At 37.8% G+C, this 72,089-nt stretch overlaps 1 protein-coding gene and 1 non-coding gene across 2 annotated transcripts; one reads left to right on the top strand and one right to left on the bottom strand.

Annotated features, from left to right (window-relative positions):
• Nucleotides 1-28,277: 28,277 nt before the first annotated feature.
• On the bottom strand, nt 28,278-28,379 carry LOC126061256 (U6 spliceosomal RNA). Its single transcript, XR_007513735.1, has one exon. It is a non-coding gene; the product is annotated as a U6 spliceosomal RNA (small nuclear RNA).
• A 2,443-nt stretch (nt 28,380-30,822) lies between these two features.
• On the top strand, nt 30,823-69,036 carry LOC126061016 (olfactory receptor 8D2-like). Its single transcript, XM_049857406.1, has 3 exons — nt 30,823-31,741; nt 41,601-41,682; nt 68,964-69,036. Exons 1-3 carry the CDS (start codon nt 30,823-30,825, stop codon nt 69,034-69,036), a joined length of 1,074 nt encoding a protein of 357 aa, XP_049713363.1.
• Nucleotides 69,037-72,089: the final 3,053 nt, after the last annotated feature.

Raw genomic sequence — 72,089 nt, 5'->3', positions numbered from 1 at the left:
ATAATATCCAAGGAGAGGTATTTATGGGTCAAGGACGTTGTGATTTTTTTCTTTGTGTAAGTAATGTTAGATTGATTTCCAAAAAGCTTTAATAATATACCTTTTTGGTAACTATACATGAATACTTTTTTTTCTTATGTATACCCTTTTCCTTACACTCTTACTAGTAATATGTATTGTCTTTTTTTTTTTTTGTCCCCATGTTGGGTGTTACATGATTGATGATTGAGTGATAGTCACCTTGCCTTTTTTTTTTTTTTTTGGTCTTCTGGAGAATTTAAGCATATTTTCATACGTTTTTTGGTCATCACTTACTACCCATGGCCTTTGATCATTTTTCTATAGGCTTGTTTATCCCTCTCTTATCCATTTGTAGATATTCCTCATTTGTTACAGAAATTAACTTTCTGCACTGTTATCTTTTCTTAAATTTATTGTTTATGTGTTGATTTTATTTATGATATCATTGCTATTCAGATTTTTAAAATTTTAAATAGTTGAGTATACTTAGTTGTTTTGTTAGCTTGTCTTTTGCTTATGGTGTCTAGATTTTGTCTTGACCAAGAAGGCCTCCTTAAATGAAAACGTTTCTTCTTCATCCTAGCTTCATTTCCTTTTTGCGAACAGTGAAAAGGTTTTAAGCTTAGAAGATATGTTGGGAAGTGTTTGGTGATGGCTAGGTTTTTAAACATGTAAGCCTTAGATCCAGAAATTTTGAGAAGGATTGTAAGCATTAAGCCTGTTTTGCAAGAGGTGTGTATTGAAGGCCCTTTATCCCATTTGGGCTGGAAGTTCCTTTGGCAAGTGCTTCTGAGCCCAAAATAAAACAGAGCTATACAACCTGAGTGGACTCTTGGTTTATCTCAAAGTGGCCAGAGAACATTTTTTCTCTGTACTTGAATCCAGCTGAGCAAGATAAAAACTAAGTGGAAATTTATGTTTAATATTCTGTCCAAAAATGAATACCCTTCCCTTGTCTTATATCCACCCTTGTAGCTTTTTCTCTTAGATATCTGTGTGTTCAGTCTGGTGTACAAGAAGACAATGAATATCAGTAAATACATAAATCAGAAGTGCTTTTGGGAAATGCCAGTTTAAGAGTCTTACAGAAACCCCAATGAGCCTCTCTGTACCAGAGAAGACAGACTTATACTGGGAATCTCTTGCAAGGGATAGAGTGTGACCCAAGTTGTGAACAAGAGACAAGGCAAAGTTAACAGGAGAGGAAAGGACATAACAAACAGGAAAACGGCAGGAGCAAATGCTCCCGGATAAAGCCAGAAAGTTGTATGTGATTAGCATTGTTGCTAATATCCATTCTGTTATTCTATTAAATACAATTGCCATAAAGTAAACCAGAACTTACCCTGTTCCTGCACAGAAATTGAAGTCCTTAGTAGTTCCTTTCTTTGCTCATGCCATGGATCTGTTATAGTCAAGGAAGGGCAAAGTCTCTCCTACTGTCTGATACACGTGTCTACATGTCAAGGTTTAAATTATTCAGTTGGCTAAAAGTAAAACAGCGAAATTCATCTGACATTACAAACTCTTTGGACCTGGCAGGAGATCATGATATGTGTCTTTCTCAATCTTAAAAATAAAAGCTTGGTGTGTTATGGGACTTTAATCTGAGGTTTAGTGAGCTTAGGGACCTCATTAGAAATACAAACACAACTATGCACCCCCACAATGGGTCCCACAAGACTATTGAGCCCAGGGATTTACTGGAGTACTCAAAGCATTTAATAGCCCTCTGCAAAAATAATCATCTCATGTTCTGGGTCTCTTGATTGCTATCTGTCTCAAGATTAGTAAAAGTGCTGAAAGAAGTTTGTTGTTTTATATTTTCATGTTACCTGTGAGGATTATGAAACTCAGAGAAATTAGATCAGGGATTCTTAAAAGCCAATCTGCAGGCAGTTGCTGGTTCTTGACTAAGATTTCATCAGCCAATAGAAAAAAACGGGGAAAAATAGGGTCCATGCAATTTTTTTTTTCTAAAGCTAAATTTATTCAAAGACTTTTTTGGGGGGGGTTGTCATTTCTTCCTCTTTTTTTTTTTTAATGTTTTTTAGCTTCAAAATACCATCTCATTTTATGATATTGTGCTGACAGTAGATGATAGTTACATCTTTAGGTTGCTTCTTATTTATTCGCTCCTTGTATTTGAATGCCTTTACTTGGTAGACTAAAATTTTGGCAACCTGAAGGTAGTCCATCACTAAAATCTTAGAGTATCAGGAAATCCAAGCCCTGAGAGCTCCAGAGTTCCTTGTAGAATGTCCTCTTTTCCTTTGCTGTTCAAGAGCTCAAAGCCTTTAACAGGTCTGAAATCTCCTGGCATCTGAGATAAATTTTCTGTGAACACTTTCCTTATTGTGATGGTTAATTTTATGCGTCAACTTGTCTATCCTATGGTTCTTAGTGGTCTAACCAAACACTAGCAGAGTGTTAGATAGAGCACGTTACCTTCCATAATGTAATGTAATTTAATATACTTCTATCACACCTAATGTAATATAATGCAATAATCTTACATAATGCAATCTAATATAATGTAATCAATCAATCAGTTGAGATCATACCATTGTAAGGTGTATCTTACACCTAATCATTTCTGAATTATAAATTGATCAAACTAGATATAGATACACATACACATAAGGGAAGACAGATGACATGTGAAGATCATCAACAAGCAAAGGAATACTAAGGATCACCAGCAGAGACCAGAACTATGACAGAGGCTCAAAGAAGGAATCAACATGGCCAAGACTTTGGCTTGAACTTTTAGCTTCCTTAACTGACAAAACTGAGATCCAATGAATCACTTTTGTATGACCTTTCTACCCATGGTCTTGTAACTCCCAGAAAATGATTGGCTGGGTCTATGCAAACTGAGTGAATTGTGGTCTACCAATGGTATTGGTAAGTTCATGGTTCTAGTGGGAAAATTATGCTTTTAAATAGACAATAGAATTTACTTATATAAAGGCCAATCACACAGGGGATGCGGGGACCTCACTACCATCAAGAAGAGTCTGGAAGAGAGTCTGTCCTTTAAACCTGGGGTTGGTGTGCTGAGAACATTTTAGATTGAAAAGAAAGTGCTGTAACACTGAACTTGATGCAAGACAGAGAGAGACACTGACAGTGGACTTGCCGGCCTATGGAGCAAGAACTGAATGCCTTCAGGCAGGAGGCTTGCTGGCGGAGCTAAAAGAGCTGTAACACTTGCTTGAACAGGACAAGGGGCCCGAAGGTGCTCCATGCTGGGGTTACCTCAGAGGATCCTGTGCAATGTTCTTCCTACAGCAGGGCAGAGCTTTACACCTCTGGGCAGAAGACCTGCCAGCAGAGCTAGAAGAGCTGTAACACTTGCTTGTGTAGGACAAGAGAGGCCTGAGTGTGTACCATACAGGGGCTACACTCTTCCTCCCCATCCCTGAGTGACACGGGCTCCAGGTAACATGACAGCAAGAGACTCTCTCAGACCCAGGTAGTGTGACAAGAGCTAGCAGCAGAGCCCAGAAAGGCTCAGAGGGAGAGCAGAAGCATCAGAAGCCATGTAGGTACTCCTGAGCAAAAATGTGGTGATAGCCAGAGGCAGCAATGATGTGGTCACAGCATGTGAGCTGAACCACGGGACACTTGCCCAGCCACATAGGAATGGATATGTTACTGGGTGAAAACCCCAGGTTCTTGCTCCATCTGACTTGTATTGGACCAATAAATGAGAGACCGAGGTGGAAGAATAGGAAAGGCACATTTATTTCATTGTACAAGGAAAAGGAGTCAGTCAGAGCTACAGCTGCCAAGACTGCTCCCTAAGGGTGGGCAGGCAAGTTACTTTTAAGGTGTTTACAAGTGTGGAGTTCATACAAGTTACGTCAGCAACATTCTTAATCATACTATGAAGGCACAATGGGGTTTACATATAAACTCCAAGCAAAAGCAGGATTCAAATACAAAGCTATGGGGAAGAAGGAAACAGGATTTTTAATACAACACTGTGGGGGAGGAAGTCAAGCAAAAAACAGGATTTTTACTACAGTACTGTGGGGGCTCTGTTTCAGCCATGGGTGATTTAGGAAAGGGTAAGAGTTTCCCCTTTGGGAATCTGCTGTTATTGTTTACTGCTTGCTTTCTGTAAATACTAATAACTAAATAATATCTCTCACTTTACCAACACTGTGTAAGTATCTCCTGTGTTTGGCTTGCTCACAGATGAATGTAGTACCCATAGGATGGTTGATGGCAGTGGGTGTATGCATCTCATTCCCAGCAGTTTTATAGCTGCTGGAGATTTGAAGCACAGCCCGTCTGCATGTGCAGTTCAGATGGATCAACACGACGTTACAAAAATAAATTTCTGTTCTTTAAATCTACCTACTTGTGGTAGTTCTGTTACAACAGCACTAGGTAAATAAGACACCCATGAACCAAACTTCAATTACCACAGTTCGTTAATCATTCTGTCTTTTGCTTCTTTCTATACTGTTTCTTGTGACTTCAGTTTATGTCATTTAGTGACTAGTGCAGCCCTAGTACATTTTTCACTCTCACACCTCACCAAAGCACTTGTCATTCCAGTACAATTGAAGACTATGTTCTCCTGATGTAGGGCCATTTTCAAAGGGGATGGTAGCTTTTAAGGGCCACTTCAGTTTTCTTGTGCTGGGCCTGCTACAAATACCAGGTTTCCTCCAGTGAACTCCTTTCTTTAATTAAGTTGATTTGTAAAGCATCCAAGAATTTCTAGTAGAGTTTACACATAAATAGAATATTAGTAAAAATGAATCAGAACAAGATTTACTTGTATATGGATTAATTGTGTTACCCCAAAATGTGCGTCAATTTAGTTTGGCCATGATTACTAGTATTGTGTGTTTGTCCACTATTTTGTCATCTCATTTGATGTTCCTATATGTTGTAAATCCTGCCTATATGATGTTAATGAGGCAGGATTAGAGGGAATTATGGTAATGAAGCAGGACTCAATCTACAAGATTAGGTTATATCTTGAGTCAACCTCTCTTGAGATATAAAAGAGAGAAGTAGGCAGAGAGACAGAGAGACTTCATACCACCCAGAAAACACAGCCAGGAGCAGAGTGTGTCCTTTGTACCTGGGGTCCCTGCACTGAGAAGCTCCTAGACCAGGGGAAGATTGATGACAAGGACCTTCCCCCAGAGCCAAAAGAGAGAGAAAGCCTCCCCCTGGAACTGGCATCCTGAATTCAGATTTCTAACCTCCTGGACTGGGAGACAATAAACCTCTCTTTGTTAAACCCTTCCACGTGTGGTATTTCTGTTATACCAGCAGTAGATAACTAAGACAACTCCATACAGTGTTTTAGGTCCAAATCTGCCACTAGTAATAAAATAAGCCACCGTCAGTTTGTCAGTTTGTGCAAATGTGGTGGCTTGCATGTTGCCATGATGGTGGAAACTATGAAACCAGTATTTTAAATGCCTTGAAGGTCACCCATAATGGGAAGATTTCAGCGGGGCTTTCAAACTAAGAAAGACTAGGAAGAAAGGCCTTCCAAAAAGTAGCCAGTCAAAACCCTATGGATCACAGAACGTTGTCTGGGACTTTGACTTGCTTACTTTGGATGCATCATCAGGAGGTACTGATCACCAGAGAAGGATATCATATTTGGTAAAGTGAATGCCAGTGAAGGCAAGGGAAAGCCTCAATGAGATGGATTGACACAAGGACTGCAGCAATGGACTGAAGCAAACATAACAATGATCATGAAGATGACACAGGACTGGGCAAAATTTCCTTCTGTTATACACAGAGTCACCATGAGTTGGAGCCAGAGGAGTTCTAAATGAATTCAAAAGGGAATGTGATAAGCTGAGTAAAATAGAGGAATGCGGTAGTAGGAATGGAATAAGGAGAAATGATGCTTTCCTGGAAATACACCAGGACCATGGTAATGTTTCACATACCCAATAAATAAATAAAATCAACCAATATACATAAATGATTCGTGGTGAATGACATACAAGTAACAAGTGACCTAACTGTATTAAAAGAAATATGATCACCCTGAAGGATGCATGGAAGAAAAGAAATCAGTATAGACAAAAAGAACTGTACACAAATATTGTACTGTAATTGGCAAATTTGTTTCTGAGAGAGTTCTTGTTGTTGTTAGGTGCCCTTGAGTTGGTTCCATCTCATAGTGATACTATGTACAACAAAATGAAACATTACCCAGTCCTGTGCCATCCTCACAATCATTGCTATGTTTGAGCCCACTGATGAACCACTGTGTCAATCCATCTCTTTTTCTCTGACCCTCTAATTTTCCAAGCATGATGTGCTTCTCCAGGGATTGGTCCCACCCGATGACACACCCAAAGTATGTAAGATGAAGTCCCATCATCCCCGCTTCTAAAGAAGTTTCTGTCTGTACTTCCTCCGAGATAGATTTGTTCGTTCTTCTGGCAGTTCATGGTATATTCAATACTCTTAACCAACACCATAATTCAAATGCTTCGATTCTTCTTTGTTCTTCCTTATTCATGCATGCATATAAGGCTATTCAAAAAACCATGGACGGAGTTGGCACACCTTATTCCTTAAAGTGATATATTTGCTTTTAGACACTTTAAAGAGATCTTCTGCACCAGATTTTTCCAGTGCAATGCGTTCTTTGATTTCTTGACTGCTGCTTCCATAGTTGTTGATTGTGATTCCAAGTAAAATGAAGTCCTTGAGAACTTCAATATTTTATCCATTTATCATGATGTTGCTTATTGGTCCAGTTGTGAGAATATTTGTTTTTTTTACTTTAAGGTGTAATCCATACTGAAGGATGTAGTCTTTGACCTTCATCAGTAGATGCTTCAAGTCCTTTTCACTTTCAGCAAGCATGGTTGTTTCATCTGAAAATTGCAGGTTGTTAATGAGACATCTTACAGTCTTGATGTCGAGTTCTTCTTCGTATAGTCCAGCTTCTCAGATTATTTGCTCAGCATACAAGTTGATCTCTTGCACATCTTTCCTGATTTTAAACATGCAATATCCCCTTGTTCTGTTTGAATGACTGCTTCTTGGTCTACGTACAGGTTCTACGTGAGCACAAATAAGTGTTCTAGAATCCCCATTCTTCATAATTGTGTTAAGGATAATTATGTTACCCATAATTTGTTATGATACACACAGTCCAATGCCTTTGCCTAGTCACATAATGACAGACAGGTTTCTCACTAGATTAAAAAAAAAAAGTTCAAAGGAAAGGATAAAGTTAAGGGAAGCTCAATGGTGTTTGGTTGGAATAGCAGTAACTCATGGTTTTTAGTATATATACAGGATGAAAAGAGGATAGCAGACATCCTAATAACTCTACAAAATGCTAAATGATCTAAAGGCCAAATCCATCATGAATATATAGGTACAGAATCCATAATAAAATATTAACAGATTTAATACATGTATTTATTCTTCTTTCTTCTCTTTTCTTTTATAAATGTAGGTGTGTAATTGTGACATTCATGAAAAAGAGAAATTATTATTACTTTTTCCTTTGCTACGTGGAATGACTTTTATCTTTTGAGAAATTTGTATAGGTTCTATGAGTGATTAATTGAACAATATCACAACATAGCTATTCACACACCAAAGTGATATGTCTGTGAAAGCCTGAGGACTCTGTGTTGCTACATGTGTCTTTGATGTTAGTAATGGAATTCTTATGTCACAGACACAGTTCCAAATTTGTTCAAAAACAAATGGTGAACATGTTTGTGTGTGTGTATATATGTGTGTGATTTGCTTATTTCATTCTTTTCCTTTTTTTTTAGCAGTTGCAATATTTATTCCAATTTCCACAAGACTTTAGAAATTATCTATGCGGAAAAATATAAAATGGTAGCCATATGGGAAAAATATATAATGGCAGCAATACGTATGTGTATTGAAAGTAAGTATATAGCGAAGGACTTTACCATTTGGCCTTTACCAACTTCTTTAGTATAGATCTATTCTTCCCTTATATTTCTAAGTATGTTTTGCTTTATCTATCAAACCAGTTGACATGGACCATCTTAAATAAGAGTCATTTGACTGGTATCATGAACTCTTGGAGGGTATTGTTTCTTTGTTCTTCTGTATTCCTGGCATTTGACAGGGTTTGTGCTTTGCATTCATTCAATATCGGATGCACTTAACATTGTAATGCAAAACAAGTTGTAATAAGTATTTCCCATTTTCCAGAGCATGAATTCTATTTGTTTTCTCCTTGAGAAATATGGTATGGAGAAAGTGCTTAAATCATTTAATATAAAATTTAAGAAATAATTAAAATGCTTCTAAAATTCTTGCAACATTTATTCCTAATTTTTTTTTAATTTTCAGGAAATTAACATAAATAACGAAGTATATATTTTCTTTTTGTGACTTGAGAGCATGATCTCATTAGACACCATTTTCAGGTTGTTGTTTCATATCTTAAGGCACAAATAAAACATATGAAAGTGTTGATTAGTTTCTGACAACAATTGGCCATTTAGCTTTGGAAAATTAATATATGGTGGCATTTATCTAACAGGTTGGTTTGAAATAAAAAGTACATTTTCAAATATTAACACAGTGTAAACATACTGTAGTTCTCACTCCCAAGAGAAATTGTGAAGAGAAATAGAGAGCAAGGAGCTTTACTGAGAAAAAATGAAAAAGCAGAAAGAAATTAAAAGAGCAGTAGAACAACAATGATGCTTTATCCTCTTCAAACCAGTAGCAATTCCTAGGATATATCGCTCTTGGGTAAAGGCAAACTGTTTGCTTCAAAACTTATCTTTATTCCATTAAGTGGAAGTAATTTGTTTTGAAAACATGTTCCAGAAATTCCAATACTTTTAAGTTCATTATCCAAGATATTGATATTTGTATTGATTTTACTACATGTTAGTCTTATACTCGTCCAAAGGCAGATCAATTAATGCACCATGTAATGACTGATAGTTCCATTAAGGTGATAGCCTAAGGTAACACGGAAAAAAATTAAAATGGCAGTTAATGTGTATGTGTATTGAAATAAAATGTTATCATGAGTACTACCTTTCATTATTTGGCCTCTATCAAATTCTATAGCATTTTTCCCTGGTATTTATTTCCAGTCCTCTACAACCTCTGTTTCCCTAATATTCCCCATATCTCTTCCCATTGAGTCTTCGCTTATGCTTTTCCCCTTCTTTACAAATCTGTTCTCTCATCCCTGATAATAAATCTGGGGTGCCTTGAAAGAATGAAAAACTGTTTTATGTGGATACATAACTCAGGCTGCAGAAGATTGTCTCAGGATAAAACAAAAAAAGAAACAATGCACCATGAATTAGAAGAAACATACACAAAAAATAGGAGCCTTACAATCTTAACATTTTCTGTTGGTAGAACATTAATCTATAAAACACTGTTTTGGAATATAGAGGAGATACTTATATCCTGCTTTTTTAAAGTTTCCTTCCAAGCGAAGGAGAAACATTACTACAATACACATGGTCTCTCTCTGTCTCCTACCTGATTGGACATGTTTCCCTTCCGTTTTTTTTTGTACTTTACATAAAGATTTACAGAACAAACTAGTTTCTCATCAAACAGTTGGTACACACATTGTTCTATGACATTGGTTAACAACCCTATGACATGTCAACACTCTCCCTTCTCAACCCTGGATTCTCTATTACCAGCTTTCTCGTTCCCTCCTGCATTCTAGTCCCCGCCTCAGAGTTGGTGTGCCCCTTTAGTCTTGTTTTGTTCCATAGGCCTGTTCAATCTTTGGCTGAAGGGTGAACCTCAGGGGTGACCTCATTACCGAGCTGAAAGGATGTGCGGGGTCCATACTCTCAGAGTTTCTCCAGTCTCTGTCAGGCCAGCAAGTCTGGTTTTCTTTCTGAGTTAGAATTTTGTTCTACATTTTTCTCCAACTCTGTCTGGGACCCTCTATTGTTACCCTGTCAGAGCAGTCAGTGGTGGTACCTATGCACCTTCTAGTTGTACTAGACTCAGTCTGGTAGAGGCCATGGTAGATGTGGTCCATTAGTCATTTGGACTAATCTTTCCCTTGTGTCTTTAGTTTTCTTCATTCTTCCTTGCTCCCAAACCAGTGGAGTATCCTAGATGATCTTGGGGAATATCTAGCTCAACTGACATTAACATAGTTTATAAAGAATATGTTGTACATTCTACTTTGGTAAGTAGTATCTGGGGTCTTTTTTTTTCCCCCCCTCCTTTGAAGTGAACTAATCTGTCTTCAAGAATCACATGTTCTATTGTGTGCCCCTATGCCAAATATTTTACATGAGAAGGCCCCAGCATGTAAGGAGAGAAGATCTTGGTGACTAGATCTGTACCATTTAATCATGGCTTTTGGTAGTAAAAAGTACATTTTTTTTAAAGATATGTTAGTCTCTTCAACACAAAATTTATGAGTTAAAGGTGATGTTATATCCCCTGATATGAGAAAAAATAAAAATCTAAAAAGGCCGAGACATTATAAAAATGGAGCAGATAGATTAGAATTAGAAAAAAAAATAAAATGAAATATGTAATCAATGAAATTTAAAACTTTATAAATGGATAAAGTGGCAGATTAGATGTAGCTGAAGAGGGAATTGGTGGACAGAAGTTTGGTTTGAAGAAATTATACAACATGCACCAGAGAGATCAGGGTAGACAATATTAAAGAGAGCCTAAATGGGATGAAAAAGAAGTCAGATATTGGTCCAAGGGAGTTCCAGAAATTGAGAGTAGAAAGAATTGAGGAGAAGCCATATCTTAATACATGAATTGTTTAGAATTAAAAAAAAAAAAAGGGATTCTTACTAACAAAATAAATAAACCTAAATGAAAACCTAGAAATACTGTAGTGAGATTTTAAAATCCCAGAGAGATTACCTGCCTATGTAAAAAAGAAAAAAATAACTAATGACAGAAAATTTCTCAACAGCAAAAATAGAGTCCACGAGGATAAAATTATATCATAGAGAGTACATTCCCTGACTAAAACCAAAAAACCAAACCCATTGCCATCAAGTCAATTCTGACTCATAGTGACCCTGCAGGACAAAGTAGAGCTGCCCCACAGGGTGTCCAAGGAGTGCCTGTTGGGTTTGAATTGCTGACCTTTTGGTTAGCAGCCATAGTACTTAACCACTATGCCACCAGGGCTTCCTCCTTGACTAAAATGAAGTAAAATTAGAAATCAAAAACAAAAAGATCCCTTTACACGTTTGAAATTTTGCAAAACACTTGTGAATATTTCATAGGTTAAAAATAATTGAAAATTAAAATTAGCAACATATTTAGAGCTATATCACAATAAAAGCAAATATATCTAAATTTTTAGTATGCAGCTAAAGTAGTAAAAAAAATTTTTTTTAAAGTAGTAGTTAGTGGGAAATTATGACTTTAAATTTATTTTAAGAAGACTTTTGAAATTAATGCACTGAGGTGAGAATGTAAACAGTAGATAACCTCAAAACAAAAGTAGTAACAGTAAATATTAGAACAGACAATAATATAATAAGAAACAAGGAAACAGAGACAACAAAATCAAAAGCTGACTAAAAGACTAATAAAATAGAAAAAAAAATGATCAAAATAAAGAGAAAGTGAGAGAGAGAGGATGCAAATAAATACCAGAAATGGAAAAAGAAGACATAAACTCAGATCCAGTAAAAAAAAAAAAAAAAATTAGAACACCATCATTATTTTTTTTTATTGTGCTTTAAGTGAAAGTTTACACTTCAAGTTAGTTTCTCATACAAAAATTTATACATGCATTGTCATGTGACCCTAGTTGCTCTCCCTCTTATGTGACAGCACGCTTCTCCTTTCCACCCTGTATTTCCTATATCCATTCAACCAGCTCCTGTCCCTCTCTGTCTTCTCATCTCACCTCCAGACAGTAGCTGCCCATTTAGTCTCATGTATTTACTTGAGCTACGAACCACATTCTTCACAAGTATTATTTTATGTCATATAGTCCAGTCTAATTATTGTCTGAATAGTTGGCTTTGGGAATGGTTTTAGTTTTGGGCTAACAGAGAGTCTGGAGGCCATGTCTTCTGGGATTCCTACAGTCTCAGTCAGACCATTAAGTGTGCACCCCACTTTTCTCCAGCTCCATCAGGGACTCTTTCGTTCCCTGCCAGGTTGGTCATTGGTGGTAGCCAGACACCCTCTAGTTCTTCTGGTCTCAGGCTTAAGAAGACTCTGGTTTATATGGATGCTTTCTGTCTCTTAGACTTATATTTTCCTTGTTTTGGGGGTTCTTCATTCTCCTTTTCTCCAAGTGTGTTGGGACCAATTGATGAATCTTAGATGGCCGCTTGCTAGATTTTCAGACCCGAGGCCCCACTCCTCAAAGTGGGATGCAGAATATTACCTTAGTAAACTCTGTTATGCCAATTGACCTAGATGTCCCCTGAAACCATCGTCCCCAGGCCTCTGCTCCTGCTACTCTGTTCCTCAAAGTGTTTGATTGAATTCAGAAAACTTAACTTCTGGTTTAGTCCAATTGTGCTGACATCCCCTATATTGTGTGCTGTCCTTCCCTTCACCTAAGATAATCCGTGTCTACTATATAGTTAGCGAATACCTCTCTCCCTCCCTCTCCAGCCTTCTAACCATCAAATAATGTTTTCTTCTGTGTTTAAACCTTTTCTTGAGTTCTTATAACAGTGTTCTCATACAATATGTGTCCTTTTGTGACTAATTTCACTCATGATAATGCCTTCCAGATTCATCCATGTTATGAGATGTTTCTAGGATTCATCATTGTTGGATCCTATGGTAGTTCTACTTCTAGCTTTTTGACAAAAAACCAAATCGAATTTCAAAGTGGTCGTACCGTTTTACATTTCCACCAGCAGTGTGTAAGTGTTCCAGTCTCTCCACAAGCTCTCCAACATTTAATATTTTGGGATTTTTGTTTTTGTTGAGGTGAGATGGCATCTCATTGTAGTTTTGATTTGCATTTCTCTAATGGCTTTTAATGGCTAATGATCGGGAGCATTTCCTCATGTATCTGTTAGCTGCCTGAATGTCTTCTTTGGTGAAGTGCTTGTTCATATCCTTTGCCCATTTTTTATTTTGGTTATTTGTATTTTGTTGTTGAAGTTTTTCAGTATCTTGTAGATTTTAAAGATTAGAACTTGATGGGCTTTGTTGTAGCCAAAAATTTTTTCCCAGTCTGTAGGTTCTTTTTTCTCTTTTGTGAGGTCTTTGGGTGAGCATAAGTGTTTGACTTTTAGGAGCTCCCAGTTATCTAATTTCTCTTCTTGTGTTTCCATATTGTTAGTAATGTTTTGTATTCTGTTTATGCCATGTATTAGGGCTGCTAGCATTGTCCCTATTTTTTCCTTCCATGACATTTACCATTTTAGATTTTATATTTAAGTCTTTAGTTAGTTTCTGTGAATGTTGTGAGCTATGGGCCTGGTTTCAAATGCTGTGAGCTATGGGCCTGGTTTCATTTTTTTTTTTTTTTTGCAGGTGGATATCCAGTTATGCCAGCACCATTTGTTAAAGAGACTGTCTTTTCCCCAATTAACGGATTTGGGGCCTTTGCCAATTATCAGCTGCTCATAGGTAGATGAATTTGTGTCTAGATTCTCAATTCTGTTCCACTGGTCTATGTATCTGTTGTTGTACCAGTACCAGGCTGTTTCGACTACCATGGCAGTATAACAGGTTCTAAAATCAGGTAGTGTGAGGCCTCCAACTTTGTTCTTCATCTTCAGTAATGCTTTACTTATCCAAGGCCTCTTCCCCTTCCATATGAAGTTGATGATTTGTTTCTCCATCTCATTAAAAAAATCATTGGAATTTGGATCCGGATTGCACGCTATCTGTATATCTCTTCGGGTAGAATAGACATTTTCACAACGTTGAGTCTTCCTATCCATGAATGAGGTATGTTTTTCCACTTATGTAGGTCTCTTCTGGTTTCTTGCAGTAGTGTCTTGTAGTTTTCTTTATATAGGTCTTTCACTTCCCTGGTTAGATTTATTCCTAAGTATTTTATCTTCTTGGGGACTATTGTAAAAGATATTGATTTGGTGATTTCCTCTCCAAGTTCTCGTTGTTGGTGTAGAGGAATCTAATTTATTTTTGTATGTTTATCTCATATCCTGATACTTTGCTGAAATCTTCTATTAGTTAGTGTCTTTGTGGGTTATTTTGGGTTTTCTGAGAAGATTGTATCATCTGCAAGTGGAGATAAATTTACTTCTTCCTTACCAATTTGGAAGCATTTGATTTCTTTTTCGAGCCTAATTGCCCTGGCTAGGACCTCCAACATGATGTTGAATAAGAGTGGTGATAAAGGGCAACCTCGTCTGGTTCCTGTTCTCAAGGGGAATGCTTTCAGACTGTCTCCATTTAGGATGATGTTGGCTGTTAACTATGTATAAATGCCCTTTAATATGTTGAGGAATTTCTCTTCTATTCCTATTTTGCTGAAAGTTTTTTATCATGAATGTCTGTTGAACTTAGTCAAATACATTTTCTGCATCAATTGATAAGACCGTGAGATCCCTGTCTTTTTTTATTATTATTATTTATGTGGTGGATTACATGGTTTTTCTAACGTTGAACTATCTCTGCATACCTTGTGTGAATCCCACTTGGTCATGGTGAATTAGCTTTTTGATATGCTGTTGAATTCTATTGGCTAGAATTTTGTTGAGGATTTTTGTGTCTATGTTCATGAGGGGTATTGGTCTGTAATTTTCTTTTTTTGAGATGTATTTACCTGGGTTTGGTATCAGGGTTATTCTGGCTTCATAAAATGAGTTTGGGATTACTCCGTCCTTTTCTATGTATTGAAATATCTTTAGTAGTAGTGGCGTTAACTCTTTTCTGAAACTTTGGTAGAATTCTACAGTGAAACCATCAGGGCCAGGGCTTTTTTTTGGGGAGGGGGGAGGGGAGTTTTTTAATTACCTTTTCAATCTCTTTTTTTTTTATTATAGGTTTATTTAGTTTTTCTGCCTCTGTTGGTGTTAGTTTAGGTAGGTGGTGTGTTTCTAGAAATTTGTCCATTTCCTCTAGGTTTTCAAATTTCTTACAGTATAATTTTTCATAGTATTCTGTTATGATTCTTTTAATTTCAGTTGGGTCTGTTGTGATGTCATCATCTCATTTTTTATTCAGGTTATTTGCTTCCTCTCCTATTTTTCTTTTGTCTGTTTGGCCGGTGGCTTATTGATTTTATTGATCTTTTCAAAGGACCGGCTTTTGGTCTTGTTAATTCTCTCAATTATTTTTCTATTCTCTTTCATTTAATCCTTCTCTAATTTTTATTAATTGCTCTTTTCTGTTGCCCGAGTGCTTCTTTTGCTGTTGTCTTTATATTTGTTTGAGTTGTAGGGTTAATGTTTTGATTTTGGCCTTTTCTTCTTTTTGGACGTGTGCATTTATTGCTATATATTGACCTCTGAGCACTGCTTTTGCTGCATCCCAAAGATTCTGGTAGGATGTGTTTTAATTCTCATTTGATTCTGTGAATTTCTTTATTCAATCCTTAATTTCTTCTATAACCCAACAGTTTTTGAGCAAGTGGTTTTTCAGTTTCCATGTGTTTGATTTTTTTTCCTTGCTTTTTCTGTTATTGATTTCTACTTGAATGGTTTTATGTTTAGAAAACATGCTTTGTAATATTTTGATGCTTTGGATTCTGTTAAAGCTGGCTTTATGACTTAATATGTGGTCTATTCTGGAGAATGTTCCATGTGTGTTGGAAAAGAAAGTATATTTGTCTGCTTCTGGGTGGAGTGTTCTGTACATATCTACGAGATCAAGTTGATTGATTGTGGCATTTAGATTTTTTTTTTATTGAGCTTGTTTTTGAATGTCCTGTCCTTCACTTAAAGTGCTGTGTTGCAGTCTCCTACTGTTATTGTGGGGCTGTCTAGCTCACCTTTCAATGATGTTGGAGTTTGTTTTATGTATTTTGGAGCCCTGTTGTTTGATATGTAAATATTTATTATAGTTATGTCCTCGTAGTGTATAGACCTTTTAATCTTTATACAGTGTCTTTCCTTATTCTTTGTGGTAGATTTAACTTGAAAGCCTATTTTGTTAGAAATTAATATTGTCACCCCTGCTCTCTTTTGATTGTCGTATCCTTGATGTATTTTTTTTTTCCATCCTTTGAGTTTTAGTTTGTCTTTATCTTTATGTCTAAGGTGTGTCTCTTGCAGGCAGCATATAAACAAATCATTTTTTTTAACCCATTCTGCCACTCTCTGTTTCTTTATTGGTGCATTTAGTCCATTTACATTCAGCATAATTATTGATAGGTATTTATGAGTTTTAGTGCTGGTATTTCGATGTCTTTTTTTTGTGTATGTTGTTGACAGTTTCTTTGTTCCACTTAATCTCTGTGCTGAGTCATTTGTCTTTATGTGTTTTCTTTTCATCTTTTTCATTGTTGTTGATTTTGTATTTGCTGAGTCTTTATGCTTTTCTTATTTTTTATTTTGATGTGTAGGTTAGTTACCTTTGCGGTTGCCTTAATATCTACCCCTTTTTTCTAAGTTTAAACCAACTTTTATTTCTTTATGTCACCTTGACTTACTCTCTTTATGAAAGATCTATAACCACATTTTTAGTCCCTCTTTTTTTAGTGTTGCCATCTTTTACATATTGATGTCTCTGTTCTGTCTTTTCAGTTTTTTTAGATTTGACTTATTTTTATGATTTCCCTACCTAGGTTGATATCTGGTTTCTCTGTCCTGTAGTGTAGTCTTGGGTTGTTATTTGATGTTATTAATTTTCTACCCTGAGGACTCCCTTTTATATTTCTTGTAATTTTGGTTTGGTTTTTGCAAATACTCTAAACTTCTATTTATCTGTTAATGCCCTAATTTTGCCATCATATTTGAGAGACAGTTTTGCTGGATATATAATACTGACTGGCAATATTTTTCCTTCAAGGCTTTATATATGTTATCCCATTGCCTTCTTGCCTGGGTGGTTTCTGCTTAGTAGTCTAAGCTTAGTCTTGTTGACTCACCTTTGCAGATGACTTTTTGTTTTCTCCTAGCCAGTCTTAAAATTCTCTCTTTATCTTTGGTTTTGGCAAGTTTGATTATAATATGTCTTCGTGACTTTCTTTTGGGACCTACTTTGTGTGGGGTTCAATGAGCATCTTGGATAGATATCCTCTCACCTTTCATGATATCAGAGAAGTATTTTGCCAACAAATCTTCAACAATTCTCTGTATTTTCTGTCATCCTCCCCTGTTCTGGTACTCCAGGCACTAGTAGGCTATTCCTGTTGATGAAAAAAAAAAAAAAATACAGTCCCATATAATTCTTAAGGTTTCTTCATTTCTTTTTTTTAATTTCTTTTCTGATTTTTCCTCAAATAATTTGGTGTCAAATATTTTATCTTCACTCTCTAACTTCCATTGATTCAGTTCTGCTCTTATGGCTTTCTATTGAGTTGTCTAGTTCTGAAATTTTATTGTTAATCTTTTGGATTTCTGTTTGCTATGTTTTCTTGCAGACTGTTAAATCTGTCATTATGCTATTTGACAATCTTAAGTTCTTCTGTTGCTTTGTCTGTGTGTTCCTTGGCTTGTTCTGAGTTTTGCCTGATCTCCTTCCTGACGTCTTGCAGAGTTCTGTATATTAATCTTCTGTATTCTACCTCCAGTAATTCCAGAAAATTATCTTCCTCTGGAAGGTTCTTTAACTCTTTGTTTTGGGAGCTTGCTGAAGCTATCATGGTTTGCTTCTCTATGTGATTTGATATTGACTGTTATCAATAAGTTATTAAGTTTATTTATTTTATGTTTGCTTACTGTGTCCTAGCTTCTTGCTTTGTTTTGTTTTTACATGCCCAAATAGGCTGCTCTTGAGAGCTGGTTTAATTATTTGTGCCTTTGAAGCTCTAATGTACTGTCACCAGGTGGTTAGATCTGTCACTAGTTATGTGAACCCAGGAGTCTGTTTATTTTTCTTGTATGGATTCAGCTAAGGTGTCCAGGTAGTTGATCACCAAGTTTGTGGTGCAGGCTCTCACTTGCAGTCCTAGATTGGTGTAGGCACAGGTACATGGCTGTGGTAGGGGGTCACGTGCTGAGCAATTCAGGGGGCTGACAGCTGCCCCTGAATGTCTGGGAGGAAAGCATGTCCCTGTTCTCTAGAGCATGTAGGCAGGTGGAGGTTTCAGCTGGACTATGGGGACCCAAAGCTGTTGGATGTAAGGACAAGGAGGCACCACTTATTCTTGGATCTCTGTTGTGAGTGGCTAGGTGGCATGGGTGGAGCCAGCAGTTCTCATGCCTCTGATATGGGTATGTGAGGATTCTGCTTAATAGGCAGAGAGGTGTGAAATGTCACAAAACTGCCACTCCACTGTATAGCTGATACAGTTGAAGTTAGGATTCAGGTATATACCCTGTTGTACTGTGCTAATGAGGGCCTATGCTGTTGAAATGGTCCCACTCTGGCCTATGTAGAAGTGAAAGGTATCCAAGTCCATGGACCCCTTATGCCTTTGCCTAGATGAAGAGTTGTGCCTGTCCTGAGTTCCTGGTTTAGGAGAGCTGGTAGATTATTTTTTTCTTGTTTGTTAATTTGTTTCCACTCCAAGGCAGGAGTATGGCTCAGGGTCCTACTTCCAGTCCATGGGATCCAGCAATTGCCAAACCTGACCTAGGCCTGGTGCAGGGCAGGGAGGGGACAGATAAGTGGGAAAAGGGTTTTTCCCTAAGCGGTGTTTTTTGATCTGCACAGTAGGTTAGACACTTGTACTTATCTTTTGCCAACTGAGTATTGCTTTTCACTGGTTCTGGAGGCTCAAGTAGACTCTTCACCACTTGGTCTCTCCTTACGTGGAAAATGCGTCCAAGTCCCACTGCTTGTCTCACCACTCTCGCCAGACGATGTGGCCTGCAGGGTGCCAGTTCCCACCAGGTCAGGTCTGGCAACTGCTCGCTGCTTCTGAATCACCGTTCTCTCCCCCTGTCACTCAGTCCGATTCCTTCAACTTTGCCTTTGATGTTCAGGGCTCCTAGATTGTCATATATAACCAATTCACTTGTTTTTTCAGGTCTTTGTTGTAAGAGGGGCCGTGGAAAGTGTCTGACTGCTCCACCATCTTGACCCCACCTCCTTCCCATGATTAATTTTATTTAAGAAATTTGAAAAGCTAGATGCAATGAATAACTATAATTGAGGCGCCAAATAGTTGAATAAGAGGTGGAATGTGCTTGTCGATTGCTTCTGAATATACGGCCTTCCTGTTTCTCCAGGCTCATTAGCTTTGGGGCTATGGTCCTGTACTTTCAAATGGAGTACCCTTGTTTACTTCTTTCATCTGAGGGTGAATGTCAGGAAAGTCCTCTAAGAAAAGGAAGCAAATCAAGGAGTAAGGAAAAATACAACTTTAAAATTAGCTATGACTCCCTCCTGCTTATTTTATTTTTTGAAAGTGATCTTAGCAACACTCCAGTTATATCTGTTTTCTCTTCAGCATCTTCCTGGATGTGATTTTTCTCTCTCTCTCTTTTTCTTTTCCTCTACAGGATGCTGTTTTTTCATCTTTATTTTATTCCTCATCTTTAATGGTTTGCTGATTGTATTCTTTCTTGGTTTGCTGCATTATTTGTGTCTTCACGAATTTTAAAAATATTTTTTCTGCTACTTCATGGAATTTTAGGCAGGAGTGAGGAGCAACTCATGTGCTCAAACTCTCAGATCTTTTCATTCACTAATTCTTTCTTCATTCTTAAAATGTAGTTTATTCCCCAGGGTGTGTCTTAATGTTGGCAATTTTGCCATTTACATCATTTTTACTTTTCCTACAAAATAGTCTGCTGTTTTGTTCCGTAGATTCATTTCTTCATTCATAAATTTTCTGTATTGTTTCTTTAAATATTTTTTATTCTTTATTCAATTTTAAATTTCATAAACTTTTCTGCATAATGAGAATCTATTTTTTAAAATCTTATCCACATTAGTTATCTCTTTGTTGTTTCTCTACATGATTTTTTATGCTACTGATCATTTCATTTATGTATGGTTTTATTCTTTTCTAATTTTGATGCATTAATTTATTGTTATTTACAATTTCTATTGAACCCCCTAGATCTTCTTGTTTTCCATCTAATTCTGTTGACTTATTTTTGGTTTTCCCCCAATGGTTCAAATATTCTCTTTATTTGGGGAAGAGAAAAATGTATGTTTTTTTTTTTTAACTTCTTTGAGATTAGATTATCCATCAGATTTTCATGCTGTGCTTCTAATCTTCTCTGTCCCCCAACTCTCATCACCTCTGTAAATTACTTCACATACTTGCAATAATTGCAGTATTGTTTCCTTTTAATTAACTTATATTTTATAAGAGCAGTGCAATCCAGCTGTTCTTTTTGCCCAAATATTTTGTGGGTGGATATTCTCACTGATGCATTTTCCATGTCTCAGGGCCCTTCCTGAGCTTTTGCTTGAATGTGGTATTTTGTCAGCTTGTGCTCTCAGAAATGAGCCCATGCACTCTTGTAGATTTAGCCTTTGGTTAAAAGTTACTACCTGGTTTATTCTGCTAAAGTTGGAGTTTAGTTGTTCTTCCTCCCAAATCAGGGTTTCTCCCAAATCAGGATTAGTTACTGAACCTTATCTTCTGTGAGAAACTACCAGTCCTAGTTTTTGTTGTGTTTTGTTTGGGGCTTTGTCTTCCCTTCTGCTTCACCAATTACTCTCAGCTGATTATCCCACTATCATTTGGAGAAAAACACAGGCACTTTGGCCAGAGTTTTTAAAATCTGTACTTGGAAGTCATAATTTACATGAAGCTTGCATACATCTTTTACTTGGGCCACACAGGTCCTCAGAGAGTTTGTACTATTTTCCTCTTTTCTACTAAATCCCCACTGATTTGTATATTCCTCACTCATGATCATTTTTCCTTTGACAAAGCCAGAAAAAAACAAATGCAGAATCCAACCACTTTTCCCTTATGGTGGTGGGGTGGGACTTCTCATTTAGAGAGACTCTTGTCATCTGTCTCTAAGCTTCTAATTACACACTCAGTCTCTTTCCTCCCCAACATAGAAGTTTTCAGTAACAATTTTCAGGATTTTTCTTTTTTTCATTGACTTTTCCCTAGAATCTACTTCAATTGGGTATGGTAGAAACAGAAGTTAATTTCCATAATTTTATATATTTATAAGGTTTTTCTAAAGTTTTAGTGTAAAATCTGTCCTTTCATTTTTGTTGTTGTTTCTTTGACATTAAACTGGTATAATATGTGTATTGTTGTTATGTTGTTAGGTGCAATCAAGTTGGTTCTGAATCACAGCAACCTTATGTACAACAGAACATAACACTGTGCAGTCCTGTGCCATCCTCACTGTTCTTGCTATGTCTGGGCCCATTGAAGCAAGGACAGTGTTAGTCCATCTCATTGAGGATCTTCCTCTCTTTTGCTGTCCCTGTACTTTACCAAGCATGATGTCCCTCTCCAGGGACTGGTCTCCCCTGATTAATGTGCAAAGTACATGACACAAAGTATTGTCATCCTTGATTCTAAGGAGCATTCTATCTGTACTTCTTCCAAGACATATTTGTGCTGCTGGCAGTCCATGCTACATTCAATATCCTTTGTCAATACCATAATTCAAATGCTTCTATTCTTCTTCTGTCTTCCTTGTTCATTGTCCAGCTTTCTCATGAAAATGAAGCAATTTAACAGACCATGGGTTGGGTAAGGCTCGCCTTAGTTCTCAAGGTGGCATCTTTTTTTTTTTTTTTTAACACTTTAAAGAAGTCTTTTGTGGCAGGTTTGCCCAACACAATACACCATTTAATTTCTTGACTGTTGCTTCCATGGATGTTGATTGTGGGTCCCAGTAAAATTAAACCCTTAACAACTTCAATCCTTTCTCCTTTTGTCATATGTTGCTTATTGGTCCAGTTGTGAGGATTTTTGTTTCTTTAAGTTGAGATGGAAAATCTGGTGACATAGTGATTAAGTGCTACGGCTGCTAACCAAAAGCTTGGCAGTTCAAATCCACCAGGCGCTCCTTGGAAACTCTATGGGGCAGTTCTACTCCGGCCTATAGGGTCACTATGAGTCAGAATTGACTCAATGGCAATGGGTTTGGTTTTGGTTTTATGTTGAGATGTAATCCATACTGAAAACTGTAGTCTTTGGCCTTCATCAATAAATGTTTCAAGTCCTTTCCCTTTCAGCAAACAAAGTTGTGTCATCTGCATATCACAGGTTATTAGTGAGTCTTCCTTGAATACTGATGCCTTGTTCTTCTTCATATAGTTCAACTTCTTGGGACATTTGCTCAGCATACAGATTGAATAAGTACTGTGAAAGGAGGCAACCTGACACATACCTTTCCTGATTTTAAACCATACAGCATCCCCTTGCTCTATTTGAACAACTCCCTCTTGGTCTACGTACAGGTTCCACATGAGCATAAATAAGTGTTCTAGAATTCTCATTCTTTGCAATGCTATCTGTAATTTGATCCAAGTTGCCGAATGCCTTTGCACAGTCAATAAAACACAGGTAAACTTCTTTCTGGTATTCTCTGCTTTCAACTAACATCCATCTGATAGAAGCAATGATATCCCCCACTCCATGTCCTCTTCTGAATCTGCCTTGAATATCTGGCAGTTCTCTGCTGATGTACTGCTGTAACTATTTTTAATTGTCTTCTACATAATTTTACTTGCATATAATACTAATGATATTGTTGGTTAATTTCCGCACTCTGCAGGATCACCTTTCTTTCAGATAGGCATGTATATGGATCTCTTCCAGTCGCTTGGCCAGGTATCTGTCTTCCAAGTTTGTTGGCAGAGACAAGTGAGCACTTCCAGTGTTTCATTCTTTTGTTGAAGTACCTCAATTGGCATTTCTTCAATTCCTGGAGCCTTGGTTTTCGCCAATACCTTCAGTGCATCTTAGACATCTTCCCTCAGTAATGTTTGTTCTTGATCATGTGCTACATCCTGAAATGGCCGAATGTTAACCAGTCCTTTTTGGTACAGCAACTTTGTGTATTCTTTCCACCTTCATTTGATGCCTCCTTTGTCATTCAATTTATACCAGTAAAATCCTTCAATATTGCAACTCAAGGTTTAAATTTTTCCTTCATTTGTTTCAGCTTGAGAAATTCCAGGCATGTTCATCCCTTTTCATTTTCTATCTCTAGGAACATTTCATTATAACACTACTTTGTCTTCTGGAGCTGCCCTTTGAATCTTCTTTTCAGCTCTTTTACTTCATCATTTCTATTGTTACTTTAGCTACTCTGCAATCAAGAACAGCTTCAGAGTCTCTTCTGACATACATTTTGGTCTTTTCCTTCTTTCTTTCCTTTTAGTAACCTTTAGCTTTCTTCTTGTATGATGTCCTTCATGTCATCCCACAACTCTTCTAGTCTTCAGTCATTATCGTTCAATGCACTAAATGTATTCTTGAGATGGTCTCTAAATTCAGGTGGAATATAAGGCCATACTTTGGCTCTCATGAACTTGTTTTAATTTTCCTCAGCTTCCACTTGAACTTGCATATGAGCAGGGGATGTTCTGTTTCACAGTCAGCCCCTGGTCTTGTTCTGACTGATGATATTGAGCTTCTCCATTGTCTCTTTCCACAGATGTAGTCAATTTGATTCTTGTATATTCCATTTGGAGAAGTCCATATATATAGATGCTGATTATTTTGTTGAAAAAAAAGGTATTTGGGATGAATAAGTTGTTATTCTTACAAAATTCTATCATGTGACCTCCAGCATTGTTTCTATCACCAATGCCATGTTTTCCAACTACTGATCCTTATTAGTTTTCAACTTTCTCATTCTAATCACTAGTAATTATCAGTGCATCTTGATTACATTTGATCAATTTAAAACTGCAGAAGATGGCAAAAAACTTCAATTTCTTTATTTTTGGCATTACTGTTGGTACATAAATTTGAATAACAATCATATTAACTGGTCTTCCTTTTGGACACATGAATATCATACTATCTCTGACTACTTTATACTTCAGAATATATCTTGAAATGTTCTTTTTGACCATGAAAGTGACCCCATTCCTCTTTAATTTGCCATCCCTTGCATAATAGACTATAGGATTGTCTGATTATAAATGGCACTATCAGTCCATTTCAGCTCACCAATGCCTAGGATATTGATCCTGAAGTGTTCTCTTTCATTTTTGACAACTTCTAATTTTCCTTGATTCATACTTTGTACAGCCCACGTTCCAATTATTAATGGATGTTTGTAGCTGTTTCTTCTTATTTTGAGTTATGCAACATCAGCAAATGATGGTTCTGAAAGATTTACTTCATCCACGTCATTAAGGTCGACCCTACCTTGAGGTCTTTTGCAGCAGAAGAAGACCTCTTTAAAGTTTTCAAAAACAATGGAACCTAACAACAACTGCTTTGAGGAGGGATTCTTTCCGCAGTCGTGTTTTGAGTGCCTTCTAACCTGAGGGATTCATCTTCTGGCACTGTATCTTACAATGTCCTGCTGCTATCCACAAGGTTTTCACTGGCCATTTTTTTTTTTTCAGAAGTAGATTGCCAGGTCCTTCTTCACAGTCTGTCTTAGTCTGGAAGCTTGACTGAGACCTGTCCACCATAAGTGACCCTGCGGGTATTTCAAATACTAGTTGCATAGCTTCCAGCATCATAACAATGGTCAACCTCCCACAGTATGACAAACAGACTAATGGTGAATTGATATGTGTACTATTAATTTTACTATTTTAATTTAGTTTTTTAAATAATTTCATTAGTTTTAGATACAGGAAATTTGGTAGCCCTAAGTTTATTCTACCTTCTCTGTCTCTATCCTTCCCATTTGGCAATGGATATAAAAAAAAAAAAATGGATATAGCTTCCTTTAATTAGTGCCTTTTTGGTAATGCCTCAATTATAACCTGTATTAAAGCTTTATTATGGAAACTAAATGAAAATGTTCCCTACAGCTGGGCAAGGGTAATAGTATTTTCTAGCAGACTCTTCCTGAAGAATGGTATTTTCTAGTGGACTCTTTCCGAAGAATAACGAGGACTGCTAATTTATGCATCAGTTCCACAAAATTAATGAGGAGTTAATTTCTGGATAGGTTCAAAATGACTTGGAACCAGATAACTTTAAATCATGGCTGTGCCAATTATTGCGTGGGAAGTAATTTAAACTCCCTTAGCTTTATTTTTCTGTGTTGGTTTCACATGGTGGTCCAGAGGATTTAAAAGAATATTGTCTGGCATAACAGTTTGTAAATTCCAATGTGTTACGTAAGGAAGAGGTATACTTTATACTTTATTTTTTCTCACAGGGACCAATCCCTTTGGTGATGAGATCTTTATGAGATAGTGTAAAGGTCTAATATGCTTTTTCATAATTATGTAATGCACATGGGGCCAAATCTTGAGAGATTTGTAGTCCTTCGGGAATTAGTTGTTGTATATATCTAAGCTCCCTTTCAAAATTTGAAAATAAAGCTAAGATCCCAGCTTTAGTCTTAAGGTAAGTTGACACCACCTTCACAGTAAGTCATAGAAGAAGCTCTAAGTGATGTTTGGGGTTAGCTGTATGTAAATGTTTTAATTAATATTTCATCGTTCAAGATATTAAAGCAATAACACCAAAGACTTATATGGCACTCAATATGTACCAGTTTTTAACCACAATTAACAATATTTTATGCTTAAAAATCCTATGAGATATATTTTAAAGATGAAGAAAATTCATAAGGTACATTGCTTATGGTTACACAACTAGTAAGCAGCAGGATTTGAACCTTGATAGACTGGCTCCAGAGAGCAATCTCTTATCACTTTGCTATGCTGGAAAAGCAAAATTTACCTTCCTCATTACAGGAAGAAGTCAAGATTGTATTTATGTGTTTTTTAAATGGCTGCTGAAGGAAACGTTGCAATACCTGGCAAGTGCTCTAAAAAACTTTGCCTGTAGGAGGTAACTGTGAGTATTTTACATTTCCATATTTACTTGCATTCTGTCTGTACATGTATTGGATGGCAATTTCCTTCATTTGAGTTCCTGTTCTCTTGATCTCAGCTTTAGTATTATCAGAACCACCATTAAGCCAAACAAGTGCCCCAGAGCCCAACATTTAATTCCCACTTGACCTGAAATCTGTTACATCTGCTTACCTGGAAGACTTATTTTTTTGTAGATGTTTTTTGATTCTTAGATAGCATCTAATCAAAGTCACTATTGGCAAGTGCAGTACTACATTTTCAAACTTAATTTGTGACTGGGCCCATCATTATCGTTAAACACAAAAACAATTTTTTTGTTGTTGTTTTTTGTGTTTAAAGTCCAATAAATCATCAAGAATATTTTAGAGGTAGACAGGTCAGTCAGCTTGGTTCTGTTAACAGTATTTAATGACCTCACCCACGTATTGCTCCCAGTGTTTGTCTGACCAGGTCACAGCAAAAGTTTTTTCTGTCAGGGCAGGAACATAGCATAATTGCCAATGCGGCAGCTGCTAAAAGGCTACCCACTCTCTTAAATTTAAACCACAATGCCTTAATTTATAGTCTATAACATGCTCTTGACAATTCTTCCTAAGTGAACATGGGAAATCCAGAAATCTCTTGATTTTTATGTTTCTTAAATGATTATTTTTCAAGCTTTTTCATTTTCCAGTTGAAACAGAATGCTCTACTTTATGAGAACCTGGAACAAAGAATACCTTTATCCTGATAGTGATGCACATGCTAATCGACTTTCTCATTCATGCCTCTTGGGTAATGATGCCTGCTGCTCTGGGGAGCTTTGGAGTAAATCACACAAAGTAAACTCAGAAAGTATGTTAGAAATGTAAAACATAATAAAAATAATAACTGATAGTTGCATTGTGGATTAGAGTTTGCAAAGCTTCATAAGGATGTTTTAATCAGCATAATTAGTCTTTTTATGGGTAAAGAAATAGACTCAGAGTGAATGAATGATTCGTTGTAACCACACAGGCTTTACACTACATAGCGGAGTCAAGGTTTTAACTCATGTCTTCTGCCTCTGAATATGATGCCCCTCTGTCTATGTCATAATACAATCATAGGGGAAAAAATTTGAAGTTAGGAAATATTTGGTTCTGATAAAATGCATACAGATGTTTTATGACAGTTGCTTTATGTAATGCCACAAACACAAAAATACCTCCTCTTGAAAAAAAAACAAAAAACCCAAAACCAGTTGCCATCGAGTTGATTCCAATTCATGGCAACCCTACAGGACAGGGTGGAACTGCCCCATAGAGTTTCCAAGGAGTGCCTGGTGGATTTGAATTGCCATCCTTTTAGTTAGCTGCTGTAGTAAGTTTAACCTCATTCTCTAGCAAGAAGGTTGAACTTTATGAATTTAATTTTCCTGGCAAAACACCAGCCTTATCAGAGTTCAAAGGAACAGCACTATTCCCAATGATGTTTGAGGTTCTTAAGTTTAACAAATATTATTCTTCTCTCTTGAATAAAATTACATCATAGAAATGTAAGAAACAGCAGGATATCACCAATAAATATAGCTGTATATTACAGAGCCTATGACTGATTAGGTAAATTTTATTAAATGCCATCTTTCTATGAAAGAAAATAACAGATCAATACTTGATACAGACAGTACTATGCTTAAAAAGCAGGGTTAACAAGAGGAAGAAGTGTCTTAGATTTGAGTATCTTTATTAAATAAAGTAGGAAAATTATAGAATATTAATTTTTATCCTAATTAGGCACATATCATTTTTTTTTTCCATTTAAATACTGGATTCTTCATGGACATCTCAATGAAGGTTCTGATGGGCAGTGTTCTCATATCTTTGTTTAGTTGATGGTGTAAGCAGGCAGCTACTTTCCTTAAATATCCATTTATTCTTTCTGAAGATCAGACCTGAGACTTTTCTGCCTTACATGCTGGCTGCATTATAAAGCCTTAAAAGCACTAGCATTGTAGGTCATCAGCCACAAAAGAGTAAAATGGGGAGATGAACAAAACAATGTCTTTTTCTCTCCCCACTGAGTAACGTACCATCTATGCAAATAAAAAAATAATTTTTTTTTTTGGTGCCATCTATGCAGATACCCAAAAATCAAACCCATTGCTTTGAGTTGATGCCAACTCACAGCAACCCTACAGGACAGAGTAGAACTGCCCCATAAGGTTTCCAAGAAGTGGCTGGCAGATTCAAACTGCCAATCTTCTGATTAGCCAAACTCTTAACCACTGTGCCACCAGTGTTCCAAAAATTACGGAAGCCTTCACAAATTTGCTTGTCATCCTTGCGTGGGGGCCATGCTAATCTTCTCTGTATTGTTCCAGTTTTAGTATAAGTACTGTTTCACTTTCATTTAGTATAACACCATTTCATTTTCAGTGAAATTTCACATATGTAAATACCTTATTATTCTCGCTTTGCATTTCATACTTCCCGGTTTTGTTGCTTTGAAGATGCTGAAAATAATCTTTTGATGATTCAGGGCAATAGCTTTTATGTGCATGAGATGTTTTGAATATGTACGTGTGCTTTTGTATGTTCAAATGTTTCAGAGTCCTAGGTAACTATGTAATTCAAGGATTTTTTTTTAACTGCATTTTATAGGTTTTTGGAGGCCTGTTTTCTTCCTCTTTAATATGAGCTTTCTTTAACAACTTTCTCATGTCTTCCTTCCTCTTTGAAACTTGCAACTTTTGTTCTGATCTCTTCCAGCTGTCTTACAATTATTTCTTAATTTAAAAAAATGATATGTCTTTAAAAGTAGACCAGTGTAGAATAAGTAAATAAACTTTAATATTTGGACATTGTGTCATTTATATTGCCTTCTTAAAGATGTTTTACTTATATCAGGTTTTTTTAACACTGAAATTTTAATTTACTAAGTAAATGTCTCCAGATAAGAGGAGTAATTACTGCATATTTGTTGCTCTTCTCAATCTTTTGGGCTCTCTTAAAGCATAATCTAATGGATTTTGTTTACTCTGACAGATCAGCAAATTTAGCCCCAAAGTTAGCAGGAATATCTCTACAGTCACAGAGAGATGGAACTATTATGGTTCTGAGCTCCGGACAACCCTTCCCTGTGGTAATGAATTTCAGATTATTTGGGATTATAAAAAAGAAATTTACAGTCAGTTTATGTATAAAACCCATTGCATAACATATAGTTTATGTATAAGCCTATCAAAAAGCCGTGGCATCCACTAAGTGTATCTCAACCAAGAATATACCACCTCTACATCCCTTTTTCCACATGCCTTTATTTCCTTCAGCCTTTCATCCTGCTGAATTTTAAGGATTATTGACTTCTGTATGAGTAACAAAAACGTCAGGTCTCGGTCTTATTCCTATAACTCATTGGAAAAGTTCAAAGCATCGGCCTGGACGTGGTCCAATCACATAGCCATTTATAAAGGGGTTACTGAGAGTTGCATCCTGGAAACTCCGACTCCTTTTCTCTTTAGAATACTATCTCCATGAATCCAGAAACACGGCTCTCTTTTATGCGTTCTTACAGACAATAACACCCTATCTAATTCAGCCTTTAAATTAATACACGTATTAAGCATCCTTAAGATGTTGTGGAAGCTATATAGAAGAAAAGATATTACTATAAATTTTCATGACTTTTTGTTGTGATCGTGAAAAATGATCACATATTGAATGAAAATTAAAAGAAGCTATGTATCATTTTATGTATCATATTTTTACTCCATTTATATTTTTAAACATTTTGGAAAAATAAAACTTAAAACTATCCAAGCCAAGGTTAGAAACTCAGATTTGAATATTTTCTCTATTAAATGTACCATAAATCAAAGAAACATTTTGTATTATTCAACAAAACCCAATAAAATTACCAAATTTAATTTCTTAAGTAATATATAATGTTTTAGCCTAAAGTAGTAAACGCTTGCCCAAATTTTTGCCTGACTTTAGGAAAAATTAAGTTGGCGAATGAGAAATCTCCCACTCCTGATCTAAGGACTTTGAGAGAGAAAGGTCCGTAAGATTTTGGCCTGTAATGAAGGACAGAGGGGAGAGGCTGAAGGGGGAATACTGATTTGTTGATGGCACCTGAAAGCTGACCCTATTTCTTTGCTGTTTCTGGGATGCAGAAGATCCAAATTATAGTCTAAGAATAGCCTTTAGTACCTAGAGGACATTAATTAGGGACATTTACACATTATTTATACACTCACACATTCTCTTTATAGACTTCTAAGTTCCTGTGTCCGCTTTTAAAAAGTGCTAATTATACTGACTTATATTAAAAAAAAAAAAAATTTTTTTTTTTTTTTTTTATATAGATGAGTTGAGAAATCGAAATGGAATACTATTATATCATCAGAGTTAGATTAGAAGTGATATTGCAACAGAGAAAGTTGCTGGTCTTGGAGAACTGAAACATGAACTCAAACATAAGGATTCTATTGCTATATGCCCATAACAGTTGGGTAAACAATCTTCTTTTCTATTCTATCAATGTAAAAATAATTAGCTCTGGAAAATTTGTGCTTTCTTCCAAAGTGCAATGGTTAATGGCTTAAGGTTGGAAACAAAAGGAAAAGGCTCTGACCTAAAGAGGGGCATTCAGCAGTATTGGATAGAAGCAAGGCACTGGGTTATGTTCAGGATCTTTGTGGAAGGCGTAGAGTCATGGAACAGGTGAGGCTAACAAGGATGGAACCAGCTGAGAGAGGGTGAGTCATTCCGCTCTGAGAAATCAGAAAATAACTCTAATGTCCCTCTTTTCTCTTCTTCCTCCCTACAGATAACCTTTTTTCAGGGAATGACCACTTCAAACCATTCCTCAGTAACTGAGTTTATCCTTGAGGGGTTAACAAATAACCCAGAGCTCCAACTGCCACTTTTCCTCCTGTTCCTTGGAATATATGTGGTCTCAGTGGTGGGGAACCTGGGCATGATCATTTTAATTTCTATCACCACTCAGCTTCACTCTCCAATGTATTATTTTCTCAGTCATTTGTCATTTATTGATTTCTGTTACTCCTCTGTCATTACCCCTAAGATGCTAGTGAACTTTGTGTCAGAAAAGAATGTCATCTCCTTTCTGGAGTGCATGGCTCAGCTTTATTTCTTCCTTATTTTTGTAATTGCAGAAGGCTACCTTCTGACAGCCATGGCATATGACCGCTATGTTGCTATCTGTAGCCCACTGCTTTACAATACCATCATGTCCCGTAGGGTCTGTTCCATAATGATAGTTGTGGTATATTCGCTGGGTTTGTTTGGGGCCACAGTCCATACCACCCACATGTCAATGTTGTCCTTCTGTGGGTCTCATACTGTCAGTCATTATTTTTGTGATATTATCCCTCTGTTGACTCTCTCTTGTTCCAGCACCCACATTAATGAGATTCTGCTGTTTATTATCGGAGGTGTTAATACCTTAGCACCTACCTTGGCTGTTCTCATCTCTTATGCTTTCATTCTTTCCAGTATTCTTTGTATTCACTCCACTGAGAGCCGGACCAAAGCCTTTGGCACTTGCAGCTCCCATCTTATGGCTGTGGGGATCTTTTTTGGGTCTATAACATTCATGTATTTCAAGCCTCCTTCTAGCAATACTATGGAACAGGAGAAAGTATCCTCAGTGTTTTATACCGCAGTGATTCCCATGCTGAATCCCTTGATCTACAGCCTGAGGAACAAGGATGTGAACAGCGCACTGAGGAAGGTGGTTGGGGGTAGGGACTCATTCTCACAATGGGGATTCTCATAGAGAACAAAAGAAAATGAGCCAGAAGAAAAGTTGTCCTGAGCTCTGCGTGATTTTCTTTCTCTTCCAGGGGAATTCTTTTCTGGTTATGAAATACATATTTTTATGTGAGAATGATTGAGATATTTTTGGAGGTAATTGATTAATAAGAACTTCTGAGAATCAATATAATCTTAAAAGTATTCTATGTGCTAGAGAAACAGGATTTTACAGGACAGGAAGGATAAATAAAGAAGAACATATTTAATATGTTAATTTTAAAAGTGCACTGAAAACTAGGGATTGTGTTAAGGGTTGTGTTTGAGAAGGGCTGATGTTAATTGGATCAAAATTCCTGCATGCCTTTCAACTTTTTGAGTGCAGGAACTGTTTTCAGCCCCAAAGCCTTCAGAATATTGAAATGGAGCTGTGAGAGGTGTACTACTTACAGTGAAAACTAACTTGTAGGTGGATTATGGTGTGTGTGTGTTTCTGTAGAGCTGGTGTTGATTTAGCAGTAAAAACGCAGAAGAGATCAGGGAAAGGAAATTGTTCCCAGTTACATTCTGAGAATTTTTAAAAATCAGAGATAAGGGTCAAAAAGTACTGATCCACTTACAAAATCAAACAAGTAAATGAAGTTTCTAGCTGGAGATTCCCGTTCTAGTGCACAGAAACAATTTAGGAAATAACTGAAAAGAAGGAAGTTTGTGGTGCCTCACAAGTCCTACTGAGCTGTATCAGTGAAGCAGGGATTGCAAACTGTCATATACATAGAGATATGAAAATGTACAAAGTCTTGCTTCTATTCTGCCAAGAAAAGCTCTTCTTTGAACTCAGCCTGCTGGGTGTAACTCACTAGCAGTAGAAGAAAGCATAGCTGTGTCTGTGCGTGCACATGTGTGTGCGCGCGTGCACACGCATGTGTGAGAGAAGCTTAAGATGAAGGTTAGGGTGAGAAAAGAAGAGTTAGCAAGAGATTTCTCTTATCAACAGTTTATACATACTCTGTACGATCATTGATAGCTATCCTGAAGTCCCACATCATCTTTAAAAGACATTATTTAGGTTGCTTTTTTTATGAGTCAGAATTGACTTTTTGGCAATGGGTTTTGTTTTTTGGTTTTATCTAGCACAAAGTCTAGTAGAGTGTGGCTCCTATATGGGGAGTTGAATTCATTCCTTGATTTTTACTAAAATGATCATTTTAATGATGCCAGTGATATTTCATTTCTCCCTGAATTCCATAGCTCTTATCTAATGACTATATCATTCCCAGTTTTGTATACCCTGTAAGTTTGTATATATCCACTCTTACCCTTTGATGTAGGTATCTAACCTTTTTACAAAACACAGATACTATCCAATCTTGCTGGTGGTTCAGTGTGCTGGAACATCACTCCAGGCATCAGACATAACCCCCAGCTCAGTCTGCTCTTAAGTATAAAGCTCTCTATCGGAGGTATGTGATGAAGTATGCACTTAAAATATTTTTGAATGCCTGGTATATGCTTGGCAGTATTCCTCAGCCTGGTGATAAAGAGATGAGCAAAAAATATTAAGTCCTTGCCTTCACTAGATTTAAGTTTTAGTCACAAAGAAAGAATATACAAGAAGACAAATATGTAATGGAGTCTCAGGTTATGCAATGTTTTATAAAGAAAGATAAGGGGATAGAGGTTGACCACAGATATTGGAGGATGATGAGTAAACATACGGGATGAGTGTTAGCTGTAGAAGTTGTAGTGGTTATTGCCACAGGACACAACTGGTTTTAATGAAAGTTGGACAGAATTTTTCCCAAATTAATGAAGACTATTTCAACAATCAGAGCCATCCAAAAAATAACTAACCATCTCATGAAGTTGTGAGCTATTCAACAATAGGGATTGAAGTAAAGACTGAGCACCTCCACATCTGGGACATTCCTCAGGGGACTCAAATACTGTCTGGGGATATAATCAAATTGATCCATTTGTTCATTTCCAACACTAAGACTTTCTCATCCATTCTTCCCTAATATCTTCCCATACCTTTTTCCCTTCCCTTCTCTTTCTTCCAATTATTTTGCCTCCATAACTTCTTTTGATCCCTCCTTTTTGCCCTTTCTGTTCTTACCATGTTATAAGCTCCTCTAGGTCAAGGTTAAATGCTGAAGCACTTTTCCCCTTCAATGCCCTCAGCAGGTAAATAACTGTGTTTTTTGAATAAAAGTTAGCTGAATTGAAATGTTATTAAAGTCTAAGTTGAATATATTATATAATCTTTATTTTAAGTCACAAATAGGAGAAGATGATGCTCCTGATTATACATATTAAGTTGTATAAACTTTGGTACTTTTATCATTTCAATATCTTAAATAAAAGTCTGGAAACTGTGGTAGCATAGCAGTTAAGACCTATAGCTGCTAACCAAAAGGTCAGCAGTTCTAATTCACCAGGTGCTCCTTGGAAACTCTATGGGGCAAGTCTACTCTGTCCTTTCAGATTGGTGTGAGTCAGAATTAACTCATTGGCAACAGGTTTGGTTTTTTGGTTTGGTAAATATAAGTCTAGACTCTCAAGATTGCACTGTAGTTAGTGTGATTAGCATGTGTCAGTTTGCTGTACCAAGGACATGGGAAGCAGGAGAGGAGAAAACATCACTTATATTCACTGATTTTAAGGGAAAATAACTCTGCTTACTTGTAAAGCAAGACTCTATGATCAATGAGCAACTTCTCTCTTAAAGGGAGGCCAGAGAGGAAAGAAGACAGATGAACTAAAATGTGAAGAAAGAAGAGCTGATAAGCCACCCATACCTATCCACTACTGTACATTCCTACACTTTTACTCTCTTCCATTGGATTTAAAGTTATGCTTAACCAGGGGATTGTCCTCCCTGTCAGGGAAGGAACTGTCCTACTTTTCATGAAACCACTTCTTACCTGTCTGCTACTGCTTTTGGGTGCTCGTACCATCAGTGAGATGGGCAGTTCACCTGATGACCTAAAAATGTCTAAAATAAAAAAGGAAGAAACACTAATTAGGTTAATTCAAAACCCTGTTGTTTACAGACAAAAAAATTCACTCCATATCCTATTTTTATTTATGATTACACCCAGTTACATTGTGCAGCCTCCTGCACAATGAACAATTGATTTTGTTCAATCAGTCAAAATAATGAATAAATTTAATTATTTGAATAAAAATAATTAAAATTTGGTTATAACCACAAAAGAAGGTTTTCTTCTCAGTTTAAATGATTTCTCAAGTTCTTATAATAGTGATCTTATACAGTGTTTGTCCTTCTGCAACTAATTTCACTCAGCATAATGCCTTCCAGGTTCCTCCATGTTATGAAATGTTTCAGAGATTCCTCACTGTTCTTTATCGATGCGTAGCATTCCATTGTGTGAATATACCATAATTTATTTAACCATTCATCCATTGATGGGCACCTTGGTTGCTTCCATCTTCTTGCTATTGTAAACAGTGCTGCAGTAAACATGAGTGTGCATATATCTGTTCACATAAAGGCTCTTATTTCTCTAGGATACATTCCAAGGAGTGGGGTTATGAGAGGGGGGAGGGATGGAGGGTGGGAGAGGGGTGTTCACTAATTAGATAGTAGATAAGAACTACTTTAGGTGAAGGGAAGACAGCACACAATACAGGGGAGGTCAGTACAATTGGACTAAACCAAAAGCAACGAAGTTTCCTGAATAAACTGAATGCTTTGAAGTCCAGCATAGCAGGGGCAGGGTTCTGCGGACCATGGTTTCAGGGGACATCTAAGTCAACTGGCATAATAAAATCTATTAAGAAAACATTCTGCATCCCACTTTGAAGAGTGGTGTCTGGGGTCTTAAATGCTAGCAAGCAGCCATCTAAGATGCATCAACTGGTCTCAACCCACCTGGACCAAAGGAGAATGAAGAACACCAAGGACACAAGGTGATTATGAGCCCAAGAGACAGAAAGGGCCACATGAACCAGTGACTACACCATCCTGAGACCAGAAGAATTAGATGGTGCCCAGCTACAACCGATGACTGCCCTGACAGGGAACACAATGGGGAACCCCTGAGGGAGCAGGAGAGCAGTGGGATGCAGACCCCAAATTCTCATAAGACCAGACTTAATGGTCTGACTGAGACTAGAAGGACCCTGGTGGTCATGGCCCCCAGACCTTCTGTTGCCCCAGGACAGGAACCATTCCCAAAGCCAATTCTTCAGACATGGATTGGACTGGACAATGGGTTGGAGAGGGATGCTGGTGAGGAGTGAGCTTCTTGGATCGGTAGACACTTGAGACTATGTTGGCATCTCCTGCCTGGAGGGGAGATGAGAAGGTGGAGGGGTTAGAAGCTGATGAAATGGACATGAAAAGAGAGAGTGGAGGGAGAGAGCAGGCTGTCTCATTAGGGGGAGAGTAATTGGGAGTGTGTAGCAAGGTGTATATGGGTTTTTGTGTGAGGGACTGACTTGATTTGTAAACTTTCACTTAAAGCACTATAAAAATTATTTAAAGAACTAAGAAAAAATAATAATAAAATAATTTATTTTAAAAAATAATAAAATTATTTTTTAAAAATGGATAGAATTTGGCACTTATTGTTAATTTCATGGCAGAAATCAAAATACAAAATTGACTTTTTTTTGTCTTGTATGTATTTGAGCCCAGTACAAATTTGAGAACATAATTTTATCTTTTCCAGTTTTTAATCCAGTCTAACCTCATCTATAGTACCAAATACCTGGTGGTGGTATGCTGTTAACCACTAGGCTGCTAACTGAAAGGTTGGTCATTCAACCTACCCAGTGGCTCCATGGAAGAAAAACATGGTGATCTGCCCCTGTAAAGATTTCCTTACGTGGAGTTACTATGAGTGGAAAACCAACTCAATGGCACCCAATAACAACACCCTAGAGAATATTCTTTTTTTCATCCCAAGAGAAGACTCGCCCTCAACAGATCCCTGAATCAACATTGCAGGTTTCTAAAGCCTTTTTTTACAAGAGACTTATAAAGATTCCAAGGTGTATGGGTTCCCTCAGATTTTGCCTTCCACTGGCTTTTTGTCTTTAACAACTTTTTGGAGGTGTAATTGAAATATAATAAAGTACAACATATTTCAACTTTCCAAGTTATTCAGTTTGACTTGTGTAAACATCCATGAGCCATCAGCACCTTCACAGTAATATCTCCACCATCGTCAAAATTTCATTTAGCCTTTTTGTAATCCCTGTTTCAAGCCCCATCTGAGGCAATGACTGATCTGTATTCTCTCATTAAGGATTAGTTTGCATTTTCTAGAATTACACATAAATGAATTCATATAGCATGTACTCTTTTTGCTTGGATTCTTAAACTCAGTATAATTATTTTGAGATGCATCTGTGTTGTTCATGTACATGCTTTATTCCTGATCCTGGAAGGAACAATTCACTGTTTCCCTATTAATTATGATGTAGTCAGTTGGTTTTACATAGATGTCCTTTATCAGTTTGAGGAATTTCCCTACGTGAAGAAGTTCCTAATCTGCTCAGAGTTTTCCTCATGACTGGGTATGGAATTTTGTCAAATGCTTTTACATAATCCATTGAATGATCACGTAACTTTTTCTTCTTTAATCTTTTAATATGTAGATTTATAATGCATCTACACTCCACTTATCAACATCTCATTATCCAATATTTTGCATTTATGACAATAGTAAAAAATAAATTATCTAACTATTTTCTGCATTAACAATGTACATGTGGCAGTAACAGAAGCTCATTTGTGAGGCGAGGGTGATGCTGGCTGTGATGGTTAAGGTTTTGGCTCAGCTTGGCTATGCCATGATTTTCAGTGATTTAGCAGTTGTGTAATGATGTAATTTACCAGTTGTGTAATGATGTAATTTGGCAGGTATATAAGGATCCAATTAGGCAGTTATGTAATCATGTAATTTGCCAGTTATGTAATGATATAATCTGGCAGTTATGTCATTATGTAGTCATCCTCCATTTTGTAACCTGATGTGATCATCTTCTATTTTTCATAATATCAATTTTCATATAATGCCCTAGTCTTTGAAACCTAAACACCTCAATAAGTGAGGAATGGTGTAGTTTATTTTAGAATGTTAACTGCATTTCTGAGAAAAATCCTACTTGGTCATGATTTTTATATATATATATATATACATATATATTTGGATTAAATTTGTTAATGTTTTATTATGGACTCCGTACCTTTATGATGGATTTGGCCTTTAGATTATTTGGCATTTTGTACTTTTAGTATGTCTGCAATCCTCTTTTCTTCTTGTGTATATACACTAAAAACCATGAGTTACTACTAATACTTCTTATTCCAAAAAAACACCAGTGGGTTTCACCTACCTTTATTCTTTCCTTTGTAACTTTTTTTTTTTAATTGAGTGAGAAACCTGGCTCTCATTTTTGGACTGTGTGGATCATAATAAATTATGGATAACACTGCAAAGAATGGGAATTCTAGAACACTTAATTGCACTCATTTGGAATCTGTACATGGACAAAGAGGCAGTTTGTTTGAACAGAACAATGGGATACTGTGTGCTTTAAAATCAGGAAAGGCGTGCATCAGGGTGGTATCCTTTCGCCATACTTATTTAAACTGTATACTGAGCAAATAATCTGAGAAGCTGGACTACGTGAAGAAGAACAGAGCATCAGGATTGGAGAAAAACTCTTTAATAACCTTCGATATGCAGATGACACAACTTTACTTGCTGAAAGCAAAGTGGACTTGAAGCACTTACTGATGAATATCAAAGACTACAGCCTTCAGTGTGCATTACACCTCAACCTAAAACAAAAATCCTCACAATTGGACCAACCAGCAACATTATGATAAATGGACAAAATATTGAAGTTGTCAAGGATTTCATTTTACTTGGCTCCACAATCAACACATGGAAGCGGCAGTCAAGAAATCAAACCACACATTGGGTTGGAAAAATCTGCTGCAGAAGACCTCGTTAAAGTGTTAAAAAGCAAAGATGTCACTTCTGAGTACTAAGGTGCTCCTGACCCAAGCCATGATGTCTTTAATTGTCTCAAATGTATACATAGGCTGGGAATAAGAAAGACTGAAGAAGAATTGACGCCTTCGAATTATGGTGTTAGCTAAGAATATTGGCATTCTGGTGGCAAAGTGGTTAAGAGCTCAGGCTGCTAACCTAAAAGTTCAAATGACCAGTTGTTCCTTGGAAACCCTATGGGGAAATTCTACTCTGTTCTATAGGGTTGCTATGAGTCGGAATTGACTCGATGGTGCACGGCAACAACAACAATGAGAATATTGAATATATCATGAACTGCCAGGAGAATGAATAAATATGCCTTGGGAAAAGTACAGCCGGAATGCTCCTTAGAAGCAAGGATGGTACGGCTTTGTTGCACATACTTTGGACATATTATCAGGATGAACCAGTCCCTGGAGAAGGACATCATGCTTGGTAAAGTAGAGGGTCAGTGAAGAAAAAGAAGACCCTCAACAAGATGGAGTGATACAGTGGCTGCAACAATGGTTTCAAGTGTAACAACAATTATGAGGATGACACAGGACCTGGCAGTGTTTCATTCTGTTGTACATAGGGCGGATATGAGTCGGAACCAACTGGGCAGCACCTAAAAGCAACAACATTTCTACTTATTACAGTCATGTTCCTCTATTGAGATTTTTAAAAAATAGTTATCATTTCATAGTTAAATATGACATACACTGTTTTATTTGTATTTTAATTTCTAATAAAGAACAATTTTGATGTGTTAATTTATATATATATATTTTTTTAATTTATATTATTTTTTTAACTTGCCCATTGAATGGGCTTTGTCTACTTCTACAGGGTATTAATTACTTTTTACTAATTTAGAAGTAGTTTTTACATATCTTTTATCGTCAGCTGAAATCCTTTTGCTCTTTTCCATTGTTTCTGATAACCCCCTCTATCCTGAGACAGGTTATTCTAAGAAGTTTATATTGAAAGTTCTTTAAACATAAGAAAAAGAGCCTTGTGTAACTTTTCATAAGGTTTATTTAGAATTTCTTAATCATAATTTTATGTTTGAATCATCTGTCTTTCTTGGATTTATTTTTCTCTAACATACCATTGCCAATTACTTTTGTTTGTTTCATTTATTTAAATGGTAATTTAAAAAAATTGTCTAAAATATACACTGCAAAAAGATGCACCATTGCAACAATTTCTACATATACAATTGAGCAACATTGATTCCTTTCTTCAAGTTGGGCAACTATTCTTGCTATCCTATTCCAAATTATTCCACCACCATGAATTTTAACTTAAACTCACTGCTCCCTAAGCTTCTTATATAACATGTGTTTTCTCTCTAAAGTCTTTAGAATCTGTTTTTCTAATGCCTAGGATATATGTCTGGAGGAATGGGATATCTCACCCTCTTTTCTGATATTTTCTTCCATGTGTAAGTACATCTGTTACTCTAACACTCCAGTCTCCATTTCACACCCTTAGTTACTTATCCTGCAAAGATGGAATGAATTTTAGGACTGGTGAGTTTCAAAGAAGAAACCGTTCCCTTTGTTTTTGTTCTTTTTTTGAAAGTTAGCACTGCTGGGAGCCAGGCTGCAAGGGCGGCCCCTCTGCACCCACTGCCCCTAGCATAAACATCGAAGAATTCCTGAAAAGTCAGGAATATCTCTGTCATCTGTGTTATGTTTCTGTTTCATTTTCAGCCTGTGCATAGCAGAATGTATAAGCATAAAATTCCATTATAGATTTAGGGACCTTTGCGGGGGGGCGTCCTACTCATAATCCCCTGGTGAAATCCCGGGTAGGGACAGCCCGTGTATTACCTGGGGATCAACATGAAGTTGTCTTAGGGGGAAAACGAATAGCTCAACTATGGAAAACAAAAACAGGATGGTGGAATCCTGGTATTTACCAAGGCCCTTTTTGTGATTAAACCACCACCCACACATGATCCCATAAAAGTGGAAAAACAAAAGGCAGTGAGTTCTCTCAGCCGATTTCTCAGCCAATTACAGGTCGACCTTCTCGTCTACCCGGCTCACTGCTGCGCTTGACTGGTCTTTGGGTATAGAGATTGGGCTAATTGTCCTTGGCATAATCGTGGACAATATGACGTAACCCAAAGTGGCTGGACTTCAAGAATTTGGCCACCCTGGACAAAATGGACAAAGCCTATGTGGCAATGGTTTTTGCAAAAAGATTAATTATTATAAAAACTGTGGAAGGTATTGCAAGATTAAGCATAAGTGTAAAGCAGTATGAAGTCAATTGTTACTTTGTGTAAAAATAAATCAACAAAATATTCTCTTCAATTAAACAAAAACTCATTGTACTTGTGTGTGTATGCGGAACTGTACTATGTGTCACTTGGAAAATTATGTCTCTGGGAAATGATGTTTATGATTATATCTTGTACTGCCCCTTTATTGATCATGCGATGTTATGCTTTTGTAAGCTTATGATATAAAAGACCATGTAAAAAATAAAGAGGAGGCTTCTTTTTCTGCAAAATGAAAATATAAGACACACTACCTCTCATTCTTTTTCGCCAAACTCTACCCCTCCTCTGGTGACCCTGTTCTTTGCTGAGGCTGGCCCCCGGCATAGCACATTGTGAGAAGAAATGAATTCCCAGCTGCTCTTGTGCATGCGGTCCTACCTCTAACGATAGATGCCTACAGGGATCCAGCAAGCATTTTCTGTAATTAGAATGGCAAGTTTGCCTAATATACAGCTTGATATTATTGGCAAATATACCTTTACCAATAATAAAGATATATTGGTCTCCACTTGGCAACTTGTTTATTTTCCGAATTAGTTCAGAATAACAGTTCTGTATCTTGCCCCCTAAGACAAGTGATACCTGGTGCATTAAACCAGAAGTATGAAGAAGTTGACAGGTAAGTAGGTATGTGAACAAAAGTAACACTTAAGCGGTTTAGTCTTTTGATGGGTAGGGGAATTTTGACCTTGGTATGAAGTGCCTCTTATTTAGCAATATATTTGATGTTTATAGTTTGTGTAAGATTTAACTATTGAGATCCCAACAGGTGGCTATAGGTCTTAACCTCTGACAATGTGAGATTTTAACCCCAGTAGGTTCAATACACAGTAGCTTTATTCAGCTTACTCATTCATGAGTGAATAATTTTATGTGGGTATACATTCACTTATTCAAAAATCAAGATGCTAGTGCTGGACCTTAAGGTGCAAGCCACAGTGAAGGCTAAGTCCTCTGAAAAACGTGAGCTAAATAAACTTTTTTCAGTGCATGGTTCCCATGGTCCTCATCAAATCTCAGTTGAGTAGGCTAAACTAACCTTAGCAATGGCCCAAGCCACTCAAGCTTCATCTAAAATATTGATGTAGCTTAAACTCCAACTATGTAGAGAAAGCTTTTTCTCAGGCAGGCAATGATTTGATTATAGGTGAACTGGACTGGTGTTCTCCCCCAAACTCATGTCCTTGCAGAACCTGAGAATTTGACCTCATTTGGAAATAGAATCTTTGCAGATGTAATCATGTTAAGACGAGGTCATACTGGACTATGGTGGGTCATAAATCAAATATCGCTGGTGTCCTCATATAAAGAAGGAAATTTAGATACAGAAATGCAGCTACACAGGAAGAACGCCATGTGAAGGCAGAGGCACAGATAGGAGTAATGCAGCTATAAACCACAGAATGCAAAGTCGGCTGGTAAACACTGGCAGTTAGGAAGAGTCAAGGAAGAATCCTGCCCTAGGCTCTCCAGAGAAAACATGGCTATGCTGACAACTTCATTTCAGGCTGCTAGCCTGCAGTGCTGAGAGGGAATACATTTCTGTTTCTTTAAGACACCCAGTTGGTGATAATTTATTATGTCAGCACTAGGAAACAAATACAGTTAAAAATCTTTTCATATAAAGGTTTCATCCATCCTTTAATCAAGTTAATATCACTAAAGTAATGATTTTTCTCTTATTTCAGGTGTAATATATCTTAAATTATTACATATCAAACACAAACTACCCATAAGTGGTTAAATATGAACCTGTGCACATTTTTATTTTTGTACTGAATTTTTTCCTTTGTTTCTTGCCTCCCACTCCCCATTCACAGAGCCTTTAATTAACTTTTTTTCAGATAAGTTTAGATGCACCATATAATTTTACACACACACACAAGGAGTTGTATTGTTGCTCACTTAGAGGCTAATACATTATTACACACTTTTTTTTTTTGGCACCTTCCCTTCTCATTCAAAAATACTTTCAGAAAATCCCTTCAAAGCAAAACATGTAGATCTAATTTATTATTTTAAATAGTAATATGTTATTCAACCATGTAGCCACACCATGATACACACACACATGTTGATGATTTATTTTTATGAAATAATTTCCCATGAGAGGTATTTAGGGGTCATGGAGTTTGTGAGTATTTTCTAAATATAAATGGTTTGGACTGATTTCCAAAAAGCTGTAATAATATACCTTTTGGTAACAATACGTGAATACCTATTTTTATTCTTATGAGTACCCTTTTTCTTGTACCCTTACTAGCAACATATATTACCTTATTTTTTATCAATGTGTTGGGTGTCACATGATAGATGATAGTTGCATATTTTGTCACTTCTTATTTGTTCACTTGTTGTATTTGAATACCTTTACTTGGCAGATTAAAAATTTGTCAGTTCTATGGTGGTCCATCACTGAAATTTTGGTGTCCCAGGAAAGCCAAGCCCTGAGACCGGCAGAGCTACTTGTAGAATGTCCTGTTTTCACTTCCTGTCCAAGAGCTCAAAGCTTTAATGGGTCAGAAATCTCCTGGGACCTGAAACAATTTTTTCCATTAACTCTTTTTTTCATTGTTATGGTTAATTTTGTGTGTCAGCCTGGCTAGCCTATGGTTCTTAGTGGTTTGGCCAAATACTAGTCTAGTTGTTATGTCTTAGATAGAGCAGATTACCTTCCGTAACTTAATCTAATTTAATAAACTTATGTAACACCTAATGTAATATGATGTAGTCATCTTACATAATGTAATCTAATGTAATCTAATCAATCAGTTGAGATCATACTATCATAAGATGGCTCTTTAATCATTTCTCAATTATAAATTGACCAGAATTGATATAGAGACACACATATAGGGGAAGACACATGACACGTGAGCATCATCTACAATCAAAGGAATACTAAGGATCACTGGCAGACACTAGAACTAGGAAAGAGGCTCACAGAAAGAAGCAACAGGGCCAAGATCCTGACTTGAACTTTTAGCCTCCATAATTATGATAAAAGTGTGGTGCAATGAATTGCTTTCATATGAACTTTCTAATCATGTCTTGTAACTCTCACAAAATGATTGGCTGGGGCTATCCAAATTGAGTGAATTGTGATCTCTCAAGGGGATTGGTCAGTTTGTGGTTTTGGTGGGAGGACCATGACTTAAAATTGACAAAGGATTTGCTTACATAAGGGTCAATCCCATAGGAGTTAGGGGGGACCTCACTACCATCAAGAAGTGTCTGGAGCAGAGTACATTCTTTAAACTCAGGTGACTGTGCTTAGACCAAGAAGAGAATGCTGTAACACGAGATGGTGAGAGAAAGGGACAGAGGGCTAGCTGGCCTGTGGAGAGAGAGTTGAGTGCCTTCAGGCAGGATGCTTGCTAACAGAGCTAAAAGAACTGTAACAACTTGCTTGTGCAGGGCAAGAGCCCTGAATGTGCCCCATGCTGGGGTTACCTTGGAGGATCCTGTGCAGGGTTTTCCTATAGCAGGGCATAGCAGTATGCTTCTGGGCAGGAGGCTTGCCAGGAGAGCTAAAAAAGCTGTAACACTTGCTTATTCAGGGCAAGAGAGGTCTGAGTGTGCCTCATGAAGGGGCTGCATGCCTCCCAACCCTCCCTCACCCAGAGTTATGGGACCCCAGGTAGCACGGCAGCAGATGAGTTTTACAGACAAGGTTAGTTTGACAGGAGCCAACAGCAGAGGCTAGTGAGGCTCAGAGGCAGAGCAAAAGACTCAGAAGCCGTGCAGGCACTCTTGAGCAACATGGTGATAGCCGGAGGCAGGGGTGATATGATCACAGCATCTGACTTGGTCCATGGCACTCCTGTCCACTGACATAAGAAAGAATATGGGTAATTTAAGAAAGGGTGTTCCCCATTTGGGAATCTGTGTTATTGTCTACTGTTTGCTTTCTATAAAAATTAAAACAAAAATATTGGCTTTCACTATGCCATCATCATGTGTCTTGTGTGTCCAGCTTGATCACAGATAAATGTAGCACCCATGGAATTATTGATGCCAGTGAGTGTATGTGTCTCATTCCTAGAAGTTTTATGCTCTGGAATTCCAGTTCTTCAAAGTGTTATCCATAATTTGCCATGATCCACATGGTCAAATGCCTTTGCATCGTCAAAAAACGCAAGCTAACAACTTCCTAGTGTTCTCTGCTTTCAGCCAACATCAATCTGACATCAGCAATGATATTCCTTGTTCCACATCTTCTTCTGAATCCGGCTTAATCTTCTAGCAGTTCCCCATCAATGTACTGCTGCAAGTGCTTTTGAATGATCTTCAGTAAATCTTTACTTGTCTGTGATAGTAATGATATCTTGGACAATTTCTGCATTCTATTGGATCACCTTTCTTTGGAATGGGTACAAATATGAATACCCTCCAGTCAGTTGGCCAGGTAGCTGTCTTCCAAATTTCCTGACATAGATGAGTATGCACCTCCAGCACTGCATCCCTTTGTTGAAACACCTCAGTTGGTATTTTGTCAGTCCCTGGATTGACATACTGATTTTAACCAATGCCATCAGTACAGCTTGGACTTTATCTTTCACTACCATCAGTTCTTGATCATAAGCTTATCTCCTGAAAAGATTGAACATTGACCAATTCTTTTTGGTGCACTGACTCTGCGTATTCTTTCCGTCTTCTTTTGATACCTCCTGTGTCCTTTAATATTTTCCTTGTAGAATCTTTAATATTGCAACTTGAGGCTTGAATTTTTTCTTCAATTTTTTCAGCATGAGAAATGCTTAGCATGTTCTTCCCTTTTGGTTTTCTAGCTCCAAGTCTTTGTACATTTCATCTTAATACTTTACTTTGTCTTCTCGAGCCCCACTCTGAAATTGATCCAATGTGCAATCAAGATGCATTGATAATTGCTGGTGATCAGAATGTGAAAGTTGGAAACAAAGAAGGTTAAGTAGTTGGAAAATATGGCCTTGATGATAGAAACGATTCCAGAGATCGCATGATAGAATTTTGCAAGACCTATGACTTCTTCATTGCAAATACATTTTTCAACAACATAAACAGTATACACAAGTACCTCACCAGACAGTATACACTGAAAACAAACTGACTACATCTGTGGAAAAAGACGATTGAATATTCAATACCAACAGTCAGAACAAGTCCAGGGACTGACTGTAGAAGATCATCAATTGCTCAGATCAAAGTTCAAGTTGAAGCAGAAGAAAATGAGAATGAGTCTATGACAGCCAAAGTATGAACTTGAATATATCCCACCTGAATTTAGAGACCTTCTGAAGAATAGACTTGATACATGGGACACTAATGACTGAAGACCAGATGAGTTGTGCAATGACATCAAAGGCATCATACATAAAGAAAGCAAGACGTCATTAGAAAGACAAGAAAGAAGATATTATAAATGGTATTGTTCTCCTGATTTCTTTTTCGTAGTTCTCTTTAATTGGTGTGTGGGAATCCAACTGATTTTTGTATGTTTATCTTGTATCCTGTAACTCTGCTGAATCTTTCCATTAGTTCCAGTAGCTTTCTCATCGAGTCTTTTGGGTTTTCTATGTAGAGTATCCTATCATCCCCAAATAAGGACAGTTTTACTTCTTCGTTACCAATTTGGATATCCTTTATTTCTTTTTCTTGCCTTATTGCTCTAGTTAGTACTTCTAGCACAATGTTAAAAAGGAGTGGTGATAAAGGCCATCATGTCTTGTTCCTGTGCTCAAGGGGAATGTTTTCAGCCTCTCCCCATTAAGAATGATGTTGGCTGTTGGTTTTATGTAGATGTCCTTTATTATGTTGAGGAATTTCCCTTCTATATGTATTTTATTGAAAGTTTTTATCAGGAATGGGTGTTGGGCTTTGTCAAATGTCTTTTCTGCATCAATTGAGATGATCACGTGATTCTTTTATTTTATTTATGTGGTGAATTACAGTGATTGATTTTCTAATATTGAGCCATTCTTGCATACCTGGTATGAATCCCACTTGGTCATAATGTATTTTTTTTTTTATATGATGCTGAATTCTATTGGCTAGAATTTTGTTGAGAATTTTTGCATCCATATTCATGGGAGATATTGGTCTGTAATTTTCTTTCTTTGTGGTGTGTTTGCCTGGTTTCAGTATCAGGGTTATGCCGGCTTCACAGAATGAATCTGGAAGTACGCTTCCTTTTCTATGTACAGAAACAGTTCGAGTACTACTGGTGTAAGCTCTTCTCTGAAAGTTTGGTAGAATTATTCAACGAAGTCACCTGAGCCAGAGCTTTTTTTTTTTTCTTTTAATGTGCTTTAAGTGAAAATTTATAATTCAAGTCAGTTTCTCATACAAGAACTTATACACGCATTGTTACGTCACCCTAGTTTCTGTCCCTAGAATGTGACAGTACACTCCTCCTCTCCACACTGTATTTCCCATGTCCATTCAACCAGCTCCTGTGACCCTCTACCTTCCCATCTTGCCTCTGGACAGGAGCTGCCTCTTAGACTCATGTATCTACTTGAGCTAAGAGGCCAGGGCTTTTTTTGTTGGGAGTTTTTATTATTATTATTACCTTTTCAATATCTTCTCTTGTTATAGGTCTCCTCATATTTTCAACAACATTCTTTAAAAAGATGGAAAAACTAATCATTAACTTTATATGGAAAGGAAAGAGGTCCCAGATAAATAAAGCACTGTTGAAGAAGAAGAATGAAGTAGGAGGACTCATACTGCCTGACCTCAGAACCTACTATACAGCTACAGTAGTCACAACAGCCTGATACTGGTACAATGACAGATACATTGACCAATGGAACAGAACTGAGAACCCAGATGTAAATCCATCCACCTATGGTCACCTGATCTTGGACAAGAGGCCAAAGTCCACCAAATAGAGAAACATCAGATGGTGCTGGCAAAACTAGATGTTTATCTACGAAAAAAAAAAAAAAAACAGGAACCATACCTCACACCAGAGACAAAAATTAATTTAAAATGAAACAAACACCTAAATATAAAACCGAAAACTATGAAGTTCACAGAAGGAAAAACAGGATCAATGATAGAGGCCCTAATACATGGCATTAACAGGATACAAACCTTAAGTAACAACGCACAAACTCCAGAAGATAAGCTACATAACTGGGTTCTTCTAAAAATTAAACACTTATGCTCATCAAAAGACTTCGCCAAAAGAGTAAAAAGAGAATCCACAGATGGGGAAGAAATTTTGGCATGACAAATATGACAAAGGTCTAATCTCTAAAATCTACAGGAAAATACAGTACCTCTACAATGAAAAGACAAATAATCCAATCAAAAAGTGGGCAATTGAAATGTACAGACACTTCACCAAAGAAGACATTCAAATGGCTAAAGGGCACTTGAGGAAATGCTTGATATCTCTAGCCATTAGAGAAATGCAAATCAAAACCACATTGAGATACCACCTTACCCCGAAATTACTGGCACAAATAAAAAAAAAGAAAATAACAAATGTTGGAGAGATTGCAGTGAGATTAGAACTCTTATGCACTGCTGGTGGGAATGCAAAACAGTACAACCATTTTGGAAAACGATACGGCACTTTCTTAGGAAGCTAGAAATAGAAATGCCATATGATCCAGCAATTCCACTTCTAGGAATATATCCTAGAGAAATAAGAGCCATCACATGAATAGACACATGCACAACCATGTTCATTGCAGCATCATTTACAATAGCAAAAAGATGGAAACAACCTAGATGCCTACCAAAAGATGACCAGATAAACAAACCATGGTACATACACACAATGGAGTACCATGTAATGATAAAGAACAATGACAAATTTGTGAAGTATTTCACAACATGGATGAATCCAGAGGACATTATGCTGAGTGAAATAAGTCAGTCACAAAAGGACAAATATTGTTTGAGACCACTACCATATAAACTCCTGAAAAGGTTTACACACAAAAGAATCAGTCTTTAATGGTTCCAAAGGATGGGGGGATGTGGATGGAAAAACACTAAATAGACAACAGATAAGTGGTAACATTGGTGAACGTTAAGACAATATACAACACTGGAGAATTCGGAACAATTTGTACAAGGTAAGGTCATGTAAGCTCCATAGACACTTCCAAACACCCTGAGGGACTGAATTACTGGGCTGAGGGTCGTGAGGACCATGGTCTCAGGGAATATCTAGTTCAATTGGCATAACATACTTTATAAAGAAAATGTTCTACATTCTACTTTGGTGAGTAGCATCTGGGGTCTTAAAAGCTTCTGAACAGCCACCTGAGATACTCCACTGGTCTTACCTTGTCAGGAGCAAAGGAGAACAAAGAAAACTAAAGACACAAGGGAAAAACTAGTCCAAAGGACTAATGGACCACAATTACCACAGTCTCCACCAGACTTAGTTCAGTATAACTAGATAGTGCCCAGCTACCACCACTGACTGTTCTGGCAGGAATCACAATAGAGGGTCCCAGACAGAGCTGGAGAAAAATGTAGAACAAAATTCTAACTCACAAAAAAAGACCAGACTTATGGACCTGACAGAGACTGGAGAAACCCTGAGAGTATGGCCCCCAGACACCCTTTTAGCTCAGTAGTGAAATCACTCCTAAGGTTCACCCTTCAGCCAAATACTAGACAGGCTTATAAAACAAAATGAAACTAAAGGGTCACACCAGACCAGGGACAAGGGTTAGAAGACAGGAGGGGACAGGAAAGCTGATAATAGGTGTCTTAGTCATCTAGTACTGCTATAACAGAAATACCACAAGCGGATGGCTTTAACAAAGAGAAGTTTATTCTGTCACATCTAGCAAGCTAAAGTCTAAATTCAGGGCACCAGCTCCAGGGGAAGGCTTTCTTTCTCTGTCAGTTCTGAAGGAAGGTCCTTGTGATGCATCAGGTTTCCCCAGGTCTGGGAGCTTCTCAGCTCAGGAACCTTAGGTCCAAAGGACCCACTCTGCTCCCGGCTCTGCTTTCTTTGAGGTATGAGGTTCCCAACTCTCTGCTTGCTCACCATTCCTGTTATCTCTTGAGAGAGAAAAGGTAGTGCAGGCCACACCCCAGGGAAACTCCCTTTACACTGGATCAGAGGGGTGACCTTAGTAAGGGTGGTGTTACAATTCCACCCTAATCCTTTTAACATAAAATTACAATCACAAAATGGAAGACAACCACAGAATACTAGGAATCATGGCCTAAGCAAGTTGATACACACATTTGGAGGGGGGCACAGTTCAATCCATGACAATAGGGAACCCAAGTACAAGAAGGGAGAGTGCTGACATGTCATAGGGTTGGTAAACAATGTCACAAAACAATATGTGTACTAACTTTTAATGAGAAGTTAGTTTGTTCTGTAAACCATCTAAAATACAACTAAAATAAACATACAAAAAGACAAGAAAGAAAGAGAAGACCGAAATGGGTATCAGAAGAGACTCTGAAACTTGCTCTTGAATGTACAGTAACTAAAGCAAAAGGAAGAAATGATGAAGCAGTTTTATGACTGTCTGGAATTTGATCCACAGTCTGCTTGCATATACAGTTCAGATAGACCAGCACAGCATTACAAAGTACATTTCTGTAATTTAAAGATAGAGCACTGGGTAACTAAGACACCCATGAACCAAATTTCAATTACCACAATTCAGTAATCATTTTGTCTCCTGCTTCATTCTACACTATTTCTTATGGCTTCAGATTATGCCATGTAATGGCTAGAGCAGCCCTAGTACATTTTTCACCATTATGCCTGATGAAACACTAGACATTCCAGGATAATTGAAGATTATGTTCTGAGGTAGGGCCATTGTCAAAAGGGATGGTAGCTTTTAAGGGCTATTTCAGTTTTCTTGTGCTGGATCTGCTACAAATACCAGGTTTTCCCTAGTAAACTCCCTTCTTTAGTTAAGTTGATTTGTAAAGCATCCAAGAATTTCTAGTAAACTTAAACACATCAATAGTATATTAGTACAATTGAATTAGAATTGAATTTACCCTGTACTGTGTTTTAGATCCAAATCTGCCACTAATAATAAAAATAGCCATCATTAGTCTGTCAATTTGTCCAACTGTAGTGGCTTGCACATGATGGAAGCTATGCAATCAGTATTTTAAATATCACCAGGATCACCCATAATGGGTGAGTTTCAGCAGAGCCTCCAGACTAAGAAAGACTAGAAAGAAAGGTGTTCCAAAAATTTGCCAGTGAAAACCCTATGGTTCACAGAATTTTGTCTGAGACTTTGACTTCCTTACTTTGGATACATCATCAGAAGGCACTAATCACTGGAGAAGGACATCATGCTTGGTAAAGTGAAAGCCAGTGAATACAAGCAAAGCCTTTAATGAGATGGATTGGCACAATGGCCACAGCAATGGATTCAAACATAACAATGATCACGAAAATAACACAGGACTGGCACCTTTTCTTTTTCTTATACATGGGGCCACCATGAGTTGAAGCCAGATGAGTTCTAAGTGAAGTCAAAAGGCAATGTGATGAGGCGGGGCCAATATGGTGGACTAGGTGGACGCTACTGCGGATCCCTCTTGCAACAAAGACTCGGAAAAACAAGTGAATCGATCACATAGACAACAATCTACGAACTCTGAAAAACAAACACAGATTTAGAGACGGAGAACGAACAAAAATGGGGAGACAGCAATTGTATTCAGAGCCAGGAGCCAGCATACCAGGCAGGTGACCTTCGGAGCCCGATTTGGGGCAGAGCCCAGGGGGGCAGACAGCACAGACAAGGGGCCAGCCCTAGCCCTTGAACTCATCCCGGGAGGGAGCCCAGCTGGTTGGCGCGGACGGCGTGGCGGTGCAGCCGGTGAGAGAAGTCCCCGGGAGGCAGTGACTGGTCTTGGAGCAGGGAGAGCGGCGCCCCAGCCGGGGAGCTGTCCCGCCGGGATTTGGGCGGGGAGCGGGCGTGGCGTGAGCGCGGGATCAGCTACATTCCCCTGAATTGACCCCGGGGCGGTCCCAACCGGTTCGCGCAGGCCCAACCGGTTTGCACGGGCGGCGTGGTGGTGCAGCCGGTGGAAGAAGTCCCTGGGAGGCAGTGGCTGGTCTTGGAGCGGGGAGAGCGGCGTCCCAGTCAGGACACGCAGTCACGGCTCAGGCGAGGGGAGCTGCTCCGCTCTCCTGAGCTGACCCCGGGAGGGGGGAGACCAGCCGGTTCGAGGGAGCCGCGCGGGACGCAGCTGGCGGGATGGGGAGTCCCCAGGAGGCAGCGACTGATTTTGGAGTCCAGAGTGCACCGTCCCAGTAGGGGAGACTTAACCTTGGGGGTGGGGCTGACAGCTGAGGATCTGACCGTGATGCCAGTGGGCCAGACCCCCCGGGGGGCAATCTCCACACAGCCAGTACATATAGGCTACGTGCCCCACGGAAATCTCAGATATAAGAGTCATTCCAAGTAAGACAAACAACTCTGGCTATATTCTGAGGTGCTACACTCCTAGCTCTCTGATCCCTCCCCCCCCCAGGCGGCTCCATTAACATCCGAATAGCCTGAGCCAGAGGAAGAACTCTGATAGGGATCTGACTGCATTTTTTTTTAGCGGATTTTCTGGAAAAACTAGTTTCCCAGTGATGGCTCGGAGACAGCAGTCCATATCAAACCACATAAAGAAGCAGACCATGACAGCTTCTCCAATCCCCCAAACAAAAGAATCAAAATCTTTCCCAAATGAAGATACAATCTTGGAATTATCAGATACAGAATATAAAAAACTAATTTACAGAATGCTTCAAGACATCACAAATGAAATTAGGATAACTTCAGAAAAAGCCAAGGAAAACACTGATAAAACTGTTGAAGAACTCAAAAAGATTATTCAAGAACATACTGGAAAAATTAATAAGTTGCAAGAATCCATAGAGAGACAGCATGTAGAAATCCAAAAGATTAACAATAAAATTACAGAATTAGACAATGCAATAGGAAGTCAGAGGAGCAGACTCGAGCAATTAGAACGTAGACTGGGACTTCTGGAGGACCAGGGAATCAACACCAACATAGCTGAAAAAAAAATCAGATAAAAGAATTTAAAAAAATGAAGAAACCCTAAGAATCATGTGGGACTCTATCAAGAAGGATAACTTGCGAGTGATTGGAGTCCCAGAACAGGGAGGGGGGACAGAAAACACAGAGAAAATAGTTGAAGAACTCCTGACACAAAACTTCCCTGACATCATGAAAGATGAAAGGATATGTATCCAAGATGCTCATCAAACCCCATTTAAGATTGATCCAAAAAGAAAAACACTAAGACATATTATCATCAAACTTGCCAAAACCAAAGATAAACAGAAAATTTTAAAAGCAGCCAGGGAGAAAAGAAAGATTTCCTTCAAGGGAGAATCAATAAGTTCAGACTACTCAGCAGAAACCATGCAGGCAAGAAGGGAATGGGAAGATGTATACAGAGCACTGAAGGAGAAAAACTGCCAACCAAGGATCATATATCCAGCAAAACTCTCTCTGAAATATGAAGGAGAAATTAAGATATTTACAGATAAACACAAGTTTAGAGAATTTGCAAAAACCAAACCAAGGCTACAAGAAATGCTAAAGGAGATAGTTTGGTCAGATGACCAATAATATCAGGTACCAGCACAATACAAGGTCACAAAACAGAAAGTCCTGATATCAACTCAAATAGGGAAAGCACAAAAACAAACAAATTAAGATTAATTCAAAAATAAATAAATAAATAAAATGATACACATAACAGGGAATCATGGAAATCAATAGGTAAAAGATCACAATAATCAAAAAGAGGGACTAAATATAGGAGGCATTGAACTGCCAGATGGAAAGTGATACAAGGCGATATAGAACGGTACAAGTTAGGTTTTTACTTAGAAAAATAGGGGTAAATAATAAGGTAACCACAAAAAGGAATAGCAAATCCATAACTCAAGAAAAAACCCCAAAAAAAGTAACGACTCAACTAGCATAAAGTTAATCATTATGAAAATGAGGATCTCACAATCTACTAAGAAAAATGACTCAGCACAAAAAAGTATGTGGAAAAATGAAATGGCCAACAACTCACATGAAAAGGCATCAAAATGACAGCACTAAAAACTTATTTATCTATAATTACGCTGAATGTAAATGGACTAAATGCACCAATAAAGAGACAGAGAGTCATGGACTGGATAAAGAAACACGATCCATCTATATGCCGCCTACAAGAGACACACCTTAGACTTAGAGACACAAACAAACTAAAACTCAAAGGATGGAAAAAAAGATATCAAGCAAATAATAAGCAAAAAAGGAGTAGCAATATTAATTTCTGACAAAATAGACTTTAGACTTAAATCCACCACAAAGGATAAAGAAGGACACTATATAATGATAAAAGGGACAATTGATCAGGAAGACATAACCATATTAAATATTTATGCACCCAATGACAGGGCTGCAAGATACATAAATCAAATTTTAACAGAATTGAAAAGTGAGATAGACACCTCCACAGTTATAGTAGGAGACTTCAACACACCACTTTCGGAGAAGGACAGGACATCCAGTAAGAAGCTCAATAGAGACACGGAAGACCTACTTACAACAATCAACCAACTTGACCTCATTGACTTATACAGAACTCTCCACCCAACTGCTGCAAAATATACTTTTTTTTCTAGTGCACATGGAACATTCTCTAGAATAGACCACATATTAGGTCACAAAACAAATATTTGCAGAGTCCAAAACATAGAAATATTACAAAGCATCTTCTCAGACCACAAGGCAATGAAACTAGAAATCAATAACAGAAAAACTAGGGAAAAGAAATCAAATACTTGGAAAATGAACAATACCCTCCTGAAAAAAGACTGGGTTATAGAAGACATCAAGGAGGGAATAAGGAAATTCATAGAATGCAACGAGAATGAAAATACTTCCTATCAAAGCCTCTGGGACACAGCAAAAGCAGTGCTCAGAGGCCAATTTATATTGATAAATGCACACATACAAAAAGAAGAAAGAGCCAAAATCAGAGAACTGTCCCGACAACTTGAACAAATAGAAAGTGGGCAACAAAAGAATTCATCAGGCTCCAGAAGAAAGCAAAAAATAAAAATTAGAGCTGAACTAAATGAATTAGAGAACAGAAAAACAACTGAAAGAATTAACAAAGCCAAAAGCTGGTTCTTTGAAAAAGTTAACAAAATTGATAAACCATTGGCTAGACTGACTAAAGAAATACAGGAAAGGAAACAAATAACCCGAATAAGAAACAAAAAGGACCACATCACAACAGAGCCAAATGAAATTAAAAGAATCATTTCAGATTACTACGAAAAATTATACTCTAACAAATTTGAAAACCTAGAAGAAATGGATAAATTCTTGGAAAAACACTACCTACCTAAACTAACACATTCAGAAGTAGAACAACTAAATAGACCCATAACAAAAAAAGAGATTGAAACGGTAATCAAAAAACTTCCAACAAAAAAAAGCCCTGGCCCGGACGGCTTCACTGCAGAGTTCTACCAAACTTTCAGAGAAGAGTTAACACCACTACTACTGAAGGTATTTCAAAGCATAGAAAATGACGGAACACTACCCAACTCATTCTATGAAGCCACCATCTCCCTGATACCAAAACCAGGTAAAGACATTACAAAAAAAGAAAATTATAGACCTATATCCCTCATGAACATAGATGCAAAAATCCTCAACAAAATTCTAGCCAATAGAATCCAACAACACATCAAAAAAATAATTCACCCTGATTAAGTGGGATTTATACCAGGTATGCAAGGCTGGTTTAATATCAGAAAAACCATTAATGTAATCCATCACATAAATAAAACAAAAGATAAAAACCACATGATCTTATCAATTGATGCAGAAAAGGCATCTGACAAAGTCCAACACCCATTTATGATAAAAACTCTTACCAAAATAGGAATTGAAGGAAAATTCCTCAACATAATAAAGGGCATCTATGCAAAGCCAACAGCCAATATCACTCTAAATGGAGAGAACCTGAAAGCATTTCCCTTGAGAACAGGAACCAGACAAGGATGCCCTTTATCACTGCTCTTATTCAACATCGTACCTGAAGTCCTAGCCAGGGCAATTAGGCTAGACAAAGAAATAAAGGGCATCCGGATTGGCAAGGAGGAAGTAAAGCTATCACTATTTGCAGCTGACATGATCGTATACACGGAAAACCCTAAGGAATCCTCCAGAAAACTACTGAAACTAATAGAAGAGTTTGGCAGAGTCTCAGGTTATAAAATAAACATACAAAAATCACTTGGATTCCTCTACATCAACAAAAAGAACACCGAAGAGGAAATAATCAAATCAATACCATTCACAGTAGCCCCCAAGAAGATAAAATACTTAGGAATAAATCTTACCAAGGATGTAAAAGACCTATACAAAGAAAACTACAAAGCTCTACTACAAGAAATTCAAAAGGACATACTTAAGTGGAAAAACATACCCTACTCATGGATAGGAAGACTTAACATAGTAAAAATGTCTATTCTACCAAAAGCCATCTATACATATAACGCACTTCCGATCCAAATTCCAATGTCATATTTTAAGGGGATAGAGAAACAAATCACCAATTTCATATGGAAGGGAAAGAAGCCCTGGATAAGCAAAGCATTACCGAAAAAGAAGAAGAAAGTGGGAGGCCTCACTCTACCTGATTTCAGAACCTATTATACAGCTACAGTAGTCAAAACAGCCTGGTACTGGTACAACAACAGGCACATAGACCAATGGAACAGAATTGAGAATCCAGATAGAAATCCATCCATGTATGAGCAGCTGATATTTGACAAAGGACCAGTGTCAGTTAATTGGGGAAAAGATACTCTTTTTAACAAATGGTGCTGGCATAACTGGATATCCATTTGCAAAAAAATGAAACAGAACCCATACCTCACACCATGCACAAAAACTAACTCCAAGTGGATCAAAGACCTAAACATAAAGACTAAAATGATAAAGATCATGGAAGAAAAAATAGGGACAACCCTAGGAGCCCTAATACAGGGCATAAACAGAATACAAAACATTACCAAAAATGATGAAGAGAAACCCGATAACTGGGAGCTCCTAAAAATCAAACACCTATGCTCATCTAAAGACTTCACCAAAAGAGTAAAAAGACCACCTACAGACTGGGAAGGAATTTTCAGCAATGACATCTCAGACCAGCGCCTGATCTCTAAAATCTACATGATTCTGTCAAAACTCAACCACAAAAAGACAAACAACCCAATCAAGAAGTGGGCAAAGGATATGAACACACATTTCACTAAAGATATTCAGGCAGCCAACAGATACATGAGAAAACGCTCCCGATCATTAGCCATTAGAGAAATGCAAATTAAAACTACAATGAGAGTCCATCTCACACCAACTAGACTGGCATTAATCCAAAAAACACAAAATAATAAATGTTGGAGAGGCTGCGGAGAGATTGGAACTCTCATACACTGCTGGTGGGAATGTAAAATGGTACAACCACTTTGGAAATCCATCTGGCGTTATCTTAAACAGTTAGAAATAGAACTACCATACAACCCAGAAATCCCACTCCTCGGAATATACCCTAGAGATACAAGAGCCTTCACACAAACAGATATATGCACACCCATGTTTATTGCAGCTCTGTTTACAATAGCAAAAAGCTGGAAGCAACCAAGGTGTCCGTCAACGGATGAATGGGTAAATAAATTGTGGTATATTCACACAATGGAATACTATGCATCGATAAAGAACCGTGACGAATCTCTGAAACATTTCGTAACATGGAGGAATCTGGAAGGCATTATGCTGAGCGAAATGAGTCAGAGGCAAAAGGACAAATATTGTATAAGACCACTATTATAAGATCTTGAGAAATAGAAAAAACTGAGAAGAACACATACTTTTGTGGTTATGAAGGGGGGAGGGAGGGAGAGGGTTTTTTATTGATCAATCAGTAGATAAGAACTGCTTTGGGTGAAGGGAAAGACAACACTCAGTACAAGGAAGGTCAGCCCAATTGGACTGGACTAAAAGCAAAGAGGTTTCCGGGATAAAATGAATGCTTCAAAGGTCAGCGGAGCAGGGGCGGGGGTCTGGGGAACATGGTTTGAGGGGACTTCTAAGTCAATTGGCAAAATAATTCTATTATGAAAACATTCTGCATCCCACTTTGAAATGTGGCGTCTGGGGTCCTAAATGCTAACAAGCGGCCATCTAAGATGCATCAATTGGTCTCAACCCACCTGGAGCAAAGGAAAATGAAGAACACCAAGGTCACACGACAACTAAGAACCCAAGACACAGAAAGGGCCACATAACCAGAGACTTACATCATCCTGAGACCAGAAGAACTAGTTGGTGCCCGGCCACAATCGATGACTGCCCTGTCAGGAGCACAACAGAGAACTCCTGAGGGAGCAGGAGATCAGTGGGATGCAGACCCCAAATTCTCATAAAAAGACCATACTTAATGGTCTGACTGAGACTAGAGGAATCCCAGCGGCAATGCTCCCCAGACCTTCTGTTGGCACAGGACAGGAACCATCCCCGAAGACAACTCATCAGGCATGAAAAGGACTAGTCAGTGGGGGGGAGAGAGATGCTGATGAAGAGTGAGCTAATTAAATCAGGTGGACACTGGAGAGTGTGTTGGCAACTCTTGACTGGAGGGGGGATGGGAAGATAGAGAGAGAGGAAAGATGGCAAAATTGGCATGAAACGAGAGACTGAAAGGGCTGACTCAATAGGGGGAGAGCAAGTGGGAGAAGGGAGTAAGATGTATGTAAACTTACATGTGACAGACTGATTGGATTTGTAAATGTTCACTTGAAGCTTAATAAAAGTTAATTAAAAAAAAAGAAAAAGGCAATGTGATGAGGTGAGAAGAACAGAGGCATGGAGTAAATAGAGGAATAGGAATATGGAGAAATTGCACTTTTTTTAATTTTTATTGTGCTTTAAGTGAAAGTTTAGAAACGAAGTCAGTCTCTCATACAAAACTTATATACACCTTGCTATATATTCCTAGTTGCTCTCCCTCTAATGAGACAGCACACTTCTCTCCATTCAGTATTTCCATGTCCATTCAGCCAGCTTCTGACCCCCTCTGCCTTCTCATCTCCCCTCCAGACAAGAACTGCCCACATAGTCTCATGTGTCTATTTGATCCAAGAGGCTCACTCTTCACCAATATCATTTTCTATCTTATAGTTCAGTACAAAGCCTGTCTGAAAAGTTGGCTTTGGGAATGGTTCCTGTCTTGGGCCAACAGAAGGTCTGGGGACGATGACTTCCGGGGTCCGTCTAGTCTCAGTCAGACCATTAAGTCTGATCCTTTTATGAGAATTTGAGGTCTGTATCCCACTGCTCTCCTGCTCCTTCAGGGGTTCTCTGTTGAGTTTCCTATCAGGGCAGTCATCGGTTGTATTCAGGTACCATCTAGTTTCTCTGGTCTCAGGATGATGTAGTCTCTGATATTTGTGGACCTTTCTGTCTCTTGGGGTCATAATTACCTTGCGTCTTTGGTGTCTTTCATTCTCCTTTGTCCCAGGTGGGTTGAGACCACTTGATACATCTTAGATGGCCGCTTGCTAGCATTGAAGACCCCAGATGCCACTCTCCAAAGTGGGACGCAGAATATTTTCTTAATAGATTTTATTATGCCAATTAACCCAGATGTCCCATGAGACCATGGTCCCCAAATCCACACCCCTACTATGCTGGCCTTTGAAGCATTTGGTTTATTCAGGAAACATCTTTGCTTTTGGTTTAGTCCTGTATTCTGTATGGTCTTTCCCTTTACCTAAAATAGTTCTTATCTACTATCTAATTAGTGAATGCCCCTCTTCCTCCCTCCCTCCCCACTCTCATAACCATCAAAGAATATTTTCTTCTCTGTTTAAACTATTTCTTGGTTCTTATAATAGTGGTCTCATACAATATTTGTCCTTTTGCAACTGAATAATTTCACTCAAGCAGCGGAACATTGTCTGATATAGTGCTGGAAGATGAGCCCCCCAGGTTGGAAGGCACTCAAAAGATGACCAGGGAAGAGCTGCCTCCGCAAAGTAGAGTCGACCTTAATTATGTGGTTGGAGTAAAGCTTTTGGGGCCTTCGTTTGCTGATGTGGCACTACTCAAAAGGAGAACAAACACCTGCAAACATCCATTAATAATCGGAACCTGGGATGTACGAAGTATGAATCTAGGAAAATTGGAAATCGTCAAAAATGAAATGGAACACATAAACATCAATATCCTAGACATTAGTGAGCTGAAATGGACTGCTATTGGCCATTTTGAGTCAGACAATCATATAGTCTGCTATGCTGGGAATGACAACTCGAAGAGAAATGGTGTTGTATTCATCGTCAAAAAGAATGTTTCAAGATCTATCCTGAAGTACAACGCTGTCAGTGATAGGATAATATCCATATGCCTACAAGGAAGACCAGTTAATACGACTATTATTCAAATTTACACACCAACCACTAGGGCCAAGGATAAAGAAATAGATTTTTATCAGCTGCTACAGTCTAAAATTGATCTAACATGCAATCAAGATGCATTGATAATTACTGGTGATTGGAATGTGAAAGTTGGAAACAAAGAAGAAGGATCAGTATTTGGAAAATATAGCCTTGGTGATAGAAACAATGCCAGAGATCAAATGATAGAATTTTGCAAGACCGATGACTTCTTCATTGCAAATACCTTCTTTCACCAACATAAATGGCAACTATACACACGGACTTTGCCAGATGGAACACACAGAAATCAAATTGACTACATCTGTGGACAGAGACGATGGAAAAGCTCAATATCATCAGTCAGAACAAGGCCAGGGGCCGACTGTGGAACAGACCATCAATTGCTCATATGCAAGTTCAAGACGAAACTGAAGAAAATCAGAGCAAGTCCACAAGAGCCAAAATATGACTTTGAGTACATCTCACCTGAATTTAAGAGCATCTGAAGGACAGATTTGACACATTGAACACTAGTGAGCAAAGACCAGGTGAGTTGTGGAATAACATCAAGGACATCATACATGAAGAAAGCAAGAGGTCATTGAAAAGACAGGAAAGAAAGAAAATGCCAAGATGGATGTCAGAGGAGACTCTGAAACTTGCTCTCGAATGTCGAGCAGCTAAAGCAAAAGGAAGAATTGATGAAGTAAAAGAACTGAACAGAAGATTTCAAAGGGCGTATCGAGAAGACAAAGTATTATAATGACAGGTGCAAAGAGCTAGAGATGGAAAGCCAAAAGGGAAGAACACACTCGGTGTTTCTCAAGCTGACAGAACTGAAGAAAAAATTCAAGCTTCTAGTTGCAATAGTGAAAGATCCCATGGGGAAAATATTAAATGATGCAGAAAGCATAAAAAGAAGATGGAAGGAATACACAGAGTCATTATACCAAAAAGAATTAGTCGATGTTCAACCATTTCAAGAGGTGGCAAATGATCAGGAACCAATGGTACTGAAGGAAGAAGTCCAAAGTGCTCTGAAGGCATTGGTGAAAAACAAGGCTCCAGGAATTGATGGAACATCAATTGAGATGTTTCAACAAACAGATGCAGCACTAGAGGTGCCCAATCATCTATGCCAAGAAATATGGAAGACAGCTTCCTGGCCAACTGACTGGAAGAGATCCATATTTATGCCTATTCCCAAGAAAGGTGATCCGACCGAGTGTGGAAATTATAGAACAATATCATTAATATCACACACAAGAAAATTTTGCTGAAGATCATTCAAAAACAGCTGCAGCAGTATATCGCCAGGGAACTGCCAGAAATTCAGGCTGGTTTCAGAAGAGGACGTGATAACCAGGGATATTATTGCTGATGTCAGACGGACCCTGGCTGAAAGCAGAGAATACCAGAAGGATGTTTACCTGTGTTTGGCTATGCAAAGGCATTCAACTGTGTGGATCATAACAAACTATGGATAACATTGCAAAGAATGGGTATTCCAGGACACTTAATTGTGCTCATGAGGAACCTTTACATAGCTCAAGATGTGGTTGTTTGGACAGAACAAGCGGATAGCGTCAGGGTTGTATTCTTTCACCATAGCTATTCAATCTGTATGCTGAGCAAATAATCCAAGAAGCTGGACTATATGAAGAAAAATGGGGCGCCAGGATTGGAGGAAGACTCATTAACAACCTGTGTTATGCAGATGACACAACCTTGCTTGCTGAAAGTGAAGAGGACTTGAAGCATTTGCTAATGAAGATCAAAGACCACAGCCTTCAGTATGGATTACACCTCAACATAAAGAAAACAAAAATCCTCACAACTGGACCAGTGAGCAACATCATGATAAATGCAGAAAAGATTGAATTTGTCAAGTATTTCATTTTACTTCAATCCACAATCAACAGCTATGGAAGCAGCAGTCAAGAAACCAAAAGATGCAATGCATTTGGTAAATCTGCTGCAAAGGACCTCTTCAAAGTTTTGAAGAGCAAAGATGTCACCCTGAAGACTAAGGTGTGCCTGAGCCAAGCCATGGTTTTTTCAATTGCATCATATTTTCATGTGAAAGCTGGACAATCAATAAGGAAGAGCAAAGAATTGATGCCTTCAAATTGTGGTGTTGGTGAAGAATATTGAATATACCATGGACTGCCAAAAGAACAAACAAATCTGTCTTGGAAGAAGTACAGCCAGAATGCTCCTTAAAAAAAAAAAAAAAAAAAAGCTCCTTAGAGGCAAGGATATAATAGGTTCTAAAATTAGGTAGTGTGAGGCCTCCCATCTTGTTCTTCTTTTTCAGTTATGCTTTAATTATCTAGGGCCTCATTCCCTTCCATATGAAGTTGGTGATTTGTTTCTCCATCTCATTAAAAAATGTCTTTGGGATTTGGATCGGAATTGCATTGAATCTATAGATGGCTTTTGGTAGAATAGATATTTTTACAATGTTGAGTCTTCACATCCATGAACAAGGTATGTTTTTCCACTTTGTAGGTCTCATTTGGTTTCTTGCAGTAGTGTCTTGTAGTTTTCTTTTATAGGTCTTTTATGTCTCTGGTAAGATTTATTCCTAAATAGTTTGTCTTATTGGGGGCTACTGTAAATGGTACTGATTTGATGATTTCCTCTTCAATGTACTTTTTGTTGCTGTAGAGGAATGCAACTGATTTTTGTATGTTTATCTTGTGTCCTGATAATCTGCTGAGTATCAATTTCAGTAGTTTTCTTGAAGATTCTTAGGGTTTTCTGTGTATAAGATTATGTCATCTGCAAATAGAGCTGCTTTTACTTCTTCCTTACCAACCTGGATGCCCTTTATTTCTTTATCTAGCCTAATTTCTCTGGCTAGGACCTCCAGCACAATGTTGAATAAGAGTGGTGATAAAGGACATCCTTGTCTGGTTCCTGCTCTCAAGGGGAATGCTTTCAGACTCTTTCCATTTAGGATGATGTTGGCTATTTGCTTTGTATAAATGCCCTTTATTATGTTGAGGAATTTTCCTTCTATTCCTATTTTGCTGAGAGTTTTTATTATGAATGGTTGTTGGGCTTTTCCAAAAGGAGAAATGACACTTTTTTGAAAATATGCCAGGACCACAATAATGTTTCACATACTCAACAAATAAATAAGATCAACTCATATATGGGAATAATTCAAAATGAACTACATACCGGCAACAAATGACCTAAAACCGTAATACAAAGAAATGACATAACCACACTGAAGGATGTGTAGAAGAATAGAAATAAGTGTAGAAAAAAGAACTGTACAAAAAATATTGTATTCTAACTGGCAAATGTGTTTATCAAAGGGTTGGTATTATTTTTAGGTGTGTTAAAGTCAATTCTTGACTGCTGCTTCCATGGGCATTGATTGTGGATCCAAGTAAAATGAAATCCTTGTCAATGTCAATCTTTTCTCCATTCATCACGATGTTGCTTATTGGTCCAGTTGTGAGGATTTTTGTTTTCTTTTTGTTGAGATGTAATCCATACTGAAGTCTGTAGTCTTTGATCTTCATCAGTAAGTTATTCAAGTCCTTTTCACCTTCAGCAAGCATGGTTGCATCATCTGTAAATTTCAGGTTGTTAATAAATCTTCGGTTTTTTGTTCTTAATGAATCTTCCTACAGACCTGACGCTGAGTTCTTCTTCATGTGATCCAGCTTCTCGGAATATTGCTCAGCATACTGACTGAATAATTATGGTGAAAGGATACAACATGAAGCACACCTTTCTTGACTTTAAACTATGCAGTATCCCCTTGTTCTGTTCAACCGACCACCTCCTGGTCTATGTACAGGTTCCACATGGGCACAATTAAGTGTTCTGGAATTTCCATTCTTGCCAATGTTATCCATAATTTGCTATGATCCACACTGCCCAATGCCTTTCATAGTCAAATAATGAGAGCCAGGTTTCTCACTTGATAAAGTTATAAAGGAATGGATAAATGTAGGAGAAACACAATGGTGTTTGCTTGAAATAAGAAGTATTAGCAGTAACTCATGTTTTTTAGTATATATACAGAAGATGAAAAGAGGCTTGCACACATCCTAACAATACCACAAAATGCTAAATAATCCAAGGGTCAAATACATCATGAATACACAGATATAAAACCCATCATAAAATATTGACAGATTTTATCCATATATTTATGTACATATATATATTTTTATATATGTATATACTAGTATTACGTACATATTTGTATGCACATATATTTGTCTACATATATATTTGTATTACACACACACACATATATCTATAGGATTAAATATGCTTTTGGATTTAATTTGAATTACATCTAATAATCCTATATGTATTAATCCTATTATATATATATATATCACAGACACATATATATATATATATATTATCATGACCAAGTAGGTTTTTTTTCTCAGATATGCAAAGTTACATTCTATAATAAACTGTACCTACCCCTCACTTATCAAAATGGTTAGGTTTCAAAGACCAGGTTGTTATGTGAAAATCAGCATTTTGTGAAAATGGAGGATGACCACATCAGATCACAAAATGGGGGATGACTATATCATCACATAACTGCCAAATTACATCATAACATAACTGCCAAATTACATCATTACATACTGCCACACCACTAAGAATAATGGCCCAGCCAAGTTGACCCAAAACCTTAACCATCACAGCCAGTGTTACTCTTGCCTTCCACCTCCACATTTACTACTGCCAGATGTACATTGTTAATGTGCCAGATAGTTGGATAGTAGATTTTTTACTATTGAAGCAAATGCAAAATGTAGAATAATGCGATAGTTGATAAGTGGGGAGCAGGTGTATTATGAATGTCCATATTACAAGATTAAAGTAAAAGAATGATATGATCATTCAATAGATTCTGTAAAAGCATTTGACAAAATTCAATACCCAGTCTTAAGGAAAAGGCTGAGCAGGTTAGGAACTTCCTCACATAAGGAAATTCCTCAAACTGATAAAGGACATCTATGTAAAACATACTGGCAACATCATACTTAACAGGGAAACACTGAATTGTGTTCCCTAGGAGCAGGGATAGAGCACGTACATGAACAACATGGATGAATCTCAAAATAATTATGCTGAGTTTAAGATTTCAGGCAAAAAGAATACGTGCTCTATGAGTTCATTTATGTGTAATTCTAGAAAATGCACACTGATTCTCAATGACAGAATTTAGATCTGTCTTTGCCTCAAGATAGGGCCAGAAATAGGGGTGGATTAAAAGAGAAAAATGAAATTTGGGGGATGGTGGAGATGTTATTGTGAAGGTGCTGATGGCTCATGGATGTATACACATGTCAAACCTAATCAACTCTAAAGTTCATATATGCATACTTTATTGTATTTCAAACTATGCCTCCAAAAAATTGTTAAAGACTAAAAGCCAGTAGTAGGCAAAATTTGAGGAAGCCAACATGGCTTGGAATCTTTATGAATCCCTTGGAGAAAAGGCTTTAGAAACTTGCACTGTTGATTCAAGGATCTGTTGAGGGTGCATTTTGTAGGGATAAAAAGTGAAACATTCTCTAGGGTGTAGTTGCATGCCATGAAGTCAATTTTTGACTCATAGCAATTGCATGTGACAGAGTAGATGTTTCTCATAGGGTTTTCTGGGATAATATTTCAGTTAGCAGTCTAGTGCTTACTGGTTTCCACTACCAGGTATTTGGTATTGTAGATGTGGTTATACGGAAATAAAAACTTGGGAAAGATAAAATGAGGGTCTCAAATACCTTTTGGACTCAAGTTTCTACAGGATGAAAGGAAATGTCAGTTTTATATTTTGATTTCTCCCTTGAAATTAACAACGGATGCTGATTCATACCCAAATTTTAATAATTTTTATTTAAGTAATAACATTTATCTAATACTTGGACTGATTGAACAACTTAAATTATTGTTCATTGTGCAAGAGGTTGCACAATGTTACTGGGTTTAATTGTAAATAGAAAATAGAATACGAATTGAATGTTTTTTCTGTAAACAATGGGTTCTTTCAATTAACCTAATTAGTGAGTCTTCTATTTTTATTTTAGAAATTTCTAGGTCACCAGGTGAACTGTCCATCTCACTAATTGTAGGAGCATCCAAAAAAGCAGTAGCAGATACATAAAAAATAGTTTCATGAAAAGTAGGACAGATTCTTCCTTGTCAGGGAAAGCAATATCCTGGTTAAGCATAATCTTAAAGAAAATGAAAGCATTGGAATGTATAGTATTGGGTGGGGATGGGTGGCTTATCAGTCCTTTCTCCACATTTTGTTCATCTTTCTTGACCCCCTTCCAAGAAAGAAGTTGCTCATTAGTCATGGTGTAATGCTTTACAAGTGAGCAGAGTTATTTTATCCTAAAATCTGCAAATATAAGTGGGGTTTTCTCCTAGCCTGCTTCCCATGTCCTTCTGGTAAAGCAAACTGACATATGCTAATTATAGTATGACCTTGTGAGTCTAGACTATTATTTAAGTAATAAAATAAAGGATAAAAGTACTAAAGCATATACAACTCAAGATTTATAATCATATTCTGCTATTTGTGACTTAAAGATTATACAATGCATTCAACTTAGGCTTTAATAACATTTCAATTCAACTAACTTTTATTTTAAAAAAACACAGTTTTTGACTACTAGCCTTGACGTGGAAAACTGGTTCAGCATTTAGCCTTGATTTAGAGAAGCTTGTAATGCGGTGAGAAGAGAAAAGGAAAAACGGAGAAATCAGAGGAAGGTATAGAGGCAAAATAATTGAAAGACAGAGAAGGGAAGGGAAAAAAGTATGGAAAGCTATTAGGGCAAAATGGATCAGAAAATCTCAGTGTTGGAAATGGATGAGGGGATCGATTTGATTATATCCACAGCCCATAGTTGAGTCCCCTTAGAAATGTTCTAGACAGGGAGGTGCTCAGTCTCTACTTCAATCCCTGTTGCTGAATAGCTCATAACTTCATGAGATGATTAGTTATTTTTTGGATATTTCTGATTATTGAAACAGTCTTCCTTAATTTGAGGAAAAACTCTGCCTCTCCATAACTTTCTCCCATTATACCTAGTAGTGCCCTGTGGCAAAAAAACACTGCAATTTCTACAGCTAACACTCATCTCTTATATTTATTCATCATCCTCCAGTATAGGTGGTCTGACTCTATCCCTTTATCTTTCTTTATAAAACATTGCATACCTTGAGACTTTAATACAGATTTGTCTCCTTGTATATTATCTTTTTTTGTGACTAAAATCTAAATCCAAAGAAGGTGAGGACTTTGTATTTTTTGTTCATCTCTTTATCGCCAAGCTAAAGAATACTGCCAGGCATGTACTGGGCATTCAAAAATATTTTTTATTGAGTAACTAATAGAATAATGGATAAATGAATGTATGATTACAAGACAATTGTCCATCATTGTCATACAGCTCCGAATAGATTTGAAAATACCAATATCCCCTGAAAAGTGGTATCCACTAGGCTTCCAGCCAACATGGCACCATAGGCAGAAACACCATGCCATCCCTCCACAGCAAAGACCCAAAAAACTAAGTAAAACAGAGACAAACGTCATTCCTGAAACCTGAAGTGTCAAATGAATAGACAAAGAACTCAGCCAAGCACAGAATGGAATAAGAAACTGACAGATGGGACACAGAGTGGGGAGAGATCAGCTAACACAGCACGGATCCACCATCTTGGACTCCTGTCTGCTATCCACAGACAGGAAGCATGGGAAAGCAGCTTCACAGAATGCCTAGCAGGAGACAGAGCACATGGTAACCAGCGATATACGCTTTCCCACCCTGCATTCTCTCCCCGCTGCTCTACCTCTGAGCTTCCTGGCAGGCTGCAGTGGCTCCTCTGACCAGGAAGTGCAGGGTCTGTGCTGCTTGGATTCGTCCCCCACCACGTCGGAGATCAGCGGACAGGGAGTGCGAGAAAGCAGCTTCATGAAGTACCTAGCAGGAGACAGAGCACCTGGTAATGAGGACATAGGCTTTCCTAACCACTCTCCCCCCTCCCCGCGCCCATCCTCTGCTTCCTGCCAGCTGCAGTCTCTTGGCCTGGAGGCAACTGCTTTGGCTTCAGGCTGTTTGGATTAGCCCTGCCCGCACTTGTCGGACCCTGAGCTGGTGTTGGTTCTTTCCGTCTCTTTTGGTTTCTTCTGTGCCTCCTACCACCTCCTCCTCTTCTCTCTGGAACACCTGGCTCTGTGTGCCATCTTTGCTTCTTCTTGAAAAGCTGTGAAGCCATGCTCAACTGAAGAACCACTCCCACAGCCTGCAACACCATGCTGGTGGGATCCCTGGCTTTTTTTTTTCCCCCTTGTTTTGTTTTATTGTTGTTTTTTGCTTTGTTTGTTCCTTTTCTTTTTCTTTTCACAGCTTGGGAGCCTCTTCTAGCAGGGCTGCACCACATGGCTTAGGAGCCACACCCCCAGTCTGTGTAGCCGCGTAAGTGGGATTCCTGGGGGAATTTCTTTCTTCTTCCCCTCCCCTCCCCTCCCCTCCCCTCCCCTCCCCTCCCCTCCCCTCCCCTCCCCTCCCCTCCCCTCCCCTCCCCTCCCCTCCCTCCCTCCCTCCCTCCCTCCCTCCCTCCCTCCCTCCCTTCCTTCCTTCCTTCCTTCCTTCCTTCCTTCCTTCCTTCCTTCCTTCCTTCCTTCCTCTCTCTCTCTTTTTTTCCCTCTTTTTTTCCTTTTCTCTCTCTTTTTCCCTTTCTGTCTTTCTTCATTTCTCAGTTTTCATCTCTCTACACTTATCTTCTTTTCCTGGCTCCTAAATACCTGGTGCTGTGTTACGTGTATACCCCCTCTAGCCAGGCTGTATTGCACAGCCTGGGAGCCAATTCCCCAGTCTTAGCAGCCCCACTGGTAGGACTCTGGGACTCCTGGGGTCTTTTCTTTTTTTCCTTTCCAAATTTTTATCTAGTTATTTTTTCTTTTTCCCTTTTTCTTTCTTTTTGCTTTTCTCCATTGCTCAGTTTCTCATCTATTCACTCCAATGGCAAGCTCCCTTAGCACTCTTTTTTTTTCTTTGTTTGCTTGTTTGTTTTTGGCTCCTGTTTCTCTCTCCTCTTTCCAATATCCCTGTTAGCTCCACACATCAGAACCTCGCCCCTCTTTCCTGACTACCTGTACTGTGCACTGAGCATCACATACCTGAGCACCACAGGCATGGCCTACTAGAACCTGTCCAGCATTGATCCCTGACCCACCACGTTGGCCCTAGTACGTGCCCAAAACAACCCATTCCAGTCCCTCCCCTTCAGCTGGATCTGCCCTGCTGCACCATAGGTGAACGACTGGCCCTCCCCATTGGACAAGCAGGTGAAAAATGCTGTGACTACAGATGAGCAAACAACAAAGAATGCACAGCCTGTCTGCTCAGACATAACCAAATAAAACAAAAAAGCAGGATGAGACAAACAAATCTACAATCAAGAAATGAAGAAAATAACTACTGAATGTCCTGAAGACAGCAGACAATATCAAAACATTAAAAAAGAAAAGGACAGGATGGATCCAGTAGGCTTCCGAAATAAAACACCAGATGACTTTGCAGTAGAAGAAAAGGCACTAGAACTACCTGATAGGGAATTCAAATCTCTCATATTCAGAGCAAACCAAAGTTGAAGCAAAAAACAGACAGAAGTGTGGAAAAATAGACAAATTTATGGAAAGGCAGAAAAATTCATAGAAAATACAGACGGAAAAATGGAAGAATTCAGGAAAATAATACAGGAACAAAATGCCAAAATAAATTCACAACTAGAAATCATACAAAAACAACAATTAGAAACCCAAAAGATAAAAAACAAGACTTCAGAAATGAAAAGTGTCATAGAAGGGCTGGGAGCAGGTTTGAAATGATGGAAGACAGAATCAGCAAAATTGAAGACAAGCACTTGAATATAACTCTGAGGAAAATCAGAAAAAAAAAAATAGAGGAAAAATGAAGAAACCCTGAGAATTATGTTGGAACAATCAAAAGCAAAAATTTGCAAGTGATTAGAGTTCCAGAACAGAGAGAGAAAATGGAAAATTCAGAGAGGATCATTGAAGAATTGCTGACAGGAAATGTCCCTAATATCATGAATAATGAAAAGATGATCATCGAAGAAGCTCAATAGATCCCATATAGGATAGACCCCAAAAGAAAAACACCAAGGCATATCATAATCACACTCACTAAAATCAAAGACAAAGAAAAAATCCTGCGAGCAGCTCGAGAAAAACAAAAAGTCACATATAAAGGAGAAAAAATAAAACTAAACTCTGTTTATTCAGCAGAAACCATTCAGGCAAGAAGGCAATGGGATGACATATATAAAACCTTGAAAGAAAAAATTGCCAACCAGGAATAATATATCCTGCAAAACTCTCATTCAAATATGATGGTGACATTAGGACATTTCCAGATAAAGATAAATTAAGGGAATATGTAAAAACCAAAACAAACTTACAAGAATTATTAAAGGGAGTCCTTCAGTCTGAAAACAAACAAGATCAGACCACAGCCTGAATCCAGGAAGGAAAATTGTACCAGCCAGATACCAACCTAGGAAATGAAATCTCAAGGACCATCCAAAACCAAAACAATTGCAACTGGGAACTGAGAGGTTAATTTGTAAATGACAACAATGTCAGAACAATAAAAGAGGGAATAAACAGTATAGGTACAGGACTTTCTAATGGAGAGGAAGGCAAGGCGAGACCAAGTAATAATGGACTGCTTCAAACCTAGGAAGATACGGGTAAATTTCAAGGTAGCCACAAAGAAAATTAAAAAGCCGACTCATCAAAATAAAGAAGAAAAACATAAAGTCTCAAAAAAAAATAAAGTCTACAAAAACAAACGAAATGAAAAAGAAATCCACAAACAAAATGAACTCAGCACAGGAGAGTAAGAGGAACAAAGAAAATGTTAGCACCACAAAAAAAGCACTACAAAACAACAGCAATAAACTCACACTTATCAATAATTACACTGAATGTAAATGGCCTAAATGCACGCATAAAGATACACATAGTGACAGAATGGATAAAAAACAGAATTCACCAATATGTTGTCTACAAGAGACACACCTTAGAAACAAAGAAGTACATTTATTAAAATTCAAAGGATGGAAAAAAATGTAACAAGCAAATAATGACCAAAAAAGAGCAGGGGTGGCAATACTAATCCAGATAAGATAGACTTTAAAACAAAATCTGCCATAAAAGACAAGGAAGGATACTATATAATGATTAAAGGAATGACCCGTCATGAAAACTTAACCATAATAAACATCTATGTACCCAATGACCAGGCTCCAAAACACATTAGACGAACTCTAATGGCACTGAAATCAGACATTGACAGTTCCACAATAATAGTAGGAGATTTCAACACACCACTCTCAGTAAGGGGCAGAACATCTAGAAAGAAACTCAACAAAGATACAGAAGAGCTAAAGAGCACAATCAGCCAACTGGATCTCATAGATGTATATGGAACACTCCAACCAACAGT

The sequence above is a fragment of the Elephas maximus genome, chromosome 17, assembly GCF_024166365.1.
Source record: "Elephas maximus indicus isolate mEleMax1 chromosome 17, mEleMax1 primary haplotype, whole genome shotgun sequence".
Classification (NCBI taxonomy): Eukaryota; Metazoa; Chordata; class Mammalia; order Proboscidea; family Elephantidae; genus Elephas; species Elephas maximus.
Note: the sequence above shows the minus strand (reverse complement) of the source record. Positions and strands in the feature narration are given on the sequence as shown.

Coding starts and splice junctions, on each gene's coding strand:
- LOC126061016 (XM_049857406.1), top strand. CDS start 30,823: ATGACCACTTCAAACCATTCCTCAGTAACTGAGTTTATCCTTGAGGGG. Junction 31,742..41,600: donor ACTGAGGAAGGTGGTTGGGG/GTAGGGACTCAT, acceptor TTTCCGAATTAG/TTCAGAATAACAGTTCTGTA. Junction 41,683..68,963: donor AAGTATGAAGAAGTTGACAG/GTAAGTAGGTAT, acceptor TTCTTTTCACAG/CTTGGGAGCCTCTTCTAGCA.